At 30.3% G+C, this 56,478-nt stretch overlaps 4 protein-coding genes and 1 long non-coding RNA gene across 8 annotated transcripts; all 5 read right to left on the minus strand.

Moving 5' to 3' along the window:
* Positions 1-10,710: 10,710 nt before the first annotated feature.
* Positions 10,711-16,454, minus strand: ACD1 (Pheophorbide a oxygenase family protein with Rieske 2Fe-2S domain-containing protein). Its single transcript, XM_011029971.1, has 7 exons — positions 15,808-16,454; positions 15,191-15,426; positions 14,944-15,070; positions 13,897-14,033; positions 13,119-13,278; positions 11,510-11,788; positions 10,711-11,158 (listed from the first exon to the last, which is right to left on the minus strand). The coding sequence occupies exons 1-7, from the start codon at positions 16,225-16,227 to the stop codon at positions 10,904-10,906; spliced, it is 1,614 nt and encodes a 537-aa protein (XP_011028273.1). The 5' UTR covers positions 16,228-16,454; the 3' UTR covers positions 10,711-10,903.
* Positions 16,455-20,453: 3,999 nt separating this feature from the next.
* Positions 20,454-22,282, minus strand: LOC105128357 (uncharacterized). Its single transcript, XR_842840.1, has 3 exons — positions 22,093-22,282; positions 21,127-21,237; positions 20,454-21,041 (listed from the first exon to the last, which is right to left on the minus strand). It is a non-coding gene; the product is annotated as an uncharacterized LOC105128357 (long non-coding RNA).
* A 2,154-nt stretch (positions 22,283-24,436) lies between these two features.
* LOC105128356 (Ribosomal protein S16 family protein) lies at positions 24,437-26,425 on the minus strand. Its single transcript, XM_011029970.1, has 3 exons — positions 26,177-26,425; positions 25,348-25,393; positions 24,437-24,672 (listed from the first exon to the last, which is right to left on the minus strand). Exons 1-3 carry the CDS (start codon positions 26,307-26,309, stop codon positions 24,441-24,443), a joined length of 411 nt encoding a protein of 136 aa, XP_011028272.1. The 5' UTR covers positions 26,310-26,425; the 3' UTR covers positions 24,437-24,440.
* A 2,095-nt stretch (positions 26,426-28,520) lies between these two features.
* LOC105128355 (cyclin-dependent kinases regulatory subunit 1-like) lies at positions 28,521-29,614 on the minus strand. Its single transcript, XM_011029969.1, has 3 exons — positions 29,413-29,614; positions 29,255-29,315; positions 28,521-29,085 (listed from the first exon to the last, which is right to left on the minus strand). The coding sequence occupies exons 1-3, from the start codon at positions 29,463-29,465 to the stop codon at positions 28,948-28,950; spliced, it is 252 nt and encodes an 83-aa protein (XP_011028271.1). The 5' UTR covers positions 29,466-29,614; the 3' UTR covers positions 28,521-28,947.
* A 5,183-nt stretch (positions 29,615-34,797) lies between these two features.
* Positions 34,798-42,846, minus strand: LOC105128359 (uncharacterized). 4 transcript variants are annotated; one of them, XM_011029973.1, is made up of 19 exons: positions 42,709-42,846; positions 41,451-42,575; positions 41,275-41,361; positions 40,956-41,160; positions 40,758-40,866; positions 39,908-40,000; positions 39,699-39,780; positions 39,556-39,615; positions 39,421-39,473; positions 38,968-39,134; positions 38,148-38,358; positions 37,917-37,971; positions 37,745-37,801; positions 37,427-37,672; positions 37,124-37,203; positions 36,917-36,973; positions 36,745-36,838; positions 35,288-35,428; positions 34,798-35,196 (listed from the first exon to the last, which is right to left on the minus strand). In XM_011029973.1, exons 2-19 carry the CDS (start codon positions 42,492-42,494, stop codon positions 35,089-35,091), a joined length of 2,949 nt encoding a protein of 982 aa, XP_011028275.1. In that variant the 5' UTR covers positions 42,495-42,575; positions 42,709-42,846; the 3' UTR covers positions 34,798-35,088. The 4 variants fall into 4 exon arrangements, with proteins under 4 accessions (XP_011028275.1, XP_011028274.1, XP_011028276.1 ...); XM_011029972.1 differs by lacking the exon at positions 42,709-42,846 and having other exon boundaries at positions 41,451-42,630; XM_011029974.1 differs by lacking the exons at positions 41,275-41,361; positions 42,709-42,846 and having other exon boundaries at positions 41,451-42,630.
* Between the last annotated feature and the right edge of the window lie 13,632 nt (positions 42,847-56,478).

The following is a 56,478-nucleotide window of genomic DNA, read 5'->3' on the forward strand; positions in this document are numbered from 1 at the left end:
AGAGACATAACACCCCAATTAATCAATTTAGGGAGCTTTTTATACTAATTGCATCTTACGGGTTATAACTTTATCTCCTTGTACTACCATGACTTAAATATTTTATGACTGTGAGTGTGAGTGTGGATTGAAAAAGTGTTAGGGATTTTGAATAGAGAGATTTTGATATGTAATTTATTGATGTTTTTGATATATTATATATAATGGAATTTTATTCTTTTCATCTATGTATAAAAATCGAGTTAACTCATAATGTAAGATGTAATGGGTCTGGCCAGACCCCTTTATAAAAAAAAATCCAAAATTTTTTTAAAAAAATCATTTCAAAAAAATTATGATTTTTTCGCATATTTCTCTATCAATTTTGCATAATATCATATTGTATATTTAAACTGTAAAATACAAATTCAATATTAAAATACCTTATTTTATCCAAAATATTTCAAAAAAAAATCAAAACATTTTTAAAAAGAAAAAAATATTTTATTGCATACAGTCAATTCCTAAAATTTTTCCAAGCATATTTTTCATTAAAAAAATAAAAATTACATCAATTTTATTGTTTGTAAAAAAAATAAAATCCAAAAATGGATATCATAACCAGTTTATGATTATCCATTAGGATTTGGCCAACATATCAAAAAAAAATCCATTTTTTAGGATTTAGATGTAGACTTTAATATTTGTGGGGTATAAAATTACACGATAAAGTACACTATCAGGTATTAAAGATACAAAGTGTAGAAATGCGATGCTAAAATTCAGATTTTAGAACGGTTAAAATTTAACTCAATAAGATAGAGACTTTCTCATGAAGAGAGATCTGCCTTGAATCTTAGAAAAGACTAACAAATAGAAACCGACTTAAAAAAAATCAAACAACAATGCAACTTATCTTAGGTAGGGTGCACTAGGGTTGATGCCTCTTCCCCTTGCACAACCAGACCCTTACCCATACTCTCGTAAACCATTGGTTCTTAGTGACCATAATACTAGGTGGCGACTCCTAAATATTAATCATAATTTTATGATTAAAATCAAAAAACCTTCCCAACACACAACACCCCTCATCAGGAGGCACGACAAGGACCTCCGCCATCGCTAGACGACGTCGCTCCCATGACAAAATTGAACATCTACGATATAAATTAAGTAACCATATCCATCTCTTTTCTATTATATTTCTTTATACAATAACCCTCACAACTTAGGATTTTTTTTTTTCTCTTTTCATATCCAATCTAACCACTAAATAAACAAGGAAATCAAGCCCAATGATTTTGGTGAAGGGTGTGAGAGACACGTGTCATCGTTCCATAGATGACAGATGTGCAAATGCATTGGCCAACATGCCACCACTTCCTAGTTATATTCTAACAATTTTTGATCAATTATAATAAGGTATGATATATATTGTTCTCTAATACACCTATCCAAGTAAAAGTCTTTTGGACTTGAAACTTACACAGATCCACATTACCTTGTATTTAATTTTTATCACATAAATGAGGATAATGAGATTCAAACTCCTAACTGTTTGGTTATTAAGGTTCTGATACCATATCAAATAACCATCTCAACCCAAAAGTTTAAGTTATTAAGTGAGATCCCAACATATAATTTATATTATTCTCTAATATTAATTTGATCATTGTCCCCATGCAGCTTCAATTTTACAGGTGAGTTTTGAAGGATTTATATGTTGACTGTATCGATATTATCATTATACTAGGGGTGAGTATTTTTTGTTTGATTTGGTTTTTACTTAAAAAAACAACCAAACTAAATTTTTATTTTTTATAATTTAAAACCAAAACCGGTTCTAACCGATTATTCTCAGTTTGGTTAGGTTCAGTTAATTGAGTATAAAAATCATAAAAACCTATATAATCCCGTTCTATTTCATGTGAAGGGCAAGCTAATGCCATCGAAGTAGAGAAGATGGAAGATGAATTGACTAGTCTAAACGACAAGAATTTCAACCATGTAAAAATATATAACAACATTCCTGACTTTTTCTTTTTAAATGTTGAGAGGACTAATAGAATTTCCACTAACTCATAAAAAAGAAATAACAGCCCTGAAAAATCCATGAAATTGAGAAAGATAAAAGAAATGCACATCTTTTTTATACAAAAGAGACAAAAATGCACATTTGTTTCATGCCAAAAAAATTTATATCTCTTCATCTATTGTTTTAAAATAATAATGGTGAAGTGTTCATGTGTCAAAGACAAATAGAATATGAATTAGGGAAAGATTGAAAATTTAAGGTCAAATGGTGATGCCCGTGTTAAAAGTTTCGGTGATAATTTTTTTAAAGCCTGAGTTTTGATCTAAAGAATCAATGAATAATGAGAGAATTAGGGAAGGAGAGTGGTGAGAGAGAGGCAACTTGAAAAACATTTAGAAGAAAAGGGGGCGGTTGAGACTCGAGGGTTTGTGAAATTTAGTTTTAGGATTATATATATATAGTGGGTTTAAACAGTAGTTGAACCAATTCGATCTAATATGGTTCAATCATTTTAAGATTTTAGAAATCAAAATCGAACCAAACTAATTTTTTTAGGCATTTTAATTAGTTTATTTAATTTTTTTTGCTCACCCCTATATTATATTCTGTGAGGGTCAGATAAAGAGTAATAGAGCAACATGGAATCACAACTATCTAAAACAAAATGGTCCAGCCCAAAGTAATTAGTGGTTAGATGTAAGTAGTTATTTTATAGGTATCGTAAATGAGTTTTGTACCCTAAAATTGGATATTAATGCATAGGCAGAGAAGATTAGTAACTCTGGACTTACCTTTTGTTTTCTAAAGTCTAGAATTATTTTTTATTTTCTTAAGATGCTTCATTCATTTTCTAAAGGAAAACAAACAAGTTGTTAAGATCCTAACAAAAACAATCATGGGATTGCAGTGTTTTTTTCCTGGATCACAGGATTTATGTCATAATCACAACTACAAATCCAAATAAAACAAAAAGGGGAAAAAATAAAACAAGTAATACAGAGATATTTAAGGAAAATAGTTGCCTTGAATAAAAGGATTCAATAAGCTGAAGTTATGACAATATATATTCCAATAAAGAGATTTGAGAAAGAGACAGAGACAGAGATTTGCAATAGTCATAGTTTCTTTTTATGAAGTTATCTTTGTAGAAAAAGGAAAGTTCTTTCTACATATAAGAAAAGAAAAACATTTTCCTATAATAAAAGCTTAGCTTTTTTGTACTGACTTTCTATAAGTTCACCAAATATAAAAAAATAAGGAAAGTAATTTTTAAAAAACTCTTTTTAAAAAAAAACAAACAAGACCCAAAAGTCAACTTGATTAGAGAAGTCAAAAGAAAACATCAACCAATAAGGGTTTTGAATTTGAAAGTCTCACTATAAAGGATCACTAACCAGCTCTCCTTGTCCATTGCTATTCATGAGGTTTAACAGTTTACTATACGCACATCATCGGTCCGTTGTTATTCCAACCAATAAATCAAGTCTTATCTTTCTTTTCTAATATCATATTAAAGTTTTCATTATCAAGTGATCATGAGTTTAAATCATAGTTTCTAAATTAAATTTTAAAAATAAATATTTAAAATATTTTGGTTTTTGAACACACCCTATACTTTAAAAAAATGGACTTTATTTTAAAGCTAGTTTAAAATAATAACGACATACTCCAGTATATCAATAACTTAGGTACTAAAAACACAATTTTTTTCTCATTTATCTTCAACCAAAATCCGTTCAAATTCTCTCTTTCCCATTTTTTAAAATTTAAAACAAAGTAAATATTGAGGCATAAAATGGGGAGCAACAAGGTTGTTGCTCGCGGTGAAGAGAAAAAAAAAATCAAAGATGGAGGGATGTTGATGTGATCAGAGATGGAGGAAAGCATATGGTGTTGCTATTAAAATTAAATTCAGACCACAAATTTTAATTTAAAATTAAAATCTCAAATTTATTAATTCTACTATTTCTCTAATTTTCTTCATTTTAGAGCTTTGTTTAATTGATCGGTAATGATTAAAAAAAAAAGAGCATATGATTGTTTCTATAGGTAGTTCATCCATAACCGTATAAAAAACACTCACACAAAGTAAACTCTTAAACAAAAATTTAGTGAAAAAAATTAAACAAAAAAAAGTGATCAAAAGATGGAAAAAGAATTGTTTATTATCTTTAATAGAGATTAATTAACTTACTTAAATTTTATATTATTTAATTAAATATTTTTTAAATTATTTAACTTTGTAGTTGATTGATAGGAGAGATGAGAAATCAATAGCAAAGTTAGTAAAATTTATTAAATAATTATTGATTCTACATCATCGAACCACGAAGACAATGATGCATATCACAATATAGTTGAAGTTTTTAAAAATATATATAAAATGAGTCCTTTTGTTTTTGTATTTAAAAAAATATTTCAAATTAATTTTTTTTATATTTTAATATATTAATATTAAAATAATTATTTAAAAAATAAAATAAATATTATTTTCTTTTTTATTCTACCTACAGCAGTGCATATATGATGTTACAAGGCAATCTTTCAATTTCTTCTTGGTCCTTAAACCAAAACAAAAAAAGCTAGGATTTTACCATTGAGCATTATATAAAATATTTACTTGTTTATTGAAAAGTTAAAAATTAGCAAAACTCATACACTAAATCATTGAAAAAATACCTTTTTCTAGAACTTTAATTATATAATTATATCATATATATTGTTCTGTTATATGGTTTGACTTGTTATGAAGCTCTAGCCATATATAAAATTTCAAATCAAATAAAAGAGATATTTTTTTAATTTAAATTATCTAACAATATCTCATTTACTCGTGGATGGAAAGTTGGCAACTACTCGAAATTAACCAAAGAATTTGATTTCAAATAGATTATAATAAAAGTGATGAAACCCTAAATTAAAAGTTGAGATTGGGGTAGAGATATAGTTAAAAATGATTTATAAAAAGTACCTTTTAAATATATTTTTAAAAAAAATAGTTGTTATAAATAATATAACAAAAATGAGTAATCTTAGAAATATATTTAAGAAAAATGACTTATAAATTAATAAATTGATGTTTGAGTTAATACATATATGTTATGATTAATAAGTTAAAAGAAAAACGTTCATGATTTTCATTAAGATAATGTGTTCTTATAAATGATTAAGGGACTATTTGAAATTGTAATAATGGTGATGATTCAAAGTATTTTTTATTTAGAAATACAGACAATCTCTTCTCATTATTAACATAGTATCAGAGCAAACAATCCAAATCCAACCTTTTTTTTTTCAAAGAACCTAAAACATGGCCGAAACAAACCCACGACACCATACCCAGATTACAACCACAAATTCCAAAACCGACCCTCAAATCAATACTACCCAAAACCATGACCTACCAATAGTCATCCTTGTAATCAAACTCAATGGCCAAAACTATGAACTATGGTAACAAATCATGGAGGTGTTTATCTTTAGCAAAGATAAACTTGGACTAATCACCAGTGAAATCAGACAGTCAGCACTCACGGACCCAACATATAGCAAATGGAGAACAGAAAACATCATTGTTAAAGATTGGATTATCAATTTTCTAAACTCAAATTTAATTGGAAATTTTATCAGATTTTCTATAGCTAAAAAGGTTTAGGAAGTCATTGTCATAGCCTACTTCGATAGAGAAGATAATGTCTAGGTATATGACTTAAAAAGGAGAGTCAACCGAACAACACAAGGAAGTGGTTTTATGGAAGATTACTACACCGGTTTAAAAACTCTTTGGCAAGAGGTTGACCATAAACGCCCAAATCTCATGACATACGAGAAGGACATATAAAAATTCAACAAATTAATTCAAGAAGATTGAATTTATACCTTCTTAGATGGTTTAGGTGATCAATTTGATCAGGCCCTATAAGATATTCTTTAACAAACTCCTATATCTTCGATCGAGTAAGCCTTAGCTAAAGTACGTAGAGAGAACACCAGATGAATCGTGATGATGAAGAAGGAAGTTGAAGACAATTTTGATTTACTAACAAAAAACAGAGACAGGAACTGAGGGTGAGATGAGAAAGGGAGGAATAAGGAACCTAAGGCTACAAAATGAAAAAAAAAAAAAAAGACTGGCGCGAACGGCAAGATGGCTAATAACTTTGGGTAGATTTCAAAGGCCTCACTTTCATAAGCTCAAACAAATAAGCTAGACCTAGTGGCAACTGTTCAACACAGTATTTTAGCCCATCATCATCTAATAAACAAACCACTCAGCCCAGACCTAGTCCACACAGGCAAAATTCCAACAAGCCATTTTTTTCTAAACTGAAAGCCCAAGATGGTGAGTACACTTATTGTGGTGGGAATAAACACACCAAAGATACATGTTTTCAGCTACACAAATACCCAAAATGGTGTAATGAACTTAAGGGAAAAAACACAAACATAGCCATGCAACATTCGTTACTAATACAAATTCAAATACACTTGTGCCACTTAAAACACAACCTTAGTTTACCATTCAAGACCTAGGTATTGGTGGTTCCATAGACTTGGTATCCTATGGTGAACATGTAAACAATTAGATTATTGACTCATGGGCGACATATCACATAATCTATGATCCTAATGAATTTAAAATAGAATCAATCCATCTACGACAAGCCATATCAAACACTAATAGTGATATATATCCAATAATAGAGGGAGGAACATTGGAATTATCCATCATATTCACTCTCCCTAATACTCTTTTTATTCTTTCACTCTCCATTAAATTATTATTAGTAAGTTAAATGACAGAAAATTTAAATTGTTACGTACTAATGTACTTCTCTTTTTTTTTTTGTTTCAGGATGTTCTCACAAAGAAGATTTTTTATCATGGTAATAAAAAATGAGGGTTATATATGGATGATTTTGATATTAGTAAAGTTTATTATACTCAATCATCATAACATCAAGGACATGACATCTGGTTATGGCAATATCGGTTAAGGCATTCATCATTCAGCTATTTACAATATTTATTTCTTATTTTATTTGACAATGTACTGATCTCTAACTTAAATGCAAAGATTGCATACGGGGTAAGAGTCATCAAACAAATTTTCCCATCAGTCATAATAAAAGAAATGCATCATTTGAGATTTTCACTCTGATTTATGGGGTCATGCACCTATTACGACTACTAGTGGCTTTAGATGGTTTGTTATTTTTATTAATAACTACACACGGGTTTCTTGGATTTATATGTTAAGACATAAAAAGAATGTCCTACCAATGTTTTAGAAATTTATCATCATGCTACAAACTCAGTTCTCTATGAGCATTAAAACTCTTCGATCTAATAATAGAGGTGAATATTGGTCAAGAGTTTAGACAATTTTGTGATAGCAAGGGCATCATACATAAGTCTACATGTCCATATACTCCTTAGCATAATGGAATTGCCAAACGAGTAAATAGACATATACTATACACAGTATGGGCAATTATAGGAGCTATTCATGTGCCCCAATGATTCTGGTACGATGTCATCGGTACATTTGTGTATCTTCTCAATTGTATGTCATCCTGAGTACTTGATTTTCACATACCACTACAAACTTTGAAACAGTATATTACATTACCTTGAACATTATACCTACCTCCAAAAATATTTGGTTGTGTTGCATTTGTATATATTCTGAAGTGCCAACAATCCAAGTTAGATCTATTTGTTGTTCATTGTGTCTTTCTAGGCTATGGTTCTCATACAAAAGGATATCAATGTTATGATCTCTTTTTACGTAAACTCTATATTACTATGGATGTAAACTTTCTTAAGACTGAATACTTCTTCAATGAACCATTTTATTCTGTTCTTCAGGGGGAGAATACAACTAAACAACAGATATGGAATTGGGTTCATAGAAACCATACTAAAAGACACACTCAAACAGAATTAGCAATTATTGAGCACGCAAACAACATTGGCGTATATATTGAATCCACAGTACATCACCCCCTCTCCAGTATACAACAAGACTAAAGTCAAAATCATGAGGACATTCCTAACACTACAACTGAGACAAAGTCTCTTGACTCCTTTACATTATCTGATTCTATAAAATACAATTTACCTCACAGACATAATTAAGGGATACCCCCAAAATGATACTCACCAGAAACAAAGGGAAGAAAGTCCAAATACTCAATTATGAATTTTATCTTAGCTCATAACGTGTCAGATGCAACAAAGGTCTTTATAGGAGAAGTGTCTTTAAAATAAATCCCATAGAACATTAAAGAGTTCATGCTAGATGAATATTGAAAAATGGTTGTTTATGATGAAATGAAAGCTCTTTAAGATAATAATGCTTGGAAACTAACTACACTACCAGATGGGGAAAAAACAGTTAGATGTATATAGATGTTTATTGTGAAATATAAAGCAAATGGGACACTAGAATAATACAAAGCGAGATTAGTAGCCAAAGGATACACACAGACATATGACATAAATTATCAGGAAACTTTTTTCACCAGTAGCCAAACTAAACACACGAATACTCATATCGCTTGCAACAAACCTGGATTGGCCTTTATATTAGTTTGATGTAAAGAATGCATTTCTTTAAGGAGATCTAAAGGAGGAAATATACATGGATGTTCCCCTCAGTTTTATTGACAGAACAAAAAATATGGTGTGTAAGCTTACAAAATCACTCTATGAACTATCTCTTAGGGCATGATTTGGAAGATTTAGTCTAGCAATACAGAAGCACAGATTTAACCTAAACAACTAAAACTATATATTATTTCTAAAAAGAAATGGGGGAAAATAGTGACTTTGATTATTTATATTGATGATATGATAGTCACAGGTAATTATGAAAATAGAATTTCAGAATTACAAAAATATTTAGCAAATGAATTTGAAATGAAGGATCTGGATAGGTTGAAGTATTTTTTAGGCATTGAAGTATACAGATCAAAATTGGGTATATTTCTATCATAAAGAAAGTATGTATTGAACTTATTAGCTGCGACAGGTATGTTGGATTGCAAAGCAGTAGATACACCTATCTTACAAAATCATTGTTTAGCAGAATATCCGAATCAAATTCCCACAAATAAAGAATGATATCAAAAATTAGTGGGAAGACTTATCTACCTATCACATACACGTCATAATATCGCATATACAGTTAGTTTAGCTAGTCACTTCATGCACAACCCAAGTGAAGTACATATAGAGGCAGCATTGTGAATGCTTAAATACTTAAAATCTTCTCCAGGAAAAGGAATTCTTTTCAAGAAAAACAATCACCTTAATCTTATTAGTTATACTAATGCAGATTGGGTTGGGAATTTAACCAATAAAAAATTTATTTCAGGATATTTTACCTTTATTGGGGGGAACTTGGTAGCCTGAAAAAGTAAGAAGCAAAAAGTAGTGGCTTTATCTAGTGCTGAAGCAGAATTCAAGGGGATGACCAAAGGATTATGTGAGTTACTATGGATAAAAAAGCTGGGATATCCAATAAATATTGAAATCATGTAATGTAACAACAAAGTTGCAATTGTTATAATCAATAATCCAATTCAACATGGTCGAATTGAGCAAATAGAAGTAGATAGACATTTCATCAAAAAGAAATTTGATGAGAAAGCTATAATTATTTTTATTTTTTTTGTCTAATCTAAGGATCACCTGACATATATACTTACTAAAGCAATATCAAGTAAAGCATTTCATTACTCTCTCAACAAATTAGGCATACAAGATATCTTTGCACCAAATTTTTGTACCAACTTGAGGAGGAATGTCGATAAAAATTAATTTGGCAATATTATAGATCAGGAAAACTAGAAATCAGGAAATAAGTTTAGGAAAGATTCTTTTATATATTTCCATTCTTAGTTTTCTCATTACAGGACTCCTGTACATGTATGTATACACATTCTATGCAATAAGTAGAGTAGACGACTCTATTTGACACAGACAATTATTTCTTGTTGTTAACAGCTGCAAGTTCTAATGAACCACCGTTGTGCGTGATTTTGGATGTGTCGAGTAAGCGAGCAACCCCATAGTAACCGGTTAAATAGAAAGACTAGTAGGGCAACTTTTGTATCAGACGCTCAACAGAACGCACATTTAGCAGAGAGACAATGAGCTGAAATTGGTGATGTTCAAACTTGAATAGCTTCTAACCTTCATTCTGACACCTTTCAGAAAAAGAATATGACTATCGGGTGATATCTAATTGTAGCGGCATTCCTCGGTTTCAACGATCCAGAAAAAAATGATATCAAGCAAGATCATTTGCTGCAGATTACGGATACATCACAGAGCAGAATTACTACATAATAACTAGAAAGTACCTTTTTATTTAACCCTTTGGCAGCCGAATTCGTATCGGTCCAACATTTTAATACCTACCCTTCCAAAACACTCCACCAGCCTGATGATGCCTGTCAGATTTGTGTTGTTGCCGATAACTGCTAGAAAACTCAAAGGTATTGATTAACCACGGGGTTCCGATATACGAGATCTCTAGTGGCACTTACCAATGAGGTCCTATCAATCAATATACAATCAGTTCCTTTTACTCATACTCATGCGGGTTCTCGTTCAAATCTTGAGATAATATCTGAGAAAATTTGTTAAATTCCTGTGTTCCATCAAGCTGATGTCGAAAAAAAGAGTAGCATCGACATTGTACATGCTTTTTATGGAAGCAAACACATTTTGACATACAATTCAGAACTTTTGCATCTTTGTACTAAGTTTCTACACAGCTCTATATATAATTCCTCCTTTGCAGTAAAAATAGCTGCAGCCCATCAAAACTTTAACCTATATTTCAGCATGTACGAAGTTACAAAAATTATCTTCTCTCTAATCAATCTCAGCATGTACATAATCAACAAACACAAAATTCTTTTCAAGTTGATTCAAAGCGTAAGCCAAGCCGGCACTGGCAAGTGCAAGGGCAGCCAAAACAACTCGAAGTTGAACATCCGAAGGAATTCCAACCGTTGCACAGAAAGTAATGGTTGCACCTATTAAAAACTTTTGCAGTGTCTGGAATGATGTATAAGCCTTTTTACAAGATGAGCACTTTTTTGTGTGTTGTTCAAATCTATCCAACATCTGCATGATCAAATAGGAGAAGAAAACTAAGAGTATCAGGAATACAATCAATCTTCTTAAATTTTGTAACCTATACTCATTTCTTCGAAGAAGCCAACAGTTTCGTGAAAAGCACCACTTTTGTTAACATTCCAGCACTATAGGAGAGTAAGGTAAGTTTCCAAGTAAGAATTCATTATTGTATCACTGCCATCTCACTAACATTGTTACGTTGATACTGTCAATTTCAGTGAAGTTCCACTTCATGTGCATTGCATTTGTAGTACATAATACAAAATTATTTGTCCTAACAAATCAGAACAGCTCCTGCAAGGGATAGGAAAACGAGAAAGGAGGATGTGGGTTTCATACCTCACGTTTTGATAAAACTGCTGATGGCAAAGGTTGTTTGTCAGTGAGCCCAAACCACTCAGGTTTGCTGTTGCCATGTCGCCTCAGCCAACTACGAAATGCCAAAACAAGCCGATCTGCTTGAGTGGGTGTGAATGTGAGTTTTGTGTACTGCTTATTAATATCAGCAGAACCTCCCATGGATTGTGAAAGAAATGTCTTCTCTTGACCCTGAAGGACGATCATGTCTCCATCATATACCTTATTTGAAGTCCAATGCTCATGCCATCTTGGAATCACCTGACAGAAACTCAATTTGCGAACAATTATTTGAAGCTTATGATAAGGATGACACCCTTTTGGGACAAATATAAATTGTGAAATGCAATAACATTCAAGATTGCCAATAGGATTGACAAAGAACATATTCAAGTAGAAAGCAAACCTATTTTGGTGAAGAAATGCTCATCCATAATAAGCAATGATCTAAGTATGACAAATGTTGCAGCACATATAGCCAAGTCATAACTTAGGAATGACCCATCCCTTTCATGTATTTTATCATTCAAGTATCAAAAGTCAAATGGTCCAAGCCACTGAAATTCTAAGATGGAGTGAACTCCACCGTACAATGAAAGCCACTGTAATTTTGTGATTTTGAATTCCACTACCAACATATAATAAAGCCTGTTGTCAGCAGAATGCAATTGACCTCCAACCAAACACAATTCTGCAATCAGAGAACTAATCTCCTGTTCTCTAGTCTTTATCATACCATTTACAGTAGAAGTTTTTTTTTTTTTTTCCTTCTTTTAATTCACAACAGAAGTCTTGAAACTACTCCAAAACAAAGACTGATATTTACTGATTAACTTGAACAAACGCTTGGGAAACATTGACATTTTTTCCATGGGTTAGAGTAGCCATGCTTCAATAGCTTATAATTTGTTACTAAGGCCGATCAGCATAGGACATGACATTCTATCTCTACATAAGAACACATTTCAACAAAATGTCATTTCATATCATACAGGATAGAATCAACTACTACAATCATAACATAGGATATGAAGCAGCAAAAAACAAAGGAATCTGAAATGATGAAAACTACGACTAGAACTGGGCAATTGGACAATCTGCGATATAAATCACAAGTTTACAAGCATTGACAAAATGCCAACTAACAAATTGCAAGGGCATATTTATAATTCCAAATGTAGCCATATGATGGATGAAAACCTTGTGGCTGGTTTTAAACAGCCACTTTGTGTAATTGTAAATATCAATATCATAATCTCTTTTAGATGTGGAAAAGCATTGGAGAGAGTACAAAAACTGACATCAGATTGAACCTCCTATTTTGTAATAATCTGTCAGATAATGTAGGTCCTTTCATCAAATAAAAGATCGAAGGGAGTTAACTTGATTGTTATTACACTAGATCATGAAGACAATTTACACTCTTAGTAAGATGAGAAAACATAAAATCTAGACTTATACAAGCTCGAAAGCAGTACATGCATGATAGAAAGGGCTATATCATGGTAAAATTACTGGAAAGAACTAAACATCAATGTACTTGCCACAATATAAAGAATACAGAAGAAGCACAATCAAAAAGTATTTTTACCTGCCACCATGCAGGCCCTGGCATTGTGAACTGGAAGAAGTTTCGAGCACTGCAAACAATTGAACGGGTCTTCCCAGGTGCCATCGGCACATTGAAGGAACAAATCCATATTATCCATTTCTGATCACCAATGATGGGAAGTTTTGTGTCTATCTCCACTCTGGAAAGAAACAAGCATCTGTAAGTTCTATAATCAACAGTTCCTTGGAGAGGAATGACAGATTAAAAGAGTTCTAGACAATTCAGGACAAGAAAGAATACTTAATTTCTATTTTTCAACAAGCAGTTGACGTCAGAATAACCAATTCCCCTATACACTTTTCATTTATTATTCATCAATTACAAGCAGTTGAATAAATAAGAACATATTGAAGCACATTTAGAATCAAACTCCAAAATATAAACTTCTCTGGATAGCCTTGGAGCATGGACATTGCCAGAGCTTCCATGACCAGAAACATTAGCTGGTGTGAGGAGCTGCATTCACCATACAAAATCCCGCACCAAAGTATACACACAACAAATGGAAGGCATCTTTACCAGAACTTAAGTAATGAAATGAGGAAGTTCTTGAAGCATAAACTCCAGATATTCTTAATGAAAATTTGAAGTAGAGCTACTTATAATTTTTAGATTAAAACAGGAAACCTACTAAAGGTATCCTAATAACAAACAATAGAGCACAGAAGTGAACATTTTGTCAAAATGAAACCTTTGAAGCAAGTGACAAAAATGTTCATTAAACACGTTTACAATTCTTTCTCCTGATTGTACTCACTTATTCACATAGTAACAAGGTGCAACAAACTCAGCAGTGATCCTTGGGTTCCCATCATTAGCTCCAGCAAAGCCCCAGGGGCCACTAGACTCCAACTTAAATTCCAAAGGCTTGGCTCTGTCTCTCCTTCCTGTAACCTGTGGATTCATTTATCCCAATAAGTATTACAATAAGGGGAAAAGTTTTCAAGCACTAATATATACCAGGAACCCTGAAAATAAAATTTCCCACGTTAAACAATGCATTGAAGATTAGAGCAGCAGAAAGTGCAATATATACCAGCGAATCTTAGAGTTCGTACTACCAGAATTGCTAGTAAGAAAAGTTGAATATGGTTCAGTATATAAACAAATTGCCAACAACACGGACAAATTTCACTGACAGATCTGCAGTGGGATATATAACAACATTGCCCCGGGCATAAATTGCATGGAAACATTTGGTTTTCTCCTTGTAAATAGCCAAGACTTGCGCGCAGTCAGGTTTTCAAGTTGATAAGGATAGAAGAAAGCACTGCTTTTTCAGCAGGAACAAAGAGAAGCATCTACAATTACCAATCTGACCCCAGCCAAACCTTTATCAGTCTTTCACAAAACGCATTCTTAACACGTCAGAAACTAGTGCATTCTTGACACATCAGAAACTAGCTTGCATAAAATGATCCAGATTCCAGAAGCAGCATGAAAATCACAACTCTTCTTCTTTTGTTCAAGAATGACTACTCCCATTGACATTTAGCAGATCATTCAAGAGAACTAAGTTGATTCTCGTCAAGAAATTACAAGTAAAGATACATTTATGTATTGACGGCAATATAAATACACATATGGTAACTACTGTGAATTGATGTCTTTTATATGTGTAAGAAAACTGCTTTAACCCAGCCAATAATTATATAAATGACAGTGATTACTGCCCTTGATTAAACTTAGCAACATTGAGACTCGGCATTACCTGAACTATATGGTGAATTCTTCAAATTGTATGAATTTATTTAGAGCTAAAAGGACAAATCTTCAACCAAGATGATTAGACACATCTTTATACCTTGTGGTGTGCAAAGTCAATGTGTGAAGGATCAGAAACATTCTCCATGAGGGTATCATAACCGTAGAACAAATCACGCTGAATTGTCACCGTTGAGAACTCAGGTTTATTGAAGTCATCAGGTAACCTAAACAATCACCGTAAAAACACGTACAATCATTATTAACTGCATGCCATTGTCAAATTACGTAGCTCGATCATTACATAAAATCTAAATCAAACATAGAAACAAGAAGGGATCAATCACATGGGGGGCTTGGTGGCTTGAGCTCTTTCCCAACCATTCTCATCTGGCCAAACAAAGAGCAGACCTTGGGACACCATTGTAGGAAATCTGGTAGCACAAGCTCTTGGAGACTTGACTGCACGAGCTTCAGGGCCTTCAGGTAAAGCCTGAGGGATTCGTGTGCAAGACCCACACCCATCAAATGACCATCCATGGTATGAACATTGCAGGTGCCCATTTTCATCGATCCTTCCTTCCTACCAGATCAAAGTGAACATAATTTTCAGTTTTAGTTCCGAAGACAACATAGAAAAACAAAAAAAGCAAACACAACTTTCAAATATTTATCTCTGAGATTCTACTCAAGTAGAACCCAATCAAACAATCCTAGCACTCAAACTTAGCATTTTGCGCAAACAAGAAGGCACGGTTAGCTTTGAAACATGAATCAATCTCAAGGAAATGGAAATGATCCAAGTATCTCACTCAAGTAAGATAACTTTTCCGATTCCAATAAACCACGGAAGGGACCTAATCATAGTGTAGCTTCCAAATTCTCCATGTCGTGAACTACGCAAAAGGAGAATAACTCTAATTGTACTAAGTGGGGAAAAAAGAGCATAGATTTGCAAACTTACAGATAAAGGGGCAAGTCTGTGAGGACATTTATCATCAAAAGCAACCCATTCCTGATTAGCCTTATCAAACCAGAGAACCAAGTCACGACCCAGAAGCTGAAATGGGGTTGGCAAGAGAGGGTCCAAATCCTCGAGTAAAGAAACAGGGTACCAATGGTCCCTCCAAGTGAATTTAGAATCAATAACCTCCTCTCCACTCTCATCATCAACCCCATACTCTTCTTCTTCTTCTTCTTCTTCTTTTCGTACAGATGGTGGTGACTGTGAGGAAGGTGCTGCTACATGTAAAGGAGAGATCTTTCGAACTCTTGTAATTGGCTGTTTTGTGTTAATGGTTTTCGTGAGTGAAAAGGGGGAGGCTTTGGGATTAGTTTGTGTTAAAGATTTGGAGATGCAAGTGGTTGATAGAAGTAGAGCCATTTTTAATGATATTTATCTCTATAGTTTATTGCAGTTCAGAGCCTTCTTTATTCAGCTTGAGCCTCTCTTGTGTTTCTAGACAAGATAAATTAAGAGAAAACAAGATGTGTTTGCGTACAAGTTTGTTAATGTGGACTCCAAGGTGTCTTCTCTACCGGTTTCTGGACTTCAAATCTGACAGTGATCGATAGCTTTGCACAGTTTTTCTCTTCTTTTTTTTATTTATCAAAGTAGCACATTACACGAATTTAATTAGAAACTTCGGCTATTGCCACGTGAGATGTACAATTTCGAGCTGTGTTGTTTTTTTTTTAACATTTTTTTATTTTAAAAAATACATTAAAATAATATAAAAATTAAAAAATTAAACAAAGAAAATACATTAAAATAATATAAAAATTAAACAAAAAAAAATCAAATTTTAACAAAATAGAAGTTAACCATAAGCCAAGCTCCCCTTTATTTAGTTGCAGAGTTTTGCATTTTAAAAATTTTTTTTAAAATATTTTTATTTTTTATTTTAAATTAATATTTTTTAATGTTTTTAAATTATTTTAATACGTTAAAAGTAATTTTTAAAACATAAAATAATATTATTTTAATATATTTTTAAATAAAAAATACTTTAAAAAATAATCAAGGTAAATTTTAAAATAGCACATAAATTTATGTAATAAAAAATATTTTAAAAAATAATCGCAGGTACACTTTAAAATAGTTCATAAATTTATATTTTTTAATTATAATATTTTTATTTTTATTATGCTATTCTCGTATCTACATGCAACGTTTTAAACTATACTATTATTCTAATTAAATTTTTAACTTTGCTATTTTCTCTATTTCTTATTTCTAAGAAAAATCTTGAACTTCGAATGATGAGAAGAAAGAGGCAAAGACCAAACCATTAATTAATTGTTTTTTTCTGTATTTGAACTCTATGCTAATTTCAGGAATCACGAGTTCAATTCCTTCACATTGTTTTTCAAAGACACCAATGTGTTAGCCTTAAAACCAGAGGGGCCTGTATAAAAGGAATCATAAACTTTAGGGACTATTAAAATTCTATATAAGAGATCTCTAAATGTTTTTTAAATTCTCAGCTCCCCGTGTCAACCTCTGGCCTTCCCTACCTTTAATTATTGTTCTGAGACGTAAAAAGATGGAGACAATTTGAGTAGAAAAGACATGCACGTGTCTTTCCTGTTTTAAAAAAGACAAAATTAATTTTAAAATAATTATAGAAAAAGATTTATTTTTATATTTTTATTTATTTTAATTGAATATTTATTTATTTTATTCAGAGATAATAATTTGACAGAACCTAAAAAAATCATTGCAATCATAGATCTTCATCGTTTCATGTTTATTACAAATTTACCATGCGCTGCACTTGACCAAAAATGAAGGAAGAGACATGGATGACGCGATGTCCACTACAACAAATTATGGTCAACTCCAATAACCGGAAAGCGTGAGGTGGCGGTATAGCGAGGAAAGTTACTTGTTTTTTTTTTTTTCTTTATATATATATATATATATTATTATTATTATTATTATTATTATTTATTTTTTTCTGGATTCAAGTTCAATTTCTTTATATATATATTCTATATTCAAGTTTCTTTATATATGTATATTTGTCATTCCTGCAATATTTTATCTATTTATTAGGCTGATAAATTATTTAATGAATTTAAAAATTAATTATAATGGATTTAAACTAATCCAAGCACCTCAAGTTAAAAAAATATATATACTATGAATTTTTGAACTCTCAAAATCCAAATTTTAATATATTTTTATTTAAAAACACCCAAAATATATTATAAAAACCTTAATAACTTCATTCTTAATCTTAAAAATCCTCTAGTAATCAAAATGAATAGAAACAATACAACCTCAATCTATTTTATTTTTATATATATAATCAAAAGTAAAACCACTTCAATTGAAATTCTTTTCTAAATTTAATATTTTTATGGTTCATCTCTCTTTTCTCTTTTTCTAGCAACTTTTTTTTTCATCTTTCATAACACAAAGACTAAAATATAATAAAAATAAATCTTTAAAATTAAAACATAAAAATAAGAATTAACAAGGGCCAAAAATGGAAAAAGAGAAGATTTTAGGTACCAATCTATACTTATTCACGTAAAAAATAAAGTAGCAATTCGTAGTAAAATAGAGGAGACTTATAGTAAAAAATACAAAGAGAAATTGCAATCTATTTTAGATTATTGTATAATTAATCAAATCAAATTAAATATTTTATCTTAATATTTTCTTTCTAAAAAAATAAAAAAATCAAATTCCAAACCAGGATGCAGCCTCCCATGAGAGGAATGTCCTTGAATTTTAATAATTATGTCAAATAAGTTTTACCATTTTTTATACATAATGGCTACCTTGAAATAAGAAAATGAATATCAAATTTTATACATATCTCTGTTTACTGCAAGTTTTTTTTGTTTTTTTTAATCCCCCATCTTACTAAGTTCATCCCCCGTCAAATCCCTTGATCAGATCAGCTATTTTACTCGTGATATTTTTAATTTATAATGAAATTAAATTAAAATATTTATTTTTATTTATCACATCATGTCATGAGGTTCAGATCATGATAGTCAAGGAAGATACATACCTTGTGACCGATCCCTCAAATAATCGTCGTCTGATCTTCGCCAGTAAAATATATTTCGAATTGGAAATATTGTGAAAGGACGGAGAGAGTAATGCTGCAAAATGTTTGGATAATAAATTTCCTCCACGTGTGAATACGAGGATACGACTTGTGCATTTGATGGCAGCCAGAACTGGTCTGGGTTGTAGAAAAAATATAAAAGAAGAACTTTTCAATGCGTTTAAAATTCATTGATTTTTTTAAAAATAAATTATCAAAGTAACATTATTTAACTTTTTTTATAAAACAATCCTTATTCTCAATTAAATTTTATAATTATGTTTTGCTATGATGTCCCCACGGCAATGAGGTTTTTAGATTTTTTTTTTTCATGGAATAAGACATTATTGAGATTATAATCTTATTTGTTTTTGTATTTTAAAAATATTTAAAAAAAATTTAAAAAATTTTAATTTTTTTGCTTTAAATTAATATTTTTAAATTATTTTAATATATAGCATGTACAGTGATAATTTGTTGGGTAACTAAAGTAATAAGTTTTCAATTTCAATCTCTTGAAAGCCCATTTTGCAGTGGATGAACATCACAGCACGCTGCATTTTGGCTCGCATGATCACCACAAGACAAGTTATATTTGGTGAGGTAGTAAACTGAAGCAAGAAAGGACTCAGACGATAATTGATTTGATTTCTACGCAAGGGTGAAATTGAATAATTGACACAGACATGGATTAAAACTATGAATTTGCCTCTGTTGTTTTTAGACATCCTTAAATCCTTATCAATTTTAATATTTTTAAATCGTTTTAATATATTAATATTAAAAATAAATTTAAATCAAAAATTATTATTTTAATATTTAAAAAAAATATTTTAAAAAATAATTATTACTATATTTTCAACTTGCATATTACAAGAAGAGAAGAGGTTGTTTTTTACACAGGATCTAGAGGAAGTTTTCATTCTTGCTAACCCCTGCATAGATGCAAGCAACATTTCGCTAACCCACCAACAAGATCAAATCCTCCCAAGGACCTTTTCACCTAGACCACTTTACGTTGCTTCTATCACTAAAATCTTGTTCTTTCTATCAAGGGAATTTCTACTTTTTTAAATCATAAGTATAACCTAATTTTTCATATACATTAAGCAAACTTTTTTATATTAAGAAATAATTTCATAGAGAGGAGATTGCTCACTGGATTAATGATTATTCGTGTAATAGGGGAAAAGGCAAAGATTATGCATTCGTAATTTTCAATAGTATATAATTCTAAAACTATAAATTATCTTCGTCCTCAAATCCCTTCATTCCAGATTTCAATACTGAGTCAGTCTCCCTAGCAGTAACTGCTATCGCACATAAAGCTAAAGGCTGCCATTGCTAAATTACAGATACAGCAAGAAAGGTTACTAATCCCGTGCTAAATACAACAAGAAGAAAGCTAAAGCTCCCCTCTTCCAGTAAAAAACTACCCTCTATTTCTAGTTAAGAACTAGCCTTGCTATCTATTGAGCTTTACCCTGGCGAGCAACTAGACAAAAGTTGTACATCCTTAATGTTCAATAGTATACATTGCTCATTTAGAAACCAAAAGTTGCAATCCTCAAATTGCAAATTACTATTGGTTGCATGTATATATTGCTCATACACTATAGTGTCATTTATCAATCATATAGCCACACTCAACAATTTTTCAATGTACGAAATAGATGTATATGCAAATATCTGATCGTTTGGATCACAAATAATCTATGATATTAAGTTCTTACATTATAAAAATATAAAGAAAGAAAGAAAGAAAGAAAGAAATCATGTTTTTAAGCAATTCCATTTTCCAGAAATTCTCATTCTCGTTGTAATTCTCAACATGTTGCTTATCCATTTGTGATGATCAGTAGATTTCTAGGTACAGAATCCACAAAGATGTCCATTGGCAGAAAAGAAGATAATGCGACCAAATGTCTCAATTTGCAGGAAATGGGCATGATTGTGCATGCAATTTACTTGCCCTCCCCAACACTTTTCTCGCAAAGCACATTACTTCTTTGGGTAAGACCCAGGATCAGGTCCAATGTCACGTGAACCTGTGTTTATGTAAGGCCCTCGGAAAGTCGCCTGTGGTGGCAATGGCTTTGATGGGTCAATCACTGGCTTGCCCCTGGATGATCTGTATATGACAACTCATGTCCTTAGCTACAGAGAATCGAAGAAAGACAAGTTCCAGCACTGTTAATGAGAATTCAATTTCTTACGCCATGTAGAAGGGAAATGCCAAGCCTGCAGCAGCAAAAGCCAGTAATCCAGTGGCAACAATGACATTACGTGTCCGGGTCATTGGGCTCAGCAACTCAGGTTAAAGTGATCTAAATGAAGACACGAAGCTGAAACAAAAAAATGTCAGTCCCTCTTCAAACACGTCTGTATATGCAATATGGTTGCACATTCAAACCACTAGCAGCATCCATGCCAGGAACGTATGTAACTTTTTCAAGCTTACATCATATCCTAAAAAACTTACAGCTAAAGTCCAAGCTAAATGATTTTCTTTTATGGTAAATAACCTAAAATGAATTTGCAATCTCCAGGTTGCATATTTTAGCAATGCAATGCACTATTTTTTTCTTTTTCTTTTTCGTCAAGTCCAATGTACACACAGCAATTAATCCCGTTATCAATACAAATTCAGAACACACACACAAGCAAACATAGCATAGCAGTTGTGTATTCTGAAGCAGGTTTGAATCCAGTTTATTTGGTTATTATGCATTGTGTAGTCCAAGACCCCACAGCCTCCCAATGAACCATATATATATAAGAAAAGAAAAATAAAAGGATTAGCCCTTGTACTTAAAATGCTAACCAGCGCATATAAGCTCAATACAGAGCAGAAATGGAGACCCAGAGCACCTTGAATAAGGGACAGTATCAATCATGAAATAACTAGTAATAATTCAATTAATATAACCAACATCAGAAGATTACAAGGATTAATAGCAGGGAGACTGACTAGCTGAATAACACAGTTATCAGTCACCCACCAATCCAAAATTGTCATTCCATCGTTCTAATTCACAAAACAAATCAACCCCACAACATATTTTTGCAAATTCTTTTCTACTTCTTAGGGCTCATTACTTATGGGGCAAAAAGAAGGAAAGAAAGCCAAATAACCCTAGCATGAGTAAAATACTCATTATGGGTCAAGTGAGCCGAGGTACCTGGTTGGATATCAACTCTAAGTTTCGAGTCACCGTAAGGAAAAGGAAGCCTCAGTGAGTTGGAGCGGTTTATGTCGGAGGACTGGGAGCCGGTTAGCTAGCTTGGCATTACACAGACAAGAAAGGAGATGGAGGAATACGAGGGCTGAATTTTTTTCTTTTGTTTTTTTTTTTTTTTTCCTTCAAATCTAAGAGGGTCCGTGTTGAGGTGGGCTGGATTAGCATATAGAATACTCTGTTCCCCATGCCTTTGATAAAATACAAAGGGTAATGGATTCTTTAACAGAACTTAGGCGAGGTCACGTTTGAAAACACGATCCAATTGATATTTTTAAAAACATTAATTTTGTTTAAAATTAATATTATTTGTGTTTTTTTATCATTTTAATTTTTTAAAATTAAAAATAATTTTTTTAAAATAAAAAATTATCTTAATATATTTCTAAATAAAAAACATTTTAAATCACAACAACTATTATAATTTCAAACAAAATCCAGTTGCCTTTTGTTTAGTTTTGTGTTTTGCTTTACTAGTAAAAATATTTGTTAAAAATTTTATAATTTATAAATTTTTTAAATGTATTTTCTCAAATCACTATACACAAACTTAATAAAAAAATTCAAGGCTTCTGTTTTTCTACAAATGTTTATGATATATCATTAAAAAAAAATTATTATCATCTAAATTATTAGAGAATAATATAAAAGTAATATTCAAAATTTATGTAGAAATTTAAGTTATTAGAGCTTTGATTTAATATTAGAGTTTTGTTAATGAATATAAAATACTATTATTATATTTTATTTGATACAAAAAATTTTAAAAAAAAACAAGATAATATAAATCTTCAAGTTTTAAACTAAAAAAAAAATCATTTAAAAAATATATTAAAAAATAATATAAAATTATTTTTTTAATCTTATCAAAAACGTTTAGCTACTGAAGAAACTCGATGGATTATAAACTAAGCAAGTCAACTTGAAAATTTCTACCAACCTTTTTAACTTAGACCCAATGTTATACACCTAAGAGTTTGTCTTTGAATAGTTCTACATGTTTTTATTCTTTTATTTTTTATTTTTTTGATTAAATCCTGTATTATTTTTTTCATTAGTTTTTATATCATATCTTATTCTTATTATTTTTATCATCATTTGTTTTTTTTATTTTTTTTATAATTAAGAATTTTATCCAGGATTTATTTTTGTATTCTATGGTCATCTGAGTCTTATGGTCATAAGACTCAATTTTAAAAAAAATTATTATTGCCTTGAGTTTTTTATTTTTTATTATTTTATTTTTCATTTAGGGTTATACTGGATCCCGAGTTAATCAAGTTAATATGAGTTATTTTGATTTTTTTTCAATGTTTTTAATTTTTTTTAAATTTATTCTTTGTTGTTGTGTTAGTGTGTCTTGAGATTTCTTATTTTTTATTTATTTTCTTTTTATAAGATTATCCCAGATTATAAATTCATTAGATTAACTCAGGATGACTCAAGTTTTATTTTTATTTATTTATTTATTTATTTAGTTTTGATTATTTTTTTTAGGTTTTTTTTATAATAATTTTCTTTATCCAATCTCATATTATGACTTGGATCTTTTTCTTTCATATTTTTTTTTAATTATATTCTTCAAAAATAACTTGTTGGACTTTAAACTTTTTATTTTTTTTTTACTTTTTTAATTTTTTTTCACTTTTCTTCTTTTGAAATTATCCCACTTTACAATACAATGCAGTCAAATTAACCCAGGTTCACACTCAAGTTATCATTATTTAATTTTATTTATTTTTTTGGTTAGAAAAACACTAACCCAACCTATGACAAGCAAAGAAAATATAGTTAGTACTCTATCCAGTATTTTATACAATTTGTTCATATGCAGCAAGACTCCATTGGATTATTGGGAATGTGGTGAATTTAAAATAAATCAAAAGCAACAAGGCATATAGCAATAACTAAAAACCTGAGTCAAAATAAAACCAACTATTTCAGCTTCACATAAATGTTGGCCCGTGCAAAATGTACAAGCAATGTCCGGTCCTGATTATTTGATGAAACCAACGCACAAAATTAGCATGAAAAATCTATAATTAGTCCCACAGCCTATAGGAACTTGGTCACCATTAATTTATGCTTACATGTAGTTTATGTTCCAGAATATGACTTGCTAAAAATCACAACAGAAACATAGATCGCTTAATGCTGCTGGCTACCAGCACCCAAAGAGAAAACCAATTTCTCCTCGATAAAATTCCCGAGGCCTCTGGAAACTGGCAAGCTTCACGTAGTTGTTGTAGCAGCTTCAGTGTCGTTTTTACTAGCATTTGATTGGGCAAGCTTCACGTAGTTGTTGTAGCGGCTTCAGTGTCGTTTTTACTAGCATTTGATTGAGAAGAACTAGGAGACTTCTCAGGACTCAAAAAACGTCCTGTCATTGGATCGACTGGACGTGTGTCACGAGGACCACCCTTCCGTCCCATTACCATCATCGGCGGTGGAGGTAGCAGCCCTGCTCTGAAGAGAATGCGTTGGACAGGTTCTGAAGGCTGAGCACCAACCGACAACCAATACCTGCAGAAAACAGTAGGAAAAACTAAGGCGGAAAAAAAAAGATTGTGGTTATAAGGCGGAAAAAAAAAGATTGTGGTTATAATTAAAGTGTTTTTTTTTAAATATATGAAAATAATATTTTTTATTTTTTTAAAATTATTTTTTATATCAAAAGATACCAAAAAAATTAACTTCAATAAAAAAAAATGTCAAAAAATCACAAAACACGATTTTAACTGCAAAAATTCCCAAAGTTTCTTCTGGCTTCATTTTTCTGCTTAGGCAACATTCAGTCATATAATTCTCCGTGAACTCGTATACCATAATTAAACTAAACTCAGAAACTCTCAATAACACAAACCTGAGGGGTAAATGAAAGGAATTAGATCCATAGTAAACTATTTTTTATTATTGTTTTTCCACATGGATATTTCACAAGATTTAAATAAAAGTGTTCAGCGTTAACAATTAAAAGAGGCAACAAGAAAAGGCACTCCTCCACCAACAACTATTAAAGGAAATGATAAACCAACTGCACAAAGGATGTCAAGCTATGACACACAAATACATTAGAGTGAGTTAAAAGCACTCCAAGACCAACATTAAGAGCAGATGTCGAACAAAGTTCCAAAGCACTCAAATAGGGCATGTAACAAGAGCATAAGGGAAAAACAGGAAGAGTAAAACATGGCTTACTTCACTCTCTCAAAATTAAGACCCATTCGTTTGCCTCCATCTTGACCTGCAAAAAACAGTACGTTTTTTTTTAAAACAAATAAAGTTAGCTACTCGCAGATCAATATGCCTTGACTGGCAGTTGATATAGCTAAGAAAAATGTCAAGAACCAAAAAAAGAAAGTTAAATCATCAGCCAAGTGACTGTTCAAACTTCGAAAGACTTTGACAAAACGTAAATGAATTCGCTTAAAACTAGTGTTCGACATTTCACTTTGAAGAAGCAATTTTCAGCTCTGCGCTTTCTTTTCCCTACACTATCTCAGGCTCTAAAAACTGAAAACTTGCTCAAATTAATCCCAACAAATCCGTTCCTATCTCTTGGATCCACCAAAATAATATTAGGGAATGTAATAATATTCATTTTCATACAATATCTTAGTAATCAAAAAAACAAATAATTTTATTTGCTTACCAATAAAACCGAATAAACAAAAGCTTGAAAACTCATTTCAAGATACCTACATTAGGTATATCAAGAGTTGTACTCCTCCCCCGCATAATACCATAGGAACACCATGAGAATAAGTCATGGATTACACCTATTATATGCGAGGGAGGAGTACAACTCCGATCATACTGAATAATTACTCCCAATTTCAAATATTAGACTAAACACTGCTATCTTCGATAAACATAGACATGAAAGAAACAAAAGACAACCTTTTATAAGACATTTTTTCTACTCGTGCTTAAGCTAACAGTAAAGGACAACAAAATGTAAGAAACATAGCAGAAAAGAATGAAAAAAGCAACATGGAAATTTGAGTTTAAGGAAAAAGGGACAGACCAGGAAGCGGATTGTAGTAACCAAGGACTTCAAGATGTTTGCCATCTCTCGGGGATCTGCTATCAGCAGCCATAACCCGATAAAATGGCTTGTTACTGCACCCGAATCTCGACAACCGGATCCTCACCACCATTTTGGGTTTAATATTCTATGGATGAATTCCAAGTCACAGACCCAGCGATTGATTGAGGGAAGGAGAGAGGAGAATCTCTGTTGCTAGGGTTTTTGTGTCTTGTGATCCTAGAGCTGGATTTTTAGAATATTGATTGATAAATCGGGCTGGGCTAACCTGTCTGTCTTAAATAGGCCCATTTTGGTTTAAATAGGCCCAGTTTAACAGCCCAGTCACAATAATCTTATAATACTTTAATTTTTTTAAAAAAAATAACTTCAAGAAAATGGGAATTTTCTTATTGAACTCAATATGTCTACATCCAAAAAATAGACCCAATTATATATTCGTGGATCAATGCAATAAAATACCAACCAGAAATCTAATATTATATTAAAGATTACCACTTACCACTGCATGCACAACCATCAAACCATATCCAGGACTTTCAGGACGACGAAGATCTTGATGGAGTCCTGTTGATGTTTAATGAAGGTTATAATTAAAGCTTTAAATTTTAGTTTTTAAGGTTTTATTGATTTTCATCTTATTTATGCTCAGCTAGCTAGTTCGCTCAGTTGATGTCGTAGCAAGATGCCAACTCTTGTCTGCATTATTGTTCTCAAGCGGTGAAATGTGAGTGTCGATAGATTTATTTTATAAAATATTTTTTTTATTTTTTAAAAATTCAACTCTTGTCTGCATTATTGTTCTCAAGTGGTGAAATGTGAGTGTCGACAGTTTTATTTTATAAAATATTTTTTATGATAAAATATTTTTTTATTTTTTTAAAATTAGTATAATCAAAATATATAAAAAAATTATTTTTAAAAAAAACAAGGATTATCTTACATTTGCAGATATGCTGTAAGTAAAATTAGTTAATGGTGTTTTTGAAGGGTAAAAGTTATATATATAACCTAATAAATGAAAACCAACCAAATAATTTTTTTCATTCTTTTACCAAATTAACTCTTTTTTTTTCAATTTTTTCCTTCAATTAAATTTAAAATTTATTTTATATTTTTATTTTTATTCTCTTAATTATTATTTTTTAAAAAAATTTATATAATTAATTTTTTTAATTTTTTATAAAAAATTAAATTTCATGATTTTTCCATATTAAGCTCTTCTATTCTAATAACTTGAATTACAAGTTTAAAAAATTAATATAATTTTAAAAAATATTTTATAATCCTCTTTATTTTTTATCAAGTTATTCAAATAGTTTGATAGAATATCCTATTTTAGCTCTGTTTTCATTACCAAAATTACTAGTCTGTCATAACCTCTCTCTTTTTTGTCATTATTTTTTACCTCATTTAAGCACTTAACATTATTCCTTGCAAATAAAAAAAAAAACCAGCCCTGCAACGAAACGCTAGCACAAATGCTAGGGTATTCTAAAATATAAATCAAACGCTACTTTGAAGTATTAGAGTTAAGTTCTACTCATAATTTTTTCCCCTTCTAAATGTTGTGTGCCAACCAAAAAGAAAAGAGATCCCTCCTTTTCCTTCATGATAAACATAACGTAAATAAAACACATTCACTGCACAAGCTTTAGAGCTCCATTGAAATAGCCCAAATAATTCCATGGAAAAGCAATAACTAACTAGGTTACCCAAATATCTGCAAGAAATACAAAAAACTCGAGCAAAGAGAAGGGTGTGTCAGTGCTGAATTCATTCCTTTGATCTACTCTGTTCTGGTTGAAACAGAGTTATATTCAAGTCAATTCAGACTGAGGTGAAGATCAAGCATTACATTTAAGCATTGTCAAGGCTCATCAGTAAACCTCGACTAATGAAGAAGCTTATAGAAAGCTAATAATAGTAAACACGACTATCACAGAGATACAAGGCAAAGCAAAATTAGCTCCACGATATTCACATTTTGAACAAAAACTTGGTGGCCACCAATAAATGCTAAAGATCGATGGAATCCGTCACCCATAATCAATAGTGAAGGAGTGTCAAGATGAGTCCTACTGTATATATTCCTAATCCACAGCAGCTAGGATTGACAAAAACACCAGGATCGATCTGCAATAACAAGCTAACAATTTCACCTCCAACAAGGCAATAAAATGAAGTTCACCACCATATCACTAGACATCTCAATCTCAGTAAGAAACATAACGTGAACACATACTCACAGAGCAAGCCATGCCCTAAATTTACCACTACTCGTGCCAATCTTCAAATAGACTCCGCCCCAGGATTTATCACTCTAAAATTTCCTTCGAGGATAAACATCGTTGTAAAAAAACAACAGTTTAAACACACATCACACTTCATAAGAAATATCCACACACAAACAAAAACAAAAACAAATATCTAAACTAATTGCATGTTTCTTTGTGCGTTGCACCCCACAAACAAACAAAGCCTAAGAACCTTGGTATAGCAACTACAAAAACAACGAAGAATATCTGCAACAACTGAGTATTAGTTTTTCATCAACGTCTAATTAACCAACGCTGATAATGTCATCAAACAACACATGAAAGAAACAAACAACCCTAACAAGAAATTCTCCACAGTAGAGAATTACAACACAATACTAAAAATCCATAACCGTTTATGCAGGGCATAAACCAAAGCATCTCCTTCCTTTTCAGCATTTCAGTCATTATAATAAGAAAATAAAAAACTTATCACTTGACAAGAGCTTGATCCTGCTGCTGCTGATAATTCAAAGGCCTCCTGAACAGCATGATGTGTGGCTCCGGGCGATGAATCGCATAATGGACCCACCCTCGGCTCTGCTGAACTCCAATCGCTCGCCACTCATTCTACTCAAAAAATAAAATTTATCATAATCGCAGCCGTAATTCTTTCAATTAACTTACATTATCAAGCAACAAATAATAAAATAATAACATTTATTGTTATTTTTATTTTTTAATAGTGATTTCAATTACAAAAAAAAAAAATCCTCAAAATCCGGGGGAAAGAACTTACTTCGGAGAGAAGGCGATTCTTAATGAGAAGTTTGGAGACTTCAGGAGGAAGCACCACATGCCTGTACGATTTTAAAAAAAAATTAAAAAAATATGTCAATCCAAACAGAACTTGATAATAATAATTATCAATCAATCGGATAAAAGAAGAGGAAGCACCTGTACTCAAAAGTGTCATCTAAATACTTCTCGGAGTACTGGATCTGACCCATTTTTTGTTTGCCTCAAGAAATTGCTTCACCGTTTTCACGATCTATATATATATATATAAAGAAATCAAAATAGCTTCAGTAGAAAATAAAAAGAAACGAAAAAAATGCTGTGTTATGTGGTGTGGTGTTACCAGGGAAGGAATGGAAGACAAAAATGATGATTTATTTATTTTAATTTTTATTTATTTATTTTATCTAGGGGTGTTACCGGAAATTTAATATAAATATGGTGTTTTTGAATTTTGAATTTTTATTTCTCCCGCTTTTTTTTATCCTATGTTTTTTTCTTCCTATAATTCCTACTCTAGTTATTAAATTAAGTTAAAAGTAAAATAATTTTTAAAAAAAAATCAAAAGGAATCACTCGTACGAACGGATCGGCCCAACGCTTTCCTCCATCCACATACAGCTAGAACTCTGCTTCTTCTTCTTCTTCTTCTTCTTTTATTTCTTGCTTTATTAATTTCTTTTTACCTTAATTAATTTATGCCGAACTTCCACTTTTATGTCTCTATACTTTACGACTGGGAGACTGTATTCTCATTGTTACATGCAAATGCAAATTCTACTCGAAACAGGTGGCCGAAGATACTCCTCATCTGTGTTACGTAAGAGCTGGAGAGTGGATTATTATTATTAAAAAGATATTTGAGATAAATTTTATTTTTAAAATATATTAAATAATATTTTTATTTTTAAAAAATTATTTTTTATATTAATAAATAAAAATAATCTAAAAATATTAATTAAAAATTAAAAAAATCTCAATAAATATTTTTAGAATAAAAAACAAATAAACCCTAAATTAGTATGGCGTTGTTTGTGTTGTACCGTCGATCTGCGCCGGCCTGGTTAAATGGGATGTAGAGGAGCTGCTACCTCCGTAAGGAGGTTTCCCCACTCGCTACTTGGTTGGTTGCTTTGATGTTCTTGCAAGAGCTTTGTTGACTTCACTCCCAGTGATGCGATAAGCAGCTTCCACACGCGCATATTGAAACCTGTGAAAATTGAATTTAATTTAATGGTTAGCATGCTTTAGACGTAGTGGAAATTCTTAAAGTATTTTTTTGATAAAAAAAATATATTAAAATAATATTTTTATATATAAATTTTTCATTGATATATATCAAAATCATAAATAACACTAAAAGATAATTTGAAATTTTTAAAAAATTAAAAATTTAAAAAAAAATATAATTGACCCGCAATGCTAAAAGTGCCTAAATAAATTTTTATGATTGAAATATTTTTAAGAATATTAATCTGAATTTCAAATGCAATTCAATTTTTTTAAAAAAGATTTATAAGTTTAATTTATCATAGTAATCTCTATCAAAATACCTAAATAAATTATATTAATCTGAATTTCAGATGCAATTCAATTTTTAAAAAAAAGATTCATAGGTTTAATTTATCATAGTAATCTCTATCAAATAATGTTGAAAATAATATTCTAAAAATACTATCATATTAATACAACCTTTTTAGTATTATTTATTTATTTATTTATTTTGTGTTTCCGTTCAAAACTTGATTACTACTTTAATTATATTTATTTTTTTATGGGATTTTTGTAATTGAAACAACTTGTGTTGTTTGTTGTTAATCTATATTTATCTTATAACATTACTATAATTTGTATCTCAGCTGCCATGTATTTTAAGGGAGTAAATTGAGTAAACTCCATTCAATAAGGAATTTAATTGACTTATTCCTCTATCAAACATTCCATTTGTATTTATTTATATTTTTCAAATACTTTTTGTTATATTTTGTAGACTCATGAGTCTATTTATAGCAACACTCCAATTTATAGGATTTTCAATAATATTTTGTTATTTTTTTAGTGTGTGCTAGTTAATTGATGAGAAAGATTTATCATTTTATTAATCTATCATGGTATCATAGCAAAATAGGAGATGAAAAAAAACATGAACTCATTAGTCAGGTTAAGTATAATTAAACAAAATTACTAAAAGATTTGACAATGCGACGAAGTTTTCGCAAGCTATAAAAACAATAGCCGGTGAACTTGCTCTATTTGGAGCACAATTTGATGCAAAGGACCTCACCAAGAAATACTTGATGGACTTGGAAATGAATATAAAAAATTAGTATGTGTTGTCCAAGCTAAAGACGTGACTATTATATTTAAATAACTATATGAAAAATTGTTCAATTTTAAAGCCTCGTTGCTCATAACAAAGCTAGAAGCATCTCATTTTCTTAGCCACTACTAATTCTATAAGCTAGAATACACCAACCCAGCACCCACCTACAAACTCAAGCCCTAACAATTCTTTATGATGTCTCTCCAACAACGACAAACCGATATCCCACAACATCAAATAACAGATCAGCCACCATTTAAGAAAATCATCCATTTTAATCATACCTAGGTTTTTGTCAAACCTACAATATAAAAGGTCATATTATAAAATGGTGTATGTTATTCTAGCTAGTACTAGTTTAAACATCCAACAATAACCTCAATGCTTCAAACAATCATCTTGCCTCTCATGGCATCTAAGGGCTCATTATGTTGCAAATACTCCCACCAATTTATTATGGCTCTTTAATAGTGGTGCTTCTCGTTATTTTATATCTTATCCATACAATTTTTAATTCTTTTCCCCACACAATAGCTCAAATGACATTATGATCAAAAATGGCTTGGGTCTTTCCATTATACATATATGTTCCACCTCTTTTAAAACCTTTCAAAACACTTTTCAATTGAATATTGCCCTCTATATTTTTGATATAAAAATGAATCTAATTTCAATCTCGTATTTTTGCATCTCAAATAATGTTTCCATCAAATTCTTAGCAACTATTTTTCTTGTTAAGAAACTTCTACGAGGACAACACTTCTAAAGGGTCAAACTAAATATGGAGTTTATGAGTAGTCGATATCTCCATCATTACTTGCTTTTTTTAGTATAAAGATATCCTTATCTAAGTGGCATAGAAGATTACGACACCTAGTTTTTCTAATTCGAAAACAAATTATATTCATAAATCAACTAGATTTTTCATGTAATGATTGTCTTTGTAATAAAAGCCATAAATTACCCTTCTCTCAACCAACAATTATCTCTTCTCAACCTCTTAAGATTATCTTTTCTGATGTATGGACTTTCTCAATCCTATTATATGACGAGTTTAAATATTATATTTTTTTATTGATCACTTTATAAAATATATTTAACTTTATCTTCTAAAATAAAAACCAAAAGCCAAAGCTATTTTTGTTAGATTTAAATCCATTGTTAAAAAATATTTTAACAATACCATTAAAAATCTTTAGTATGATAATAGTGGTGAGTAGATAGCTCTTGCTCATTTCTCTCTCAACATATGATATTTTTTTTTAATCTTATTAAACCAGCTCACATATAAACGTAATGATTTTTATAAAAGAAGACATCTTCACATTATAAATTGAATTAACACTACTATCATATATCTTTCTTCCTTTAAGTTAATAAATTTATACCTTCATCACACTAATTTTTTTAGCAAATCGCATGTCAATATCCATACTAAACCTCTCTTATCCTTATGAAAGCATTTTTAGAACGACTCTTAATTATTCAGAAATCAAAGTCTTTAGATGTTTATATTATCTTTGGCTTAGATAACATACATCTATCAAACTAGATAATTATTTCAAACTTTGTGTATTCTTAGGTATTCTTTAACTCATAGTACCTAATACTATCTTAATCCATCAATATTCAAAATGTGTGCCTCCTAACATGTTAGATTTATAAAGTATGTGTCTCATCTCTCTTGTATGAAAATCAATCACCTCGTCTCTAATCCCACAACATTTCCACTCAGATTCCTCCATTTCAAATCCTCTAATCATCTTTGATACCACCACTAAATCTTCCATTTACAATGAGAGGTATTTAGCAATCCTTTAGCGAAGCTTATACAACACTAATCCTAGCTAACATCACATCTTTACCAAACTCATGTGAACTTACAAAAAACCTCACTTTCTAATGACCAACACTACATCTCAACTCTCCAAGACTCATCAATGACCTCCCTATATTATAATCGTTAAAGCAAAAAAATAATATTTATAAACCTTTTAACAAAATAAATCCTCACATCTAATTATCCAAAGGTAGTGACTTTAAACCAACAATATTAACCCAGCTCTCAAAGATCATAAATGACATCGAGCTATATTTGAAGAGTATAATACTTAGTAAAGAATGAAATATGATTTAATAAAAAGTACAACAATATAGAGTTAACTACATATCTACAACAAATCTTGTTTTAGTACATAAATTTATTTTGTTCATTTTTTAGTCCTCAAGTGAGAGAGAGGGGAGTAAACCTTGCTGTAAGATAATGATCATAGAAAAAGTTATTAATTGAGCTACTTTTTAATTAGTAAAGTCACTATTTTTTGGTTTAATGAGTTCCATTCACCAATAAGTGTTCGATTATGATGATTTTAATCCTTAAATATCCATGAAAAAGGATATTAGCCTCAATAAAATCAAATTTTTTTACTGATTTTCATTTATTATGGTGTTTTTTTTTTATTTTAGAGGGTTATTAAGTAATTTTAAGAGGGTTTTACAATGTTTAGAAATTCTTTTAAAATGAAAATAAATTAAGAAATAAATTTTAAACCCAAATGCCCTCCCTCTATTTTGTTAACTACCATAATGATGATCAAAATCTAGATATTTAGAACCAAGAGATGTGTTGCCTATCACAACAAGCAACTCATCATTTGTAATTTTGTTTAAATAAACATACAATAACAAGCCTCTTCCTTACAAAAAAAAAAAAAAAACCCAACTAAAATCCATATGCATAGACCCTTATTCTTATATGCTTGGACCTCTAAAAGTCACACTTAAGTTTGTTTTGTACACTTTTTGTTGATTTTAATTTTTTTAATTTAAAAATTTAACATTTTTTATTCCTAGACAAGACCACATAAAAATAACTCACATGATAATTAAAAAACTTCCTGCAGGCTATATACACTTATTATGCTCAAATTCTTTTTGTTTGTTTAAGTCACAATATAAAGCTAAAAATTAACCTATCATTCAATCAACTTTTAAAAATATAGTTGCACTTGCTTTTCAAGAAGCTTTTTACTTGAAAAGACATTAAAAAAATTATTTTTTATTTTTTAAAAGTTATTTTTAATAAATAATAAAAATACCAAAAAATTATTAATTTGAAGCAAAAATAAATAAATAAAACTTAAATTTATTTAAAAACACTTTTTTAATGCACCGAAGAACCACACTAGGTTAAACCGAGACCCTCAACTGTTTTTTGTTTTAGTTGTTAGTATAATTCTAATAATTTTAATATAATAATAACTAATTGATTAATGCGTGAGCACCCACGCTGCTCCCTACTTTTGTATATCTAATCAACCGTCTAAACTCCTCCGTTCTTTCCCTTCAATTCTACAAAAAGAATTATAACAGCCCGTGGGCTCCAACTATTAACATGAAAAGGATGTTTTACTGTACACAAATGCCTAATAAAGATCCTCCTGTACACAAAGGAAAAGGCTGCTGTCCAAAAAATTGCTTGCCCCCTTCTTCAATTAGAAAGCATCTGGCTTTCAGCCACCTTCTGATTTACCTATAATTCGGCATTTGGGGACTGGCTTTTGCAGCATTAATGCCCCTTGAAACACCATTATCTGATACCTTCTCCTGTATTCCATCAGCTGCAACACATCATAAGCGTTTGTCAGCAATATATTAAGAGCACCATGAGCAAGCGACAGAACTGTGTATGATCCACACAAACACACAAACCTCATCTTGAGTTATCGCACCAAACCCGAATTTGTTTTTCCAAATAGATCCGACTTCTTCGGCTGCAGGAAGTACAAGATTCTTCACATTGAGAAATCCAAGTAGCTTCTCAATGCAAGTAAACAAGGTCTGAAAATAACCCTGCAGATAGAAAGAGGATATAAATATACATCTGCTCTTCACTAAGAGAAGTCCTCTTGTATAAAAACTGCATGGGCCACAATTGCAGAGGCACAAACAAAATATAAACACATCCAGGATTAATCACATTTTTGGTCCCTCTACTCTACATTTTATTGATGTGGCTCCTCTATTCTTTTCAAACTTGCACGGTCCTTCTATTTCAGAAAATTTCTTAATGAGACCCCTCATCAAGTGAGCTGGCATGTCAGCTAAACATGCTGCATATCAAAAAGAAAAAGAAAAAGCTTTATAAATTCCCATTTTATCATTTCTTATTTACTCCAAAAGTAATAACTAGGGGATGTGGGGGCAGTCTTTGGCATGGAGGCCTGTTGGCCAGTAGGAAGGGAGATATTGGTAGTGATATCAGAAGTGATTGAGCTGCTGTGACATCTGTTGCTTTAGTGGTGATTGCTAAGCATGCTGCTGGCAGCTGTGAAGCAAGGGATGGTGTGGTGGAGGGAGATATGAGAGAGACTGGTGTTTTTAGTCTGTCATGGAGATGTAATAATGATGTCTATTAGCTTTTTACGGTGTTAACAGCACTTCAGTTACTAGAATGCTCCTGGATGGAAATCCAACTGATGGTTTTTAAAGTGAAATGGTTGGTTTTCATTGCTGAAATAAAGCACAATAGATGGCCAAGGAAATTTGATTACACCTAAGAACAAAGAAGGCCCAAGTAAACAACTTATTCATAGCTGGCTCTCACAAACATTTCAACAAACACCTAAAATGCAATCAATATGGGATATAGCATGCCAATTGAATGCCGTTATTTGAAACCCCAGAAAGGAAGCATAACCAACCCACAAAACCTAGCAAATTAACCTAACCCATTCCATGACCCAAACAAGTACATCACTCGTAGCTCCATACACAACAGCTAGCACCACACCGAACGTGGATTGTGGCAGAGCATATGAAAGAAGATAAAATGGTTATTTAGGGTAGCATTTTCTGTTTTGCTTTTGGATTCTTTTTTTGTTTTAAGAAAAAAGTTCAATCAATTATTTGCTATAAATTTTTGAGGAACTTTCTAATATTATATTTTTTTTCTCGTTTCATGTTTTACCTGACACATCAGGCCACCAGTCAACTAACGGTAAAATTGACAGAAACTAGACAGAGGAACATATTGCGTAAATTTTCTTGAGTAGGACTGCATAAATTCAACAAAGAATGGAGGGGCCACATGAAGAAAATGTCAAGAGTAAAGATAAATACTTGACACATCTATGGTAAAATAAAGTGTCAACAGTGCAGCACATTACCTGTCCTTGCCATCTGCTACTAGTTGCAACTATAGGCAGCTCAGCCAATTCCTGGCCAAAAATTCTAACAACTGCCACTGACACTACAACATGGCTGCATGAAAAGTACAAATTATCAGTGTAAAATAGATGTTCTACAGAATAATAGGAGATGTTAATCAAAGATTCTTACTTAACCAGCAATACAGCACAATACATGCCACCTAGATCCTGCCCTTTCAGGTTCCCGCTGCCAAGACAATTAACTCTAGTCAATCACAAGCAGATGATTTGGCACAAACAGCAACAAGCACACAGAAAAATACTGGAGTTCAAGCATTTAAAATAATAACCAAACGGCATATAATATATGTACCCAATTGTACGCAGAACTGCTTACCCTTTAACCATGGATGGGATGAAGTCATGGTCATCACGTTTACGTTTGGATTTATCCACGGTTATTGGATCAAAGCACTCCTAAAGTCGGAAAAAAAAAATCCAGTTGGTGCTTAATAGCAATGATGCGTTATGACAGAATGAACAGGAGTGTTTCAAACTGAACAGAATCAGAACAGCAACCTCCTTAAGCAGTATTCGACAGAAATTAAAAGAACATGCAATGTGAAGTTAACAAAGTGAGGAGCAAAATGTTTCTTGCAAAATTATGAAAAGCCAGCAATATTCTTAACACAGAACTCACATGGAAAATGGCAACGGCGTCAGACAGTAGGGCTTCAGTAACATCAGAAGAATCTGTTTTCTTACAAAGAGGCCTCCATCTTACATCATCACTACTACCACTCTCCGAGGCACTTTCTTCATGCTTCTTTATAAAATTCAGGGAAGAATCTGGAAGCTTCTCTTCCCCACGAATAACCAATTTCTGCAAAGCTGAATGAATTCTTTCACACCCTGTGCAACAGAACCACTTTCCCTTCGGCAACTCCTGTTGTACAAATCAAGTCAGCATTTTTTTAATTAACACTTGATTTGTGGTGTGATAAGAACATGGCATTACCTTCAGATCTTGCATCTTATGTTCCTTTAAACAGCCAACGTGGAACTCCTTCTCACACTGCAGAAATCAAGCACATATCAGCACAAACCTGAAATAAAAACGCTTATGACAAATACAGAAGTAGCAGAAAATTGTTTTCAAGCACACATATAATTTGATTTGCAGAATATACCTGATCACAAATAATCACAGTGCGAGGACCAAATGTTCTTTCAAAATCATGACCTCTGCATAGGTAAAGAATATGTTAAGAAATTACAATAGGAAAAGGTGAGAGAGAGAGAGAGAGAGAACTGTACACATCAGCACTAAAAATATTATTCAAACACCAAAAACTCTTACAGAACAAGACATAAAAAGAAAGCCTATTCATATTCTAGAAAGTAGGACCAGTCAACTCAACCTGCAGAAAACACATCCACCAACTTCAGCCTCAAAAGTTTTAACGATGCGAATGCATCGTCTGGTTATCTGCTCTATGGGATCAACTCCTGCAACCCTTCCTGCTGCTATAGCATTGGCATTACGCTCCACAAATTTTTCTTTCTCAAAAGTATTCAGGCAATATTTGCAGTACCATTTACCCCTAGGAATTGAAGGTAGAGAAAGACATTCTGCAAGACATAATTAAATATTATAAGCAAACAAAGGATGGTAATCAACCAAATTATCTGTAGATTGCAGATGCTGACCAAATGAAGAAAGCAGCAATCCATATCTACAATCAAGTATCATGATAATAATTTAAATAATGCATTGCAACCATCTGGGAGTATATAAAACAAACAAAAATTGAAGCGAAATCCATCTAACTTCTTCTCAATAAAGAGCTAAAAAAGTTAAGCATACATCTGACTATCAATGCACAGCAATAAGATTTTATCCAATCCAATGTGTAAGGGTGACCTAGACACCCTGCTTACCTGTGAAAAATCTTGACACCCTCCTTGACAAATATTACCAATTTTATACTATTTCATGATAATTACATCTGCCATGTATCCGCTCCATGTTGTCTATTTTCTCAGGATGTAACTTCTCTTTTCTAAGAATCCAATCTCATCTCACTTGTCTGAGGGACCCTTTTTTTAGGTTGCACCGCAACAAACAGGCTCTTATTCTAGATATATCACTAAGGAATTCCAGATCAAACCAGTGCAGTCCACCTTAATTATTTACATCAAAGTAATAATAGCAATATCCAAAGTAAAGTCAAAAGTCACCTTGGTGAAAAGATCTTGGGCATACATCACAACACAAAAGTTTCCCACCATCTCTACAGATCTGGCATAGGTCATCATTCTCCTTGATAGAGTGCCTCCGACCTTTTGATAGAGATATTGCTAATTCATGAAGAGACACCCCATTGGATGTGTAAATGTTCAGGTAACTGTTCAAACAAAAGTTAAAAGTAAAAAGTAAATATTGAAATACAAAGTCAGTTACTAGTCTAATTTCTCGAAACCTCCAACAAGAGATCATGTATTAAAATCATACCATGCAAAATAAAATAATCAAAGTTTGGACTTCTATAATCAATCACCATTGCAAAAGCAATAAAATCATGTCACACGGAATTAAAAACTTAAATCTTGGACTTCTATATCAATCATCGTTGCAAGAAATAAGAGTCAAGAGGCTTGAGACCACCTAAGTCTGAACATGTAAATACTCACGGCTTTCGACGCGATGCCCAACCAGCATGAGCTTCAAATTGAGATGGGCTAACCTGCTCATTAAATGTCAAAAAGATTAAATCTCTGACCAAATAAATACCCAGGGTAACAATACATCAGCAGGAGAAAATTTACCTCAGAATTGCAGCATGAGCAGAAAATGCCAAATCCCTTCTTGTAGCCTGCCAGCAATTTCTGCCCAACACATTTATACTTTGTAAAATAACAAATATAGATCAAATCTATAAAATGTTGGCATGACATCATAGTAGCACAACCTTTCCCTGGCAGTAATATCCAACTTCGGTTCCATCTGGCAAGACCTCTTCTTCAAAAACCAGCTTATGTGTTCGAATATCTCTATTAAAATAGTACATGATAAAAAACAATTTAAACCAATCAAACTATTGAACTTAGAAACCCCCCCAAGAGAGAGAGAGAGAGAGAGAGAGAGAGAGAACATATGAAACACAAGTAGAGTGCTAACTTTTTTGTAACTCTCCCTTGACTCTTGCTTCCTGACAGGCTAGACTTCAACAACTTGCTAGAGGACTCTGGAACTGAATGTGGTTTTGCGGTTCTGAAATAACACCAAGTAAAAACATATCAAAACTCGAAAAATTAATGATAAAAGAATAGGCACAAAAAGGAAGAATCTGCAATCTATATATCATTCACCGAAAATAATATTTTCTGTAACATCAATAGTAGAATGTCCAAGCAATACAGTTATCTAACATGCACACATGTATTTATCCTTGCATGAGTATATTTGGATGATGTCAAATCACAGATTACAGGTTATGTCAATTTACAGATTACACATACATCTCAACTTTGGGTTAAAATCCAGCTAAAGACCTGTTTCCTGAAATGGAAAGGCAAGACAAAATTGATAATTTATGATCTCTGCCAACAAGAAGAATCCACAAAAGCATTTGTTAATAATTAATTTAATAAAATGTGGGGTCATCTTTATCTTTGATAGCAGAACAAGTTTCACCGCAAGACTAGGACCAAAAAATACATGAATAAATGCATTGCAACAATTTTCGATGGGTTCATATCTGGTAAAATGCTACCACCAAACACAAAAGTTTAGAGCACATGCAAAGATTGTTGGTAACCAGACAGATAATTTATCCAATAAAAGCAGGGAGGTTTGTGAGGCACGTCATATTTCATTGATTGCCTCCTCCACTATCCATGCTGGAAAATAAGCAAACAGCAGGCATCAGACCTAGATAAATAGATGGTGACAGCAGAACATGCAGATAATTTATTAAAACTAAAGGTGTTCTAAATATCATATTGATATCATTTATAGAAAAGCATACCGTTCTTTTTTAGCTGTTTCTGGTGCTGAGCTAGCTTGAAAATCTTTCAATCCGAAGCATTGACTGCACAATACCTTTGATTTCCTAGAGCCAGCCCCTGTAATTGACCCTGCAATCCATAAAAATGTCCAAACCAACGCGGTCAAGAATATTTATACAAAATAAATTCAAGGATATCCAATATGATGAGAAAGAAACCTCGGCAGTTCAAACAGAAATTAGATTTCTTTGAAGGTGAAAACCCGGTAGAAAGCCGAATAGCTTCATCCAAAGTATCCAACGAAGAATTCTTGCATGCGTTCATTACATCACAGAGTGTATTTCCATTCTCCAGGCAAATATATTCTGGTGGACGCTTGTTTGAACTGCCCGCATGCAGCACAAAAACAGTAGGAGTGACAACCTAGATTGAGAATTAAAAACAAAATGCAATCAATAATTCAAACAAATCCAAGCTTGGACTCATAAAATTGAAAAAAAAAAATAGTTGACATTTCAAAAATATCACAATACTCACTTCTTTCCCCTTGCAATCGTCACAGAAACACAAAATTCCCGATTCCCTGACCATCCCATGCAACCCTTTCTCTCCAGATCCTCTTACCTACGATTAAAATTTATCCTAACTGAAGGCTACAACAATAGCAACGCCACTACTATTCATGAAAATTATTGCGGCAAGTGAATTCATACCTTGGCACCGCGCAAATACTTCACCTTCTGTCCCTCAAGTATACCTGAATCAAGAAGATCCTTCAACTTTGTTGGAAACTTCTTTGACCCATCAATGCTGAACATCTTCGCAGGTGTGGTGGTGGTGGTGGTGGTGGTAGCAGCAGATGAACTGCCTTTTTCATCAACTTTAACCCCATCAGAGGAAGATATATCCACAGTCTCTATCTTCGGCTTCAATGCTGACCTGGTAAACCTCCTAAAAGGTTTTTCCGCTTCAACCTTACATTTACTATCACCATCAACCACAACTGGATGTAATGAGCTGTTAACATCTCCTCCCTCACCATTTTTAACCAAAACCGAGGATAGCCCACTTGTCCCTTCCTCGCGTGCATCATCCTTCATCAATTCACAGTCATTCTTTCTCTCAAAAGCCCTATTCACTATCGCATTCGAATCTTCATCCGTCAAAACTAACCCCCTAATCCCTTCCTCACATGGATGATCCTTGTAACCCTCCTTTACTTCAACACCACTCTTGCTTCCTAAAACCTCATTTTCTTCCATCTCTCCATCCATCAAAACTGTCACTGACCCGTTATTCCTTTCCTCACACAAATCACCCTCCTCTTTCAAATCCTTGTCCAGAATCAGCAGCGATCCTTTATTCCTTTCTTCACATTCAACCACTTTTTCCTTCGCTTCTTCAATTTCCTTCGCTTCCACAATCCCTGTATCGCCATTCTTGCTCAACAAAGGAGTCACAGACTCAACCTTTGACTCCTCCAAATCAACAACATCAACCTTTTCAGCTTTCTCTAACTGACAAACCTTTTTAATTCCATACCCCTTCAACTTCTTTCCATTATAACTGTCACTTCCATTGTTACCTGGAGACGAGAAGACCCGAGATGACCGTGTCCGGCCTAGATACCCACGGATCTCAGAGCGGGCTCTGAAAGCAAACTCAAACTCTCGTTTGTGACCTGGCCGGACCTTTGCCGTACCCGCATCCTTGGCATCCGTACTGTTTGCCATATTGATTGAGAGATCAAAAACCATAGCCACTCTCTTTTTGGGTTTCTTAAGATTTCAGTAACATCAACAAGAATGCATCTTTTATTTGTATTTTTATCTGATTTTCTAAAAAATGAAAAGAAAGTTAGGGTTTTTTCTTGAAAAGAAGAAGCAGAGGATTAGAGAAAGAAAAGAGAAGCATAAAAAGGATAGAAAGACAACAAGTGAGAGAGAAAGAGAGCGAGGAAGCTAAGACCACCATAAATATTTTTTTAATGACAGAACTAGCCTTGCTGTTGGCTGGTTGGATTCCTCGCCATTACAAAATGGAGAATTTTGCCTTTTGTTTTGGTTTTTTTTTGTCGAGTGTGTTCTTGGAGTTTTGAATTCTTCAGCTTTTGGTTAGTCTCTGGAAAAAATTGTCATTTGTATCCATGAAATAACTTGAAAGAAAATGAATGGTGTGAAAGAGAAACATAGAATTATTTTGATTTGTGTTTGGGATTTTAATAGCTTTTGGCAGTATAATTTGAAAAAATAGATTTATAGAAAAATCATAAATACTAGTTTTTTTTTAATTATAATTTTAAATGTGAGATTTTAGTGGCATCCGTATAAAACTATGATATATTTTGATTAATCAAATCCTTTTTAAATATATAATTGAGATAAAATACAAATCATATAATTGAAACATATTGAGCAATGGTTGGCAATTAGTGAAGCTAATAACATCAGTAAATGTCCTTGAAAAACTATATGTTTTGAAATAATCTAATATTATTCGTGTTGTAACGAATAAGACTAGATTGTTAATTAATATAAATTATTGTTGTATTTTTTAATAAACTACCATAATTATAAGTCCTTTTTATATAAGAAAGTTTTAGCGGTGGGATATCTTATGTTATTTGTATGTCATATAAGTACTTCAATTTTGATATATTTACATGTTATATAATTAGGTTAAGAGGATGTTTAATAATATAGTAGTAGTTATTTTTAAAAATATTTTTTGTTTTAAAAGGTATTAAAATGATATTTTTATTTTTAAAAAAAATTATTTTTGATGTCAGTATTGCAAAATAATTAAAAATACTAAAATAATCAATTTAAAAAAAAATTTAATAAAAATCATATTATAATTCACTCTCAACAAATAAGATGTTTTGTATTCTAAATAATTGGTATAAAGTGTTGTTTAACATTAGAGTTTGGGTGTTTTTAAAAGGTTTTTTTTCTAGAAAAAACATAAATAATTTTTTTAAAATAAAATATATTTTATCCGTGCATTTTTAATATAAAAATGGCAACATTTTAGAATTAATCATGTTATATGAAACCACGTGCGACTATAAAAGGTGAATTGCATGCAACATTGTGTCACATAATTACATAAAATTCCTACACGTGCAAATAAAATCAGCTTAATAAGGTAAGCAACGGCAATGTTATCTACGTGTCATATAATAATTCAAATTTTATTGTTGTTGTTTTTCAATCCTGCATCAAACTGTAAAGGGGATAAGATCTTAAAGAAGGTTAATATATATATATATATATATATAATTAGTAAATCTAGATTAAAGATAAAATTTTATAGAAAAAAATACTTTACAAATAAAATTATAAAAATTTTATAACTGCAAAATTCTTATTACACCAAAGTATTATTTTTAAAATGCTCGTGGTCAATATTCTATCAAGATTGAATATTAATTAGAGTTATTGAAACCAATACATGTTATGATCTTTTCTTTATGTAATAAAACAATTATTCTTTTAAGTTGATATATGAATTATACATGTAATTAATGTATAGATGCTTGTCAAATGACAATTAGACTAAATTGATTTACATTGTAATGTAATATTAAAAAAATGGCTTGAAATCATAAAATCTGAAATGAATTTTATTTACATCAACCAAGTATGGACCTTGAGTGACTCGTCTGAAGGGATAAAACTCATTGGATGTAAATGAGTTTCTGAGAGAAATACTGACATGGAAGACAATGTACAAATATATAAAGCTAGCCTAGTTGTCAAATGTTACAAATAAAGATAGATGAGTTGTCTTTGATAAAACTTTATTACTGGTAACTATATTAAAATCAATAATTTTATTTGCTATATCCACATACCATGATTATGAGATTTGGAAAATGGATAACAAAACTATATTCCTGAACATGAATCTCCAAAAAAACGTGTACATGACACAATTTGAAAGTTTTAAATATAAAGAACTTGTCAATATAGTATGCAAGTTATAAAAATATCAATTTATAAATTTAAGTAAGTTTTAAGGAGTTGAAATATTTATTTTAATGAGATAATCAAACAGTTTGATTTTATAAAAAAATATAGATGAAAATTGTGTTTATCAAAAAAAGGCTAGTGTGAGTGGAGTTGTTTTTTTAACATGATATGTAAACAACATATTATTAATGTGAAATGACATTTATTTACTCTAGTTGGTAAAGATCTAGTTATTTAAAAATTTATCCATAAAGAACATGGGAAAAATAACCTCTCCACTATAAATAAAAATCTATAAAGATAAATCTAAAAAATTGCTTGGACCTTCTCAATGTATATGTAGATAAGATGTTAAAACAATTTAGCATAGAAAAATCCAAAAGAGAATACTTATATATTTCATTTAGAATATGTTTTTCTAAAGATACGTGTCTTAAAATACCGATTAAGAGAGATTGAAATGAAATTATTATATATACTATGAATATAAGATCCATGATATATGTGACGTTATATGCAACACCAAATATATCTTAGTTTAAGCATAACAAGTAGATATCAATTTAATCTAGGTAAGAGTCATTGAAAAATAATTAAAAATATTCTTAAGTACTCAGAAAGAATTAAGAATATTTTTTTAGTTCATGAAGAAGATGAACTAGCATTTTATAATTGTTCATATGATGGTTTTCAATAAGATATAGAAAATGAAAAAATTCAGTGTGGTTGCATTTTATTGTAAGAATGTGTATATTATTACAGTAACTACTATGGTTGTTATTGGAAAAAATAAGTCTAGAAAAATCATATTTTATTGTAGTTAGTTTGATTTAAATATATATTTGGTAAAAATTGTAATGAAAGTTCATGTTCAGTGAAAAACATGTGTTAGATGTGTTGGATGAAATTGTGATCTAAATTGATATTGCTAATAATATTACTAAAAAAAGGACATGTATTTTTTTTAATTTTTAATTATATTAATTTGCATTACATTAACATTAAAGTTTACAAACAAACACACAAACATAAGGTTGAAGTTTGATTTCTTTATCTACAAACTTAGTTTATTGTAGCATGGAAGGGTATTAATGACATGTGCTTTATAGATCTTGGTGCTTTAGTTTCTCTTGATCGTGGATAAAAAGAAAGAGGTCATTTTTGTCATTTGTTACAAACAGCAACAAGGGCACGTAGAATAAACTAAGGACATTTCGATAAGTTTAGCAAATGGTTAAAAAAAGATAAGATAAATTATGAACCTCGACTAATTATGATTGGAACATAGTTCATTAACGGGTCTCATATATAAAATAATGTTCTTTTAGTAACTAGCCACTTCATTATCATGATTCATTGCTAACGTGAAAGCAAACTCAAGAATAAATATGCTCTAAATAATAATACTCAGTTTAAAAAGTTTCAAATAAGAAATCAAAATAGATTATATAACTAAATTTGAATACACATCTATATATAAAGGGGACAAGAGAGGTTGTTTAGGTCACGATGTTTATCATTAAACTAGATATGGTTTCTAGCATTGTTGATCTAGTAGTCTTGTATTATGATAACAATTAAGCCATTTAATAAGTAAATGAACCAAGATCTCACCAATAATCCAAAAAAGCACTTAGACAATTCCACTTGATTAGAGAATCATAAAAATAAAAGATATAAAGATAAAACAAGTATCCATTAACTATTATCCCAGTAAAAATATTATTGTTAAGTAGAGCGATATGATATCTGATATTCGAGTAATTAGCCTTAATACAAGTAAGAGATTGTTAATATATATATGTTTTATAGCCAATTTTTTAGTTACATGTGATATTGATTTTATTCATATAAATATATATAATTTATTAATAAAAGTATATTTAATAATTGATTGATAATATGAGATGTGAAATCTGTAAACTACGTAGTGTATTTTGGCAATCTGTTTAGAGAAATGTGAAATCAATATGTGTGCTTTTTTATATTTAACCATATATTTTAGTTTTTTTTTCATTTTTAATCAATTCTATAAATTCAATGTAATTACATCAAATTTCTTCCAAAGTTTTTCCAATTTTTTTGAAAATTTATCAATTTAAATGTATTGTATTTGATCTTTACTTGTATATATAATTTTTTTACCATCAAAACAGGTAAATGATGCATATGTCATATTAATTAAAGAAAAAACTAAAACACATAAAGAGGATCACTAATCACCTCCTCTCATGTGTATCGTTAAGTAAACTATTTATTTAGACAATTAAGCTAACCTTTTTCAAGGCTGTTTATCTTCTTTTTAAGCTTATAATTTTTTTACCTTTTCCGAATGATATGCCTTAAAGCAATGATAGTTGTCATCTTCTATGAAACATCACATAGGTTGGTGTTATATGTGTTATAATTGTAGGTATAATTTAACATATTTTTTATTTAAAAATATATTAAAATAATATTTTTTTAATATAACACATTAAAATAATTTGAAAATAAAAAATATTAATTTAATTTTTCTTTTTAAAAAAAATATAATTTTAACCATATTCTTATACTATATTTTATAATTAAATATTTAATTTTAATCTAATTATAATCACGATCACGATCACGAAGAGTGCTTTTGATAGGTTCGCTGCCTTTGTTTTCTCAATCATTCTACTCCTCAAGTGGGCTTGACTATGGCACGTATATTTTATTTTTTTAATTTTATTTGAATATTTATTGTTACTGTATGTTTGGATTATCAGTTGTTTTTTAATTTATCCATTGTTTATTGTAGCTCTGTATGTCACGCTTTTATACTGTTGTTTGTTGTTTTTATGTTAAGCTTCTGTTGTTTTGACCAGGTTGTTGTTTTTAATCTCTAGGATCCAACACTTGTGTTGTAATTTATTTTTTTATGACTATCAAATATTCATAAAAAGCAAAAAAATAAAAAAATAAAAAAAATAGTATTTGGTAAATCTCCAATCATCCAAACCCACTGAAGCATCAACAAGTCACTTTCTCCAGCACAAGTCTCCAACAATCAATACGTTACTCGCAGCAGCAAAATCAAAAGAAAAATACTTTTAGATAATTTAGCAGAATCTGTCTCCAATTCTTCGCAAGCATCCGACGATCCATTTGCAAATCGGGACCCAGACGCAGGAGTTCTGGGTCCCATTAAATCTCCTATACACAAAAATAGAAATAATTCTCTGACCATGGACACGAAAAGATAAGATTTTTAAGAGCAGCAGTACTCAAAAGTCAAAAGTACTCCTACAGGGCCGCCCAGAATTTTCTGTTTAAGGAAGCCCTCTCTCCTAGATCTGTAGAACACTCTAGAAAGAAAATATTCATCCTTTTATAAACTCTCCAAATTTATAAACATATTTTCTTGTACTTTTATTATGTATAAATTTATTTTGTTTTAATATAATCTTATTTCAATCATGTTCATATCTAGTGATTGACTCGGCTGACCAGTTTATTTTCGAACCATGTTTATTTTTTGTATTTTAAAAATGTTTTAAAAAAATTAATTTTTTATTTTAAATTAATATTTTTTATATTTTTAAATTATTTTGATGCGTTAATTTTAAAAATAATTTTTAAAAAATAAAAAATATTATTTTAATATATTTATAAGTGAAATTCACTTAAAAAAATAATATTTTCATGTATTATACTTGTTGGATGAGTTTGCCACCTAGTTCTAATTTATTTATCTGCATAAATTCCCATCAATTTTATTTATCAAGTAAAAAATAAATAAGAGGAATGCGCATGTGAGAAGTGTAAATATTAAATCCATAAAATTAAACAAAATATTAAATCCATAAAATTAAACACAGGATTATTTATAATAGCTGCTTGCATTTTTTTATATATATTATAAAAAAAAACTGAAAAAGATATAAGACTGTGACTTATATATATATATATATATATATATACAGTATTCAGGAGAGAATTAGAGCATCCATTTACACCTTTTCCTCTCTTTTTTCCTTGCTTTCACTGTTGATTTTTGCTTTCATAAAAGCAAAATCACGCCCTCTAATTATATCTTAAACTAGGCAAGCCGAAGTATAACTTATTTCCCACTTTTATTTGTCAACGGCAATAGACGCGGACCATGTATGGTCAATATCTAGTTTATTTATCTGGTTTGACTGTGAGCTGAATATTTTTTTAAAAAATATATAAAAAAATATTCAAAGCATGATGAATTTTTTTTACGATGCTATTAAATTCGGATGAAAAGATAAATTGTTAAGGAATCTTTATCCGGTGTAAGCTTGAATGAAAACTTAATAGGTTAGAAGACAACTAAAATTATTTATTTTTTAAAACATAAAGTGATTTGTTTAATAGATTTAAATAAAATTTAAACGACTGTTTTTTATTTTAAAAATTTAATATTAAATAATAAAATAAAAATTAAAATAAAAATTAAAAGAGAATGACAAGTCAGGTAAATTTTTCAAACCTATAATTTAGGTTGTTGAATTAGAAACATCATATATGAAAAAATGATGAAACTCAATTTCTAGCAAATTTAATATTGAATAATAAATTATTGTTGTTGTTGTTATAGCTATAACTATTGTTATTAATATTTTTATTGATATCGTTGTTGTTGTTATTGTTATTATTGTTGTTGCAACTACATCATTCCTACTGTTATTAATAAATAATATCATTACTGTTATTAATATTGTTATTATGATCATTATCGTCATTATCATTACTTTTAATATCATTGTTATAATAATAACTATTATTATTGTCACCACTAATATTATTATTGTTTTTATTCTTGTCATTATTATTATTGTTATAACCATCACTACTATTGTTATGACAAATTATTATTACAGTTAGTGATATAATTAATAGTATCATTATCATCGTTGTAGTTATTAGCATTATTATACAATCAATACACTACAACTATTATTATTATCATTATTAGCCATGTTAAAATTATTATCATTATCCATTATAATTATTAATGTTGCTATCACCATAATAATTATTACTATTATTAATAACATTAATATCACTACTGTTGTTGTTGTTGTTGCCTAATATCATCATCATTGTTATTTTAATTATTATTAATATTATTATCAAAATTATTACTATCATCGTTATAATTATTAATACTACAACCACTACAACCACCATGATAAATTATTATTGTTGTTGTTACAGTCTCACTAATATTATCATTTTTTACTATTAACAATATTCTTTCTATTACTATCATAATTATTATTGTTGTTGTTATTGTCGTCGTCGTCATCATAAAATCTAATACTACTACAATTATTATTAGTATTTTTATTGGTTTCATCATCACCATTAATATTATTACTATTTTTCTTTTGATTACAATAATTATTAATACTATTATTATTTTAATTATAATTATTATCACCACTATTATTATTATTACTATTACCATCATCATCATTACTGCTATCATGATAAACTATCATTACTATCATTATTATTAACATTATCATCACTGTTAGTAGCTAGTATTATTGATAATATTGTTATTATTAATGTTGATGCTGTTGTTGTCATTAGTATTATTATTACTGAAAAAAACATAGATTTGACTAGAATAATAAAATAAAAAACTATAAAAACTTTGATAAAAAAATCAAGAAAAAAAATAAAAAGTAAAAAAATCAAGCTGAAAAACATTATATATACAAATTAGAATTAGAGGACTATATTGAAATTAAATAAAACTCTAACAAAAGATAAAAAGGACCACAATAAAAAGATCAAGACTAAAATGATGGATTCTAGAAAACAAAAACAAAAATAAAAATAAATTTAGTTTCTTGGTTGTAAGAAAGAGAAATGTAATGGGAGGGAAAAATCATTCTTAGAAAACACACATCACCTATAAAAAAAAGAGACGCGACAAGGAACAAAATGATACAATATGAGTATATATTTTGCTACTAGGAGATGCCATACTCAGTGTCCAAAATATACGATGCCTTTCACTTGCCAACATGTGTATAACAAGTATCAATAACCTTTTTAATTAAAATATAATAATTAAATGGTAAGCTATATTATCATTTCCTATAGACCTAGCAATTACAAAAAAAAAAAAGTCAAAATCAAAATACAAATATATCCTTATAACAAATGCCCTTAAAAAGGTAACATTCTTAGAGTTTCTATGAGAAAAAATTTTCATTTTTCTATTATATTCAACAGTAAATAAAAGCATATTTACCGTGAAATCACTATGTACATTTTTTTTAACAAAACAAAAATTGCAAATAAGATCGGAGCCACAAAATTACAACTACTGAAACCTGGGCCTACACCCTGACTATATAACAGGTATAGGCCTATTATTAAATGGGCTATGGCCAGCATTGGAGACTGGAGAGAGGCCTGTTATTCACGATGGAGCTCAAGTGTCTTGAATTTGTTGCTAAGAAAAATGCTGCGGGCTGGCAAGAAAGGTACCCCAGAAATGCAACAAAGAAAAAGAGTTGCTTACAACTAACTAGTGTTGATGTTTCTAAAATTATATATTTAAATCTCTATTTTACGTTTGTTTTCAATTTATTTTATTTTTATTTTAAAAGGTAGATAGGATGTAAAGACTGAAATGTAATTAACTCCAAGGGAGAAAAGGAAGAAGCATGGTGTAAAAGGAAAGGAAAGGGGATATCGACACTGACTTGCCATGCAGATGACTTTCACGCCAAGTGAAACAATTACTTGGAAGATGAATAACTGCAAGTCAGTTAATGTGCACCTAATAATTAATAGTTTAGTACTTAAGTATAGAAGGCCCCACTAATTTATACATTTACTTATATATATATATATATATATATATATATATATATATATATATTTTACTTTATAATATTGAATTTATTAGGTATCGAACGTTATTCTATTTTTATAATCCAAGTCACCAGTTTTGTGAATTAGCCATATTGGCTTGAATTATTTTTTTATTAGTTTTTTTCCTCAATTTTTTTCTTTTAATATTAGGTTAAATAAGAATCAAATTTTATAATTATTTTTTATTTAATTTCTATAGGGTTATTACAGTCTCATAACACAGATTGTGAGTTTTGCGGGTTAGTTAGGTTAATTTAGGTTTTTTTATTGTATTTTAATTGAATATTTTTTTTAATTTCATCTTTAAATATTGATTTGATTGAGAATTAAAACTTAGTTATTTTTATTTGCTTTTCATAGAGTTATCTTTATCTTTTGACTTAGATTTGGTAGGTTAACCCGAGTTGACTTAAATTATTATTATTATTTTTAATTTAATCATTTAATATTTGATTGATTAAAAATTAAATTTCATAATTTTATTTTTATTTTTTTATAAGGTTGTCATAATCTTATGATTTGGATTACGGATTAAATTGACTTAGATTTTTTTGTTCTTTTTTGAATTAGATTTTTTCCAACTTCATCCTTCAATATTATGTCTCAATATTATTATTCACATCATGAATTTGATTAATTAATTTATATGATTTTTTGTGTAGTTTTTAATAAGTTTAGCAAATGTGTTACAAACTAGTTAAGAGTTGGGGGTGGCCATCCACCCCAAGCTTTGAAATATTTTATATTTTAGTTATATATTTTTGAGAAACCTTTTAAATCATACCCTTCAAGTGACGATTACCGCTCAAAAAACAAATATGTTGAACCACAAAGCACGTGAAACATAACTCGCAAGTTTTCATTTTGAAAACATAACTCAAAAGTTTCTGGATCTTAATGGCTAATAAACACGGGGCTTCTTTCCTTAAAATCATCATGGGTTCTGATCCCAACCATTCATATTAATGGCGACATGACTCAACATGGCTAGTTCTTACTTCCAAGCGGTATGGAGATGAGAGATATAACTCGCAAAAAGAAAAGGAAAGAGAAAGGATCATGAGGTTGGCCATTGCCATCATATTATTTCGAGACTTAAAGAATTGGTTCATGGTTCATGGCATTCAAGTACACAAATTATAGTAATAAAATATGCTTTATGAGGCCATAATGGAATCCATAGTTCAATTAGGATAATGTTTAAAACTATTCCAAATAACTCGTGTCGTGTGTAGTATTGTGGTGTAAAGTGATATTTAATTAATAATATTTTTTAATTAAAAATATATTAAAATATTTTTTTATTTGTGCATAGGTTTGTGAACAAAAGAAAGCAACATGCGATTTGTAACTTGCATCTCAAGGTTCCGATTAATGAGACAAGGAAGAGAAAAATATCAGGTGAACAGCAAAAGGATGTGAGCAGATAAGAGATGCTCCCCCTTTAGACAAAAACCGTCCTACAAGAAACAAGATGTGCTTAATCATGTGTTTAGCTTGCCTAAAAAGAGACATGCAAGAGATCACTTTGCCATGAAGTTTTAATATATATGATCTTAGCCAAACCCATGTTGTTTTGTGGCCCTAGATGGCATGGGGTCCTAATTAACCCTAAAACATGATGAGCTCTCGCATGCCCTTAAAAGCCACCATTTCTGATTGGCCTTTTCATTACTGGGAAGGACCCCTCCATCTTCATCATGCATGTGTGCTCTGAGTGTTGCAGAGAGATGAGGAAACAATGGAGAATATGCTGCGGAGGAGGGCAGTGGAAATTCATGGACAAGAGTGAGCTGAAAGACTGGCAACTAACTCAATCAACATTTTCTTTCTATCACCACACTATGTATATATAACATCTTTACCTTTTTATATGATGAAGACCCATCATGACCCAATTATGACAAAACAATTTACCGCATTGTATGCATCCAGCTCTTTCTTTTTATTTCTTTCGTTTGTCCTTTTCTCTCTAGCGTTACATGATATTGCTTGCTGTTTTTTTAGTTTTATATATATGTATAAAATTGTATTACATAATTAAAAAAAACACTGAGGGATATTAAAAAAAAGTTTGGGACTAATTGTATTAAAAAATTTAAAAAAAAACACTGAGGGATATTAAAAAAAAGTTTGGGACTAAAATGTTTAAAAATGAAATTTAAGACTAAAACTTACAATATTAAAATGACCAAATTTTAAAAAATAAAAACTCCAGCGACTAAACTAAAGATTTAAGCACCCAATGACCAATAAAAAACAAAGATGGGCATATTTCCAGCGTCTTTGGTCCATATTGTTTCAGTTTTTTAAACTATAATTTGGAACTCTAATATCATCTTTAATTTATTGTTAGGATATTTCACGATATCTTAAATATGTTATAGTATACAAATTAAAATAAATTATAAAATTTAAAATTATATCAACATAATATAAAATTAAAAAAAATTAAATTTTAATAACTATTACTGTATAATTTTTCAAGGAATATAAAAAGAGGGAACAAAACAATATTTATATTGCAGCAATCCACAACTTAATTAAAAACTAGTAAAATAACGGTTTTGTTTAATTTCTTTATAATACTTAATTTCTTAGCAATTTCTCCATTTTTTTCCTTTGGAAAAAAAAGGCTTTTTTTTTTTGGTCTCATTCCCTGTTATGGATGAACTTGCAAACATTATATGTTCTTCATGAAAGACGAAACTAAATAAGATGGTCCATATTTAACACACAACTAAAAGGCATTCGATGTTTAAATGTACATTGTCCACATGCAATTCATGATAAAACAATTGATTTGTTTTTCAAAGTTACCAAAAGATAGAGCATACATAGGGTGAAATAGTATTTTTACATTTTGTTGCAGAGTGTAATAAAGCCAACGTCCTCAGGAAAAAAATAATAAAAAAGGCTTATTTTTTTTTCAACTTTTTCTTGGCTACGGTTAAGGGATAAAAAAATAAAAAAGGTTTTGGAATATGTTTATATAGCATAATTACCGAAAAACCTTTGGAATCAACTTTCTTCTTAGCTAAGGTTAAGGGATATTTTTAGTTTTTTAACCTTGTTTTTTTTTGGAATCATCACTTGGGGTTAGATGTGTTTTGATCTTTTACTATTTTTTTTTAAATGTTTGGCTAGTGCAAGGCAAGCTTCAACAAATAGGAGGTGTTTATATCTTTTAAGTGGTGGGTAAGAAGTCTACTTGTGATCGTTGATGATTTTCAATGACAATGTTCGAAGCGTCAAGCCGCCCTCCACACAGTGGACTAGCATGTGTTAGCATTCCCAGCACGGTGGAGCTTTGATAAAAAGTTTCTCCTCCCTTTTATTTTCTTTCTCCACCACCTTAAAAGTCATCGCTTTACAAAATTACAAAGAGATTCTCAATCTTTTAATTGTATCAAATTTAATTTATTTGTTTTTTAATTTCATTCATTGACATTTTATTTTTTTATTTTTAATCAAATTTGATCCTTATTCTTTTAATTTCTATTTATTTTACTTTCAGTACTTTTCTAATTGGAATTTATTTTTTGATTTGATTCCAAATTATTTGGTTTTGATTTTTTTATTTATAATTGACCCTCATTCTCATGATTGTAATTCCTTTTATTTTTAGTTTTCTTATTGATTAATTAATTTTTTGACAATTTAATTAGTTATTGTTTAATTTAATTGGATTTTTATTTCATATTTGTTGCTTATTTTTTTTTATCAAACTGTTAAAACCTGGCCCAAAAGTCAACTCCATAATGTCCTGAGTCACAAGTTGGGTCGAGTAATCAGGATTATCAGGATCAATCAAGTTTTTTTTATCGTGCAGGAAGTAAAAAATATATTATTTTGATAAAAAAATAATGACAAAAAAAAGTTCAATGGGTGTTTATATGATTTTTCCTTCGATAATCCCTTGATTTTTTATTCAGCTAAAAAATAAAAATTATATTATTTTGATAAAAAAATAATGACAAAAAAAAGTTCAATGGGTGTTTATATGATTTTTCCTTCGATAATCCCTTGATTTTTTATTCAGCTAAAAAATAAAAATTATATTATTTTGATAAAAGATAACGGATTAAAAAAATTAATCATGATCCTTTTTATTTTATTGCTATTTCTTTCTTTTGGATTTTTTAGATATTTTTCATTTTCATCTATTTCCATTTGATTTTATTTTGTTTTTATATCAAATATGACACTCCTTCTCTTGATTGTTGTTTTTTTTTTTATCCTTTTCTTATTTTTTTTTTAATTTTGTCTTTCAACATTTTATCTTATTTTAATTGCTTATTTTATCTTTTTTTTTTTATATTTTCTTATCAAGTCCCTCATTATTGTCTTTTATTATTTTTTATACTAGATTTAGTCTTTATTATTTTGATTATCATTTTTTATTTTTTGATGATTAAAAATTTTGTTTAAAATTTTTGTTTTAGTTTTCTATATAATTATCTCAGTTTTATAATTAGAGTCGATGATTTTGAATATTAAAAAACAAATGACCAATACAGAGTGAAAACTAAAAAATCTAGTGACTGCCTATTCTATATCAGTACCCATGCATAATTAATAAAAACAAAAAAGTATTATAAAAATATTGTACTCCATTGTAACTTCTCTCGTAGTTTATTTTGGATTAATTGGAGCAATAATTTTATTTTTTTAATTTCAACTTGGTTATCAAAGTTTTTTTTGTCTTCAATTGCATCTTTTTGTGAACAAATTGATTATCAATTTCTTATGATTTGTTATATAGAGAAATAATTAAAAAAATATAGAAATATAGTGTAAAACATGGCAAAAAAAAAACTAGGCCTTTGTAAAATTTTAGCAAAAAAGCTTGTTTTAGTCTTTATAGTTTTTTTTTTTG

The sequence above is a fragment of the Populus euphratica genome, unplaced genomic scaffold, assembly GCF_000495115.2.
Source record: "Populus euphratica unplaced genomic scaffold, PopEup_1.0 scaffold14.1, whole genome shotgun sequence".
Lineage (NCBI taxonomy): Eukaryota > Viridiplantae > Streptophyta > Magnoliopsida > Malpighiales > Salicaceae > Populus > Populus euphratica.

Bases quoted from the DNA above. Each gene is read 5' to 3' on its own strand.
- ACD1 (XM_011029971.1), bottom strand. From the start codon at position 16,227: ATGGCTCTACTTCTATCAACCACTTGCATCTCCAAATCTTTAACACAA. The intron at 15,427-15,807 runs GTAAGTTTGCAA...TTGATCTGGTAG, and splicing joins ACAGACTTGCCCCTTTATCT to GAAGGAAGGATCGATGAAAA. The intron at 11,159-11,509 runs GTATGAAACCCA...TTGATCATGCAG, and splicing joins CAGTTTTATCAAAACGTGAG to ATGTTGGATAGATTTGAACA.
- LOC105128356 (XM_011029970.1), bottom strand. From the start codon at position 26,309: ATGGTGGTGAGGATCCGGTTGTCGAGATTCGGGTGCAGTAACAAGCCA. The intron at 25,394-26,176 runs GTCTGTCCCTTT...TGTTTTTTGCAG, and splicing joins TTACTACAATCCGCTTCCTG to GTCAAGATGGAGGCAAACGA. The intron at 24,673-25,347 runs GTAAGCCATGTT...TGTTTTCTGCAG, and splicing joins CTTAATTTTGAGAGAGTGAA to GTATTGGTTGTCGGTTGGTG.
- LOC105128355 (XM_011029969.1), bottom strand. From the start codon at position 29,465: ATGGGTCAGATCCAGTACTCCGAGAAGTATTTAGATGACACTTTTGAG. The intron at 29,316-29,412 runs GTGCTTCCTCTT...AAAATCGTACAG, and splicing joins GATGACACTTTTGAGTACAG to GCATGTGGTGCTTCCTCCTG. The intron at 29,086-29,254 runs GTAAGTTCTTTC...TTTTTTGAGTAG, and splicing joins AGAATCGCCTTCTCTCCGAA to AATGAGTGGCGAGCGATTGG.
- LOC105128359 (XM_011029973.1), bottom strand. From the start codon at position 42,494: ATGGTTTTTGATCTCTCAATCAATATGGCAAACAGTACGGATGCCAAG. The intron at 39,135-39,420 runs GTGAGTATTTAC...TTGTTTGAACAG, and splicing joins TGGGCATCGCGTCGAAAGCC to TTACCTGAACATTTACACAT. The intron at 35,429-36,744 runs GTAATGTGCTGC...TTCTATCTGCAG, and splicing joins GTAGCAGATGGCAAGGACAG to GGTTATTTTCAGACCTTGTT.